Genomic DNA, 64,537 nt, shown 5'->3' on the forward strand with positions numbered 1-64,537 from the left:
CCATTTGCCTTCTTAATTACCTGCTGCACCTGCAAACCAACTCCTTGAGATTCCTGCACAAGGACACCCACGTCCCTCTGCATAGCAGCATGCTGCAATTTTTTACCATTTAAATAATAGTCCATTTTGCTGTTACTCCTACCAAAATGGATGACTTCACATTTGCCAGTGCAACGCATGACTTATTTACCTTCATCTACATAGGAAGTCTGATCACCCATATTCCAGCAGTATGTCACATCAGTTCCTTTACTCAGTAATGCAGTGAAGAGAATTACTTCATTTTTGTGAACCACACTGGAATTCATTATCAGTAGCAGGCCCTCTGGAACCATTTGCACATAATAAGCACCAAGTTCATTGGTAGCATTGTAGAACTCATTGAAACTTGAGACGATGATGTAGAACACGCCCGCTGTCAAAGGAAATTTCAAACATAGATGACAAGATCATCAACATAATGGAGGTAGACTGGTGCAGAAGGTGAAGTGGCATGGGATCAGAGGTGAGCTGGCAAGGTGGATACAAAACTGGCTCGGTCAAAGAAGACAGAGGGTAGCAGTGGAAGGGTGCATTTCTGAGTGGAGGGCTGTGACAAGTGGTGTTCCTCAGGGATCAGTGCTGGGACCTTTGCTGTTTGTAATATATATAAATGATTTGGAGGAAAATGTAACTGGATTGATTAGTAAGTTTGCGGACGACACAAAGGTTGGTGGATTTGCGGATAGCGATGAGGACCATCAGAGGATACAACATGATATAGATCAGTTGGAGACTTGGGTGGAGAGATGGCAGATGGAGTTTAATCCGGACAAATGTGAGGTAATGCATTTTGAAAGGTCCAATACAGATAGGAAATATACAGTAACTGGCAGAACCCTTAGGAGTATTGATAGGCAAAGGGATCTGGATGTACAGGTACACAGGTCACTGAAAGTGGCAATGCAGGTGGAGAAGGTAGTCAAGAAGGCATACAGCATACTTGCCTTCATCGCCCGGGGTACTGAGTTTAAAAATTGGCAAGTCATGTTGCAGCTTTATAGAACCTTAGTTAGGCCGCACTTGGAATATAGTGTTCAATTCTGGTCGCCACACTACCAGAAGGATGTGGAGGCTTTGGAGAGGGTACAGAAAAGATTTATCAGGATGTTGCCTGATATGGAGGGCATTAGCTATGAGGAGAGGTTGGAGAAACTCGGTTTGTTCTCACTGGAGCGACGGAGGTTGAGGGGAGACCTGATAGAAGTCTACAAGATTATGAGAGGCATGGACAGAGTGGATAGTCAGAAGCTTTTTTCCAGGGTGGAAGAGTGAATTACTAGGGGGCATAGGTTTAAGGGGCAAGGTTTAAAAGAGATGTACGAGACAGATTTTTTACACAGAGAGTGGTGGGTGCCTAGAACTCGTTGCCGGGGGAGGTCGTGGAAGCGGATACGGTAGTGACTTTTAAGGGGCGTCTTGACAAGTACATGAATGAGATGGGAATAGAGGGATATGGTCCCCGGAAGGGTAGGGGGTTTTAGTTAAGTCGGGCAGCATGGTTGGTGCAGGCTTGGAGGGCCGAAGGACCTGTTCCTGTGCTGTAATTTTCTTTGTTCTTTGTAGGCATTTACAGTTAAATTACTGAGCTGGAAACAAATTGCAAAAACCAAACTGAAATAATTGAACGAACCCAACTGTGAAGGAATATTTTCAAAGAGTATGGTCTGTGGTTTTATCCCATCTGCTGCTTCCCTTGCTCTCTAACCTGTGGAAGTCCTTGAATGTGGTCACTTCCCAAATCCTTGCACACATTTCCTACAGCTCAATGTTTGAACTGATTCATTAGATATTTTGCCTTTGCTGTAACACTGTAATAGCTCACATCAAAGTCACAAATAGAATCCTATATGACTCTGACCATGGTAAGTTAGCTCCCACTTGATCTTTCTCTGCATGCATGTGGCCTTTGTCAAAGTTGACCATGCCATCGTCCTCCAACACCTTCTCTCTATTATCCAGCTGGGTGGGATCCCCCTCATCTGGTTGCATTCCTATCTATCCAGCCTTCCCCAGAGAATCAGCTGCAATGGTTTATCCTTCTCTCATTCTGTTGTTCCCCAATGATCTCTTCTTGGCCTCTTCTATTTCTCAACTACAAAGTATCCCTTGGCAACACATGAAAACACATCAGGTTCCACACAAAGAACAAAGAACAGTACAGCACAGGAAACAGGCCCTTCGGCCCTCCAAGCCTGTGCCGCCCCTTGGTCCAACTAGACCAATCGTTTGTATCCCTCCATTCCCAGGCTGCTCATGTGACTATCCAGGTAAGTCTTAAACGATGTCAGCGTGCCTGCCTCCACCACCCTACTTGGCAGCGCATTCCAGGCCCCCACCACCCTCTGTGTAAAAACGTCCCTCTGATGTCTGAGTTATACCTCGCCCCTCTCACCTTGAGCCCGTGACCCCTCGTGATCGTCACCTCCGACCTGGGAAAAAGCTTCCCACTGTTCACCCTATCTATACCCTTCATAATCTTGTACACCTCTATTAGATCTCCCCTCATTCTCCGTCTTTCCAAGGAGAACAACCCCAGTCTACCCAATCTCTCCTCATAGCTAAGACCCTCCATACCAGGCAACATCCTGGTAAACCTTCTCTGCACTCTCTCCAATGCCTCCACGTCCTTCTGGTAGTGCGGCGACCAGAACTGGACGCAGTACTCCAAATGTGGCCTAACCAGCGTTCTATACAGCTGCATCATCAGACTCCAGCTTTTATACTCTATACCCCATCCTATAAAGGCAAGCATACCATATGCCTTCTTCACCACCTTCTCCACACGTGTGCCAATGGTACCCAACCCTACTCACTATTACCTTCTCAAACTCTCCAGTGGCTCCAACTTAGCATGCTGCTTGTCCAACACACAGTACTGGATGAGACAAAATTTCCTACAACCAGGAAAGCTGAGATTGAAGTCTTCAATCCCTGTCACAAAATCTGTTGCCCAGCAACCAGTTCCACCATGACCTGGCCACTACCTGAGGCTAAACCAGGCTGTTTGAATTTATGGTAACATATTTGATCTATTTCCATTTCCTCTCTATCACCAAGACTACGCCTCAGCTCATCTGTTGCTGAAATCTATACCTTCTTTATTCCAATGCTGTTCTGGCTGGCCCCCCATCTTCCATCCAAAATAAACTTGCGCTCATCTAAATCTCTGCTGTCTCATCGTAGTTCACACCAATTGCTGTTCGCCCATCATTCCGTGTTCACTGACTTCGGCAACTCCTCCATTTTAAAATTCACGTCCTTTTCTTCCCAAATTACTTCTCCCACCTTTTTTAATAAAGTAGTTTTAAAAAACAGCCTCCTGACTCCAGCCCAGTGGCCCGCTCCAGCTGTATTATGGTATGCACAGAGCAATAACCGGGTCCACTGGCTTGTTAACAAGCTCAATTTCTCATTAGTTATTGGGTTTTAAAAATGGTGGGCTGGCTGCCAATTTTTGCACCCACCTGCCTATTGCTTCATGGGAAATTGATCAGTTGCCCATCATATTTTACATGAACCCTACCCCAACTCCATCAAAAACACACTCAGTGGAGATCTGTAAAATCCATCTTCTTTTATTGGCAGCAACTTCTGACTTGAAAGCCAAAAGATTATGATTCTCGGGTATCAAGTACACAATCTCTACATCAACGGGGACGAAGTAGAAAGGGTTGAGAGCTTCAAGTTTTTAGGTGTCCAGATCACCAACAACCTGTCCTGGTCCCCCCATGCCGACACTACAGTTATGAAAGCCCACCCACACCTCTACTTTCTCAGAAGACTAAGGAAATTTGGCATGTCAGCTCCGACTCTCACCAGCTTTTACAGGTGCACCATAGGAAGCAATCTTTCTGGTTGTATCACAGCTTGGTATGGCTCCTGCTCTGCCCAAGACCTCAAGAAACTACAAAAGGTCATGAATGTAGCTCAATCCATCATGTAAACCAGCCTCCCATCCATTGATTCTGTCTACACTTCCCGCTGCCTCACAAAGCAGCCAGCATAATTAAGGACCCCACACACCCCAGGCATTCTCTCTTCCACCTTCTTCCACCGGGAAAAAGATACAAAAGTCTGAGATCACATACCAACCGGCTCAAGAACAGCTTCTTCTCTGCTGCTATCAGACTTTTAAATGGCCCTACCTTGCATTAAGTTGATCTTTCTCTACACTCTAGTTGTGACTGTAACACTACATTCTGCACTCTCTCGTTTCCTTCTCTATGAACGGTATGCTTTGCGCGCAAGAATCACTGTGTTAATACATGTGACAATAAAATCAAATCAAAAATCAAAATCAAAATTATTTTTTGTCAGTGAAGTTGTTTTATAATGTAAAACTAAAACAATTTGTTTGAGCTAATAATCCAAAAAGTAGATGGTACAAAAAATGTTTGCACACATTACATTTCTCCTCACTGTCCTCAGCGTGAACATATAATCACACAATTAAAACTTTAAAAATTTAGTTTTTTTGCTGGTACACAACATTAATATATTTTTCTTCACTCCTATTTGGTTTCCTTGACATGCACAGATGGGAAAATGCTACTTTCCCTACTAGACCTCTATTATCTTGTGGAAGAGCAAACATGCTAACTCTCCTTTCAGTTTTACTTTCCTCTCCATGATAAGTTTACCGAGCAGATCTGAAACTTGTGGTTCAAAATACTGCAGGAATGAATACACTTCCTATCACTGCTTGACAGACTGTGTCACTGGAATGTCATTTGACAGAGAATTGATTGCATCTGTGAAATCAAAATCTTTTGGGAATTGTGGGTGTTTATCATCCGAGCAGGAACAACAAATAACAATGGTATCTAATGTGAAGAAAAAAAACAATTTGCACACCAACCTTTGGTAAACTTGTGTCGTCCAGAAGCAAATGACCCGTCAAAGCTACTTTGCACGCCACTGACAATAAGCAGTGGTGAACCATCTCCGAAGTCAAACGAAAACTTCACTTCTTCAGAAAAGGTATGAACACTAAAGCCCAAAATTTGAGTGGCATAGCTGCCATCTGGCTGTAGTAGCAGCTTCGCACTATTGGTATTAAAGGGGAATAATGCCTGTAAACCCACAATTGGAGTTCTTACTTTTACAATGTCTGGTAGCAATCGACTGAAAGGGCTGCTGTATAGTGGGCTGGAAATGATTACTTTTACATAGTAGTTGCCTCCTGCACGTGCTTGGTAGTTAATCATGCTAATAAGATCACCCCTGCGGGAAAAAAGTATTCATTAGTACAAGGACCAACATTATTAATGCTTTTTGCAACAATCTCAATTCACTGAACGTTACAATACATATTGCATTTTTCATTGAATGCTTTTGTGATTTTTGCTTACCTATTAGATGTGATACAATTTCTGGATATACAGCTCTGATTGAAGTGATTGAAAATTTAATCCCCAAAGTCTGAGGGCTATTTGTAACACAAACTGTTCGCTAACATCTATTGTTTTTAGTCAGAAGAGAAAGGGGGAAGCCAAAATGAATGAGCCCAATTTTGGCTTTTCAAACTAATTCCCCACTGACTAATAGCACAACACTGAAGTTACTGAAAACTCTTGTATGTAGACCTGGGTTATGGATGTTTTCAAGGACAAAATGTAGCTCACCTGTACCACTCAGACAATGAATCACGAGTGAGCCAAACTAGCTCAATGCTTGCATTTCAACAGTACTTCAATTAAGACAAACTGAACACCTTAATAATGCTGAGCATGCAACCTCAGACTAAACAAGCATGGCCATCAATTGATTAACAAATCAAAATCTAAAGTAAAATGCTGGAGGAGAATGACTATTTCCAATCTGGCAAAAATAATCCAGCAAAAATAATGTAGCAGAAGTAAAAAAGGTGTGGTGTTCACTGGGATGATGTACGAACATGCTAAAAGAGGGATCAGAGGGACCAAATTTTAAAATTAACAAACGTAAAATGTACAAAGAACAAAGAACAGTACAGCACAGGAACAGGCCCTTCAGCCCATCAAGTCTGTGCCAACACAGATGCCTCTCTAATCTAATATTTTCTTGCCTCTACGTTGTCCATATCCCTCTATTTCCTACCTATTCATGTATCTATTCAGATGCCTCTTGAACATTGTTATAGTATCTGCTTCCACCACCTCCGCTGGCAGCACGTTCCATGCATTCACCACCCTCTGTGTGAAAAACCTGCCTCTTACATTTCTTTTAAATTTTCCCCCTCTCACTCTCAACCTATGCCCGAGTAATTGGCCCTTCAACCCTGGGAAAAAGACTCTGACTATCCACTCTATCCAAGCCTGTCATAATCTTGTAAACCTCTATCAGGTCCCCCTTCATCCTCCGACGCTCCAATTAAAACAATCCATATTTGTTCAACCTTTCTTCATAGTCCATATCTTCCAAACCAGGCAACATCCTGGTAAATCGTTTCTGCACCCTTTCCAATGCATCAACATCCTTCCGGTAGCGTGACGACCAGTTTTTGTTTCAAGATTTCTAACAATTCTAGCAAGATTTTCTTTCAGTATCTTCATAGTAACAGGACAGCCAGAGGAAAGGCAAGAACCATAAAAATGCAATTGGAATCTACACTGGTAAATAGCATAAATAGTAATCTTCCTAAATTATCAATTACATCAACAGTCACAATGGAAGAGATGAGCAACATGTCCTCTCCAAACATAGTTAACCTAGGCAAAACTATTAACTTCAATATAAACAAAATGTAAATCCAAGGTAGATTAAGCAAGCTCAAAGATAGTACATCCTCAGGAATACATGATATTTATCCTAGAATTCTAAGGAGAATGGAAAGGAGATTTATGAGGCATTGACAATCATCTAGACACACGGGAATAGTAAAATATGGTTCACATATTCATACAACTTCTAAGCCAAACATCGGCAACTATAGACGGAACAGTTTTAATTTAATCCTGTTTAAAATAATTGAACTGATTAATAAAAAAGTACTTACCCATTTGGTTAATAGTCAACATAAAGTCAGAAGGCCAAGATCCCGCCTGACTAATCTCATCAACTTCTCTGAGAAAGTGACATCCCAGAACATAAAGAACTCACTATGTAAAAAAATTGTTTGCTCTTGTCACCTCTCCAATTCCCTTAAACCCAGTTAGTGACATACTGCCTTTGAAAACTGTTTCTCATTATTTAATCCATAAAAGATTTTCGCAATTGTATCCGAGTCTGGGAACTCTCTGCATGAAGAATCATTATGTGGAGATGCCGACGCTGGACTGGGGTAAACACAATAAGAAGTCTCACAACACCAAGTTAAAGTCTAACAGATTTATTTGGTAGCACAAGCCACAAGCTTTCCGAGCACTGCGCCTTCATCAGGTGAGTGGGAGCTGTGTTCACAAACAGGGCATATATAGACACAAACTCAATTTACAAGATAATGGTTGGAATGCGAGTCTTTACAGGTAATCAATTCTTAAAGGTACAGACAATGTGATTGGAGAGAGGGTTAAGCACAAGTTAAAGAGATGTGTATTGTCTCCAGCGAGGACAGTTAGTGAGATTTTGCAAGCCTAGGCAAGTCGTGGGTGCTACACATAGTGTGACATGAACCCAAGATCCCGGTTGAGGCCGTCCTCATGTGTGCGGAACTTGACTATCAGTTTCTGCTCAGCAATTCTGCGTTGTCGTGTGTCGTGGAGGCCGCCTTGGAGAACGCTTACCCGAAGATCAGTGGCTGAATGCCCATGACTGCTGAAGTGTTCCCCAACAGGAAGAGAACGCTCCTGCCTGGTGATTGTCGAGCGGTGTTCATTCATCCGTTGTCGTAGCGTCTGCATGGTCTCCCCAATGTACCATGCCTCGGGACATCCTTTCCTGCAGCGTATCAGGTAGACAACGTTGGCCGAGTTGCAAGTGTATGTACTGTGTACCTGGTGGATGGTGTTCTCACGTGAAATGATGGCATCTGTGTCGATGATCCGGCACGTCCTGCAGAGGTTGCTGTGGCAGGATTGTGTGGTGTCGTGGTCACTGTTCTCCTGAAGGCTGGGTAGTTTGCTGCGGACAATGGTGTGGGCTCATGTCACACTATCTGTAATCCCCACGACTTGCCTGGGCTTGCAAAATCTCACTAACTGTCCTGGCTGGAGACAATACACACCTCTTTAACCTGTGCTTAACCCTCTCTCCACTCACATTGTCTGTACCTTTAAGAATTGATTACTGTAAAGACTCACATTCCAAACATTATCTTGTAAATTGGGTTTGTGTCTTTATATGCCTTGTTTGTAAACACAGCTCCCACTCAACTGATGAAGGGGCAGCGCTTCGAAAGCTTGTGGCTTGTGCTACCAAATAAACCTGCTGAAAATCACTGACACGAATCACATACCATCATTTTCTGCTAATCTACACATGGGCATTTTTCTGATATTTAAGCTGTACTATTGGTCCTGTAAATTTGAAGTCAGGATAGTTTTCTTCAAAGCAGTTCAATAGACAAACTCATAGATATCAAGAGCAGGATATAACTTCTTACAAATTATATTGTGGAGCAGTGGAACAGCATCAGGATTCATGAATTTTAAAAATGTTAGTCTCCTTATAGAAAATATTAAGATTTCAAACTGATAATGATTACTCTCGATTGGAGTACTCAACCAGAAGATGTCAGTCAGACCATCACTGTCCATTACACTCATCCCAAACAATTAAGTATATTTACAGATACAAATAAAAATAGCATGTACATGAATATATTAATATATCAGTGTATACTTACTCTTGAGTAAGAGTGAATGAGTTGGAGTGAGGTACTGAAATGATCCACTGAAATGTAACCTCTGTGCCAGTTTGTACCGATGCAGTTGCATTAATGTAGTCTTTGAACTTGATCACACTTGGTGAATTCAGAATCAATTTAAGACCGGTAATAGGCTCCTCAACAACAGCAATGGCTGCTGATGTAATAGTGCTGACATTATTGGAAACTGTAGCATTCAAATGGTATTGCCCAACAGCAGCGTACGTATGAGAAAAAACAAAATTCAAGCAATGAAATGAAGCATCCAAACAGCCGGTTTGTGAATCACGGTGTTGTGATTTGAAAAGGTCGTTCGTTCCATCCCCATAATCAATTGCAATGATGTAGTCTTGTTTGGGCTTTATTTGAAGCACAATGCTACTGGCCTTGTTCAGAGCTACTCGAGCCACAGTAATAATAATACTCATTACAGGATACTGAGCAATTGTGGTCATGCTGGCTCTAGCATGGCTCACTTCATTCTGTGCCACAACCTCAATATGTATGAAACCAGTCGAGTTTATCACCATAATCAACTGAAAGCAAAGAGTAAGATTCTGGTTAAGATTCTAAATTATGCTTTGTAATTGTGGGCCTTAGTTTCAAAAGGTGTAATAAGGACATAGTGAAAAAAAAACACATTTCTCCTTTATCATATAATATAGTTCTAACAAACAAGGTGATCCCACAATTGAGTTTAAGGATATGAAAGTTCAAGAAACAGTGGTGTAGGGGGAGCATTTCCAATTATAGCATTTGGTTGACAGCAATTTGCCAAAATAATTTTTAATTCGTCCTGTTGATAGGAGAACTCTGATATTGGATGACTTCCTCACACTCTGTGGAAACCTGACATTTGAAATTGAAAGCCAATCAAAAGCTGATCACATGATGTAATCTGCAAAGTAGCTACACTGATTAAAAGTGGTCAAACATATTGATTCCTGGATAATAATTGGAGAGCCATTTATTTAAATATGTTACATCGCTAAATAACTGTTGAGTATTCAGCAATGTTGGGAGCTCATCAAAACAAATTTGTTTTCTGCCAGTTAGGAAAGAGAATTTAAACTGATGGAATGGGTCAAATCCTTGCATTGAAAGTGGTCCTCCTTCAACACTCCTTGATCAACTGGTGATGGACTGAACTAACTTCACCAGAACATTTCAATTTCTAACATTTTTAATGTGTCTGATCCAACATTTAATGCAAATGCTTTCATAAAAATACCCATTTTATTGATTTCAATGAAGAAAGTTTTAAATACCAAGGTGAAAATCGAACAATTTAAAATGGCAATTAATAAATGTTATTGAAAATTGATTCTTTATTTCCCAACAGAAGTCTTGCATTTAACCTGTTATACTCACTTCAATGTTAAGAAAATCTTTAAAATGATAATCATGAGAATTCTTTTATTAACATGCATAACTTCAACAATCAAACCATAGCAAGCATAGTTTAATAAACTAAAGTGCAGCATTATTATCCTGATACAAAGATTTTTTTTTAATTAAATTTTTATGCCTTCCTTTTCTGCACTTCAGGCTTGTCCTCTTTGATCTATTTGAGCCCTTCACCAATTGCAGTTCAACAGCTGATTTATAAACTCCACTCCTTCTGAATTGATTACCAGGATATGCATAAGAGGGATGGGAGGCTGGAATGGGTTGTGGGAAGGTGGGTGAAGGTCTCCTGGTTACTTTGCAGTTTGCTGATACCTCATTATGAAGAGTAACCTTGTCCACTTGATACATTCCAGCAGCATTAGGTCAGGAACTCAGTGACGTGGACACTGGCACTTACAAGTTAAATGCAAGACTTCTGTTGGGAAATAAAGATTCAATTCTCAAAACACTGTCATTACAGTTTGTATCTTTGATATATCATACCTGGTTTGGACCTGCAAGTGTATAGTTCATTATGCCATCCGAGTACAGCCATAGAAAGATATAGTTTGACCCACTCCCAAGTTTAGCATTCCATTTTGCAACAGAAGGTTGAAGTGGACTGGAGGAAAAAATGGAAGTAAATTAGATTAAAATTACGAGCAGATTGACTGGCAGCTCCCTCAGGCAGGACACTCTCCTAAGTGAGGAGTGAGAGGTCCACCTGCAGCCACTGATTCTGAACTGTCCCTTTAAAGAAAAGTTTATCCTGTTCTCAGCACCAGCTTACCTATGTGCTATACTGGCATTACAATGACATTCAAACAACCAGTTTTATAGTAATGTGTAGTTCATTGTTTTTCTTTCTTTATTAATTTGTGGGGCATGGATGTTGCCGGCTAGCCAGCATTTATTGCCCATCCGTAGTTGCCTGAGGAAGCCATGAAGTGGAAATGCTGGCGTTGGACTGGGGTGGGCACAGAATGGTTGCCTGAGGGCAGTTGAGAGTCAAGCACATTGCTGTGGCTCTGGAGTCACATGTAGGCCAGACCAGGTAAGGACGGCAGATTTCCTTCCCTAAAGGACATTAATGGATCAGATGGGTTTTTCCGACAATCGACAATGGTTTCATGGTCATTACTAGATTCTTAATTCAGATATTTTTTACTGAATTATAATTCCACCATCTGCCATGGCAGGATTCAAACCTGGGTGCCCAGAACATTAGCTGGGTTTCCAGATTAATAGTCTAGTGATCTAGTCTAGTAATACCATTAGGCCATGGCCTCCCTTTTTATAGTGCTGTGCAAAAACACCTTGGTTACTGTAGAGGTCATCTGCTATAGCACTTGATCTATGTTTAAATTATTACTGAAGTTCCATTTGATTTATTTACATATCAAACGACTTCTTATTGTTGACCTTTGCAGTCACTGAAACTGTTAATCCAATTACAAAAATCACACTCCCTCCAGCCTGTTTTCCAGCACATGAGAAGAATTCTAGCGATATTACCAAAATAGAAATATCATAATTCCTCATTTTCCTGATATAACTCAATAATTACAATTAAGAAGCTCTTCCTTGATGCTTTCCCCTGCCTTGTTGATGCTCTGTAAACACAAAGCTGAAAAATGTGTTTTTGTTAAGAGTTTCATTCTCAATGAGGAGGCTTCAGATGGATTGACATCCAACACCTGCTCTGAAAATGCTGCTCACATTTTGATAGCTGAAACATTCCACCATAGCACTGAGTCAATGCACAACACTAAACAAAACAACCTACAACATTTCAAAGAAAAAAACCAATTCACTCTTAATGGATCCTTTAAAAAGAATTCTGGGATCCAGATCTTCATCATCACTAAAAACTAATAAGTTCATCCTTGGGTTATATCCTGTGCACCAAAGTGTACTGAAATCCATCCATTACATTTTGAGATATATTCTTCACAAACAGGGGCAAAAACATTACCTCCACCCACCTTCAGTGGTAAATAAATTAGTTTGCTTGTATTCGAGAAATGAGAAAGCTCGAGCTCAGTGGTTCCCAACCTGGTCCACGGGCCACTTGTGGTCCACAAAGGTACTGCAAGTGATCCATGGGGGTAAGAACGTCCAATTACGTGCACCTCGTATAGACAAACACTTTCTTGAAGACATGAAGTTATACAAAAGTGAGGTGAAAAAAAAGTTGCAAATGTATTCAGCGTACTTGGTGCTGTGTGACAAGGACAGAATCTCAAAGATTCAGTCGCTCATGAGGTTAAGCAGGACAGATAGAAATGCCTTCTACTGCAGACTTCAGAAATAAAGTAAGTCTTACAAAAGATACCAGAATGAGCTTGGCCTTGACAAGTGTTGCGGTGCCATCTCATAATATTACTTATCCATACACCTCATCTGGTTCTACAAGGTGAGCTACAAAGCCATGCTTCTGTGTTCTCGCACATGGAGGTGGTTCCTCCGGCTGCAGCACTGAGCCAGCCATTAGTGCCACTGCTGGCTCTCTCTCGGAATCTAAGGGACATGAGCAAACTGGAACCACATGATCTGATTCAAAAGGGATGAAGGATAAATGGATGGAAGGTGTCTCGAGCTTCACTGCCACGCCAGACAACCAGTTATGTGATTTCAGTTGTGCTGCCAGTGGGATCTTGCACAGCGCAGAATATGTAACGACAAAGAGATTTGACCTGACTGAAGAAATTGTTCTTAAAATTGGCAATACAGTTGGAGAATTGAAGCAAGAGCAGCAAAGCTATCTTGATAAAAAAGGAAGGTGCAACAGTGACTACCAGGTCCCAGAGACAGATAGACTTCCTGTCTATTAACTCCAAGGAGCACATACAGGTAAGCAATGAGTCAATGCAGCTCAACTTCCTTGAGGAAGTTGATCACTCATCAGATCAAAATGTGGAGATTGCAAATTGGGCGTGAGATAATGGAGATCTCGAGGAGAACAGGAATATTGGGTTAAATGACAGATTGTTTTCCAATTTTCAGCTGGAGAAAGTCACCTCGAGTAAACACACAGATGAAGCTCATGACAAACCACCCAACATGGACCCTTTGTTCAATTTCTTAGCAGCGTGGATTGAATCTGTTTGAAAGGTTAAGAGAGAATGAGCTAAAGTCCAGAGCCGGCCACAACAGCCACAACTCTTAAGCACTTTGGTCAATAAATTCCACCTCCAACAGAAACTCAATCTGGTCAACTAACTCATCATTGTTCAGAGTTTGCAGATGGTGATGAAAGGACCCAACAGAGTTCAGCATCAATCTGTGCAAAATTATCAACCCCGGGCAGTCAAACAGTGCTTCCCAATCTGCAGATAACCTTAAGCAATGATTTCATTGCAGAATCAGTGACAATTTTCCATATTCAGGACAAGATAGAAGTGATGATCAAGAAAATAGAGATGTGGGCCAAACGACTTGGTAAGTCAAATTATCACTCATTTGTGAATGTCAGATTTTCTGGCCATGGCAGAAATGCAGCTTCCAAACAGTGTGAAACATGACATCAGAGAGCATCTGCAAAGCTTCAAAACACAGCTACCTGAGTACTTCTCTGTTCCCAGCACAAAGTTCAATTGGATATGAAATTCCTTTGCGAGCTTTGATGAAGACATCCTCAAAAGCCTGACCCCGAGAGAGCAAGCCTTGTGGAACTGTCCTGTGACAGTGCTTTAAAACTGGATTTTTCTCAGAACTACCTGACTAACATTTCACTTAAAGTTGTTTCGGAATACCCAGAACTGTCCGACAAGGCAGTCAAGTTTCTGATTCCTTTTCCTACAACCTGCCTTTGCGAAACTGGATTTTCAGGGCTGGTCGCATCGGCATAAACTTAGCACTGAGCCTGATCTCCTATTGAGACTATGTGTCAGCCTTGGAACCTGACATCCAGTGTTTGATGTCTGCGAAACAATATCAGTCTTCACGTTAAATAAGCGTCATCTGTTTCCACCGGTAGGCCTACTGCAGATAATTGTGCTGTGACGAGTGCAATGTATTTGTGAGTGTGCATCATAAGCTATTAGAAATAGCAGTGTTTCAATACCTGTTGATACATAAATTTGACTCCTGTCAGCCAAAGGCTGTGTGTAAGGGGGAGAAATCCTAATAGGTTAGTAGCAATTTTTAAACCATTAGATATTAAGACACTGACAGAACTACCAGCATTGAGTTAAATGATTTTAAAACAGACTTATAAGCTATCAAGAAAGCAGTTTACAAAATATGAAATGCAGTAAGAAATTTAAATAAGTGATTATGATTTAAAAACACCTATGCTGATATTTTGAATATATTAATATATATTTAAGAATCATTGTTCACTTCAACCAAGGGCAGATTGTCACAAAGCATCATGGTGAAGGGTATTAGGACAAGGCCATATTCCAAGGGAATACTGAAACCATGGAAAATGGCTGTTTTTATCAGTAGAGTTTCCAATGGTAAGAACATTCAGAACACTTAATCAAATTTAATGAATAAGGTTTATTCACTGTCCAGATAAGATGGATGCATGCCCAGACGTGGAATCATGTGTTAATCTGGTTTGGCAGTGACCTGCAGGGGAACTTATGGGAACATTCACTTTGAACTTTGTGACTAGCGTCTGAGGTTACTAGGCAAGTGGGGTTAGCCAAGACAGGAGTTAGCATCTGGATTTTAAGAACTAATGAAATGCCATTATGCCAGATTGGCTAAAGTATAAGGCAGATATTATTGTTGATTTATGTATATTGAAGATGATTGATTTAAAGTTAATGAGGGCAGGAGTAATTGATAAGAAAATCTATAATTGATATGTTTTGAATTGTATATATTAGAATTCATTGGAGAGGTCTAGCTGTTCCATCTCGGTAGCTGCCCCGACCCTCTTGATAATTTCTCCTAGCGGCTGCTGGTCAAAATAAAGATTATGTCTTTAAACTGAGACATTGGCTTCGTGAGTCTTGTACTGTCTGAAATTTCTGATGGTACCTGGCCACCTCGAAAACGCCACCAACACTATGTAAAAAAACTGTTTAAAACGGTTTGCGTAAGTTGTGGTCTGCAAAAGCTTTTGATGATGATCTCGTGGTCCACATAAAGGAAAAGGTTGGAAATTATTGCTCTAGTTAATAGCTCATCTCAGCTGAATACATGGCTGTTGCTGTTGTCAAGTAATTATTTTGTACTGGAAGTACTGGTACATATCACCTCGCTGAAGGCATCTCCAACTGGACTTGTGCTTGTTCATTTTCAGGCTCCTGTTCTCAACAAATTGATATAATCTCACTCAAATTCACTAATGGCAGGGAATAATACATTCAACATATTTGTTGTCTAGACTCTTAGGTATTCTACAAACGCATTGTTAATCGAAGAACAGTATGCCTGGCATTTCTTGCAAATTTTTGTGGCAATAGTCAGAGCTGGTGCTTTAGGCACCTGGCAAAAACCTATAGGTTTCAAATACAGAAGGAAAAAGAAGCACTTAATTTGGCAGTGAGTTGTTATTTGATGCATAGTTTTGAATTCTGGCTTTCTGAATGAATATACAATAATGACAAAATGAAACCTCTCTCTTCCATATTATATTACCATTGCTGCAGTCTCTTGTGTGATGAGAAGAATCAATATCCCAGTATGTTTGCATTACGCCTCATGTTAGTCAATATCGAGGAACAGGCCTTTGTTAAAAGTGTTATTTTTGGACTGCAACATATGCAGTGACCAGGACATTCAATAGTTGAATGGTTTCCGTGCAATTGCTTCAAAAGCAACGTCGTGACTTTGGGGGCAAAATGAGTCTGGTGTTAAATATCCATGGGCAAAGCTGTAGCTGTTCAAATTTGTTTTCACTTTCCACTTTATCAGCTTCTTTCCCGTGTTTTCCTTTCTCATTGTCAGGTTACTTCATATTGTGAAAAATTCACTAATCATGAAGGCATCTCCAACAATCTACACCTACATCAGTTTCCAGTCAATCTGTTTATCAGGAACACTTTTTTCAGCATTCGTGCAGAATTTAGTCCACTATAAACTGAGATTACTGGACTGAAGTTTGGTACTTATAGAAAATAAATGCATCCTGTACATTTTAATTATCAGAGGTAGAATACATATTTCAAAAGAGCCAGATACAATGTATAAAGTAACGTCAATGGTATATATGAGCAGCAAACTGTCTGTCATTTCAAATATACTCCAGAAACAATTAAATTGACTCCCCTCTATTTGCAGAGGATCACGCTTATTATTAAGTGTGAATTTCCTAAGTTTACCTTGTAGCAATGCTCAAATTGCTTGGGCCAGTAAGGCACAAGTTTCGAACAGGATCTTGAATGACAATGGTTGAAGATAGTGGAACGGCTTTCTTACTGAAGAAGGCATCAATACTATAGATACCCGCAAATGGATAAGTGTGGTTGATGCTGAAACTATGAAAGATTTTTGTCAGTCACAAAACAAGACAATCCAAATCAGGAAGTAACAATTAGGCAATGTTAAGCAGCAATTTATCTGCAATTTTGCATTTGGGTTTATTAACTCATGTGTCATTCTATACTTTTAACAACCACTGATGGAAAAGGATCAATCCCCAAGTAAGACTTCACATGTAAATTAGACAACTGGTAAGAAGAAACAAATAACACCTTTTAGTTTAGAATTTGCACTTTTAGCAGTATTGATTTTACATCAAACCCACATATCTAATGTTGACTTTTATATTTAAAATTTACCCAAGGAATATACAATCTTTACCTACTTTGTCTTTCAGTGTTCACAGCTCAATAGGGATTGAATACTGTTAGCTTAAGTCGTCCTTTAGATATGTGGACCAGGACAGTAAGCGTTCAGGTGTTTAATAGCCAAACCTGATCCAAAGCTTCCGATGGACAGAACTTTAGAAGTCCCAAAGGGGCGGGCTTGAAGTCAGAACTTGGAGGAATTTCATGGGTGTTGGCATTGGGACAGAGGGCTGGCGCATTCCCATCTGTGGCAAGATTCAGTACCTGCAGAGGCTACCTGCCCGGCAGCAGTGGATTATCAATGTGTATAATTAATTGCTCATTTGTGGCAGCAGATGGGCCCACCAATGAGGACCAGAGTCAGTAAGAGCCTAGAGGCGGCCTGCTTGCTGCTAACCTAGGGGGGATCTACAAGGTCTCCTACACTAACCTGCCCACCAGTACCCCCCTCCCAGCTGCAGCCACCATTTATTTTGTTAAATTGTTATCTCTTCAGAGGGCCCTCAAGATGGAGGCATCCCTCGTTTTCCCATTCTGACAGTGGCAATACCCACCTTTGATAATAGGGCTGCTTAATTGGATGACGGACCATGAGGCAGCCTCTGAATTGACTGCCTCTGAGAAAATCTCCCTTTGGGAACCCTCTCAGGCAGTATAGAGTCAAAGCCCTGTGAGCAGAGAATTCCACCTGTCACATCCAAGCATTTACCTTATAGCAGTGACAAATGGCTAATGGTCAGGAGTGGATATTCTAGCTGATTTTTCCTCTTCAGAAGGATAATACAATACACCTGAAAAATGTGTACAACACCTTTAAAATGGAAAAATGTCCAAAGTGTTTCAGTGAGGCCCGAGGAAGCAGATGCCAAATCAAAGAAGTAAGATTAGAAAATGTGATTAAAAGCTTAATCCCAAGTGGTAGCTTTAGGGAGTTTGCTAAAAGAAGAGAAAGTTATTCAGAGGCAATGCAGGGAATTTCAGTGAGTGGCAGCGAGGCAGTTGAAGGCATCCTGGCCACTGAGATTATATGTATAATATATCATGTATATATATGTATATATATATAGCATATATATATATATATATATATATATATATATATATCATGTATATATCATGTATTATATGCATATCATAATATGTATGATATAATACATATTATATCACATGTCAGAGACAGCCAGGCAATGGAATTGAAGTCCGCTGGCAAGGTCAGAGTTTCAGCCTGCCTGGAACTTGGAAGGTTTAAGAAAGAAGTGCATGCAGATAAAAGAATGGAGGAGGAGCTTGATCAATATGAGGACAATGTTAAATAAGAAGAAAAAATAGATTCAATGACAGCAGACACAAGTCAAGTGATTCAAAGCTAAGCTGTCAGAATGAAGAGAAGTAGTTACATCTCCTTTGGCCAGGCAAATTGTGAATCGTTAGGTTGAATATGGAAAAGGAGGCAAGAACATGTCAAGAGCATTATCATTATAAATGAGAATCTGAGAAATACAATTGGTCTGAAGTAATCATCTTAAACTCAGTGGCATCAAATTCATTTTATAATGTCCTTGGGTGAAACACAAGAAGTGGTTGAAAAGGAAAGAGATTTAATTACTTGTCTACTAACTGACACCAATGAGATGATAATGCCCAGTGAATCACATTCATGAAACAACAGAAACTATTGTGTTACACAACTGCACCGCTAACACATAGTCATTCTTTGGTTATTCTACACATATATGTACTGTTTTTCTGCCAGGATTCTCCCTCCTGTTCAACAAGTTTGTCTCAGTTTATATTAAATGTGAAAAGGTCACTCTTGTACCTATTGTAACTGGAAGCAGAAATGTTCGTCATATTTCCATCACCAAAGTGAATTATGACTTCACCCATGTCTGGCAAAATGTTCTGTAAAAAAAAGGAGACTAAAAGATGAAAGGAAGCTGACAACAGCATTATGAAACACAAAGCAAAATGGGATGGCCAGAGGTTGGAAACCCCTGACAACGGAAACAGAAATACAAAATTATAAAACAGAAGGCAGTAAAACATTTATAAACTGAAAACACAACAAAAAAAAAATTTGACAAAAGCAAATTACTGCAAATGCTGGAATCTGAAACAAAAGCAGAAAATGCTGGAAAATCTCAGCAGGTCTGACAGCATCTGTGGAGCGAGAACAGAGCTAATGTTTCGAGTATAGATGACTCTTTGTCAGAGCTCTGAGAAAATCAAACCATACATCTATTATTGGTGGATGGAGGAGATAAGTTTTAAAGTTTATTTATTAGTGTCACAAGTAGGCTCACATTAACAATGCAATGAAGTCACTGTGAAAATCCTTTAGTCACCACACTCCGACACCTGTTCAGGTACACTGCAGGAGAATTTAGCATGGCCAACGCACCTAACCAGCATGTCTTTTGGACTGTGGGAGGAAACCCACACATACACAGGGAGAACATGCAGAGTCCACACAGACAGTGACCCAAGCTGGGAATCGAACCTGGGTCCCTGGTGTTATAAGGCAGCAGTGCTAACCACTGTGCCAAAGAGAGGATAGCAAAGCAAAGGTGGTAAGAGAGGAGAGCAAAGGAGAGAAAGAGAAGGAGAGCAAAGGAAACACGGGTCACTGAATGACATTCACAATACCTCCTGCAGATGCAATATCAATGCTGTATCACTTTACCATTTATAATATTTAACAAGGAGTTAGAGCATAACTCAAGTGAGACAGAGCTACAGGGAGAGGGAAACAAAGGCAGCAAGTAATGTGAGAAAGAAGGATAAAGAGTGACAAGGGGAGAAATGGAGGGTATAAAAAAAGCAGAGAATGGGGAAGGGGAGAGGGGGAGGTGAGCTGAGAGAGGTGTCTAAGCAAACACTTGTTGCACTGTTTTTTGTTCCATGCAGCAGAGGGAGAATATACGGGTCATCAGAGTCACTTTTTTCATGATAATCATTCAACTGTCAAAAGAGCAATTAATTTTTTAAATAAACTATGAGAGACAAAGATAGATAATGGGAAAGGCAACAAAACAACAACTTGCCTTACCAACTTTTCATACCTTGTTTTGAAAAATAAAAACCTTTTTGAGAAAAACAAGTAAGATTGTAATTCTGGTGAGGAAAGAAGAAGCAGATTGAGAGTAAGGGGCCCTCTGACCTTCATCACCCACCTATGGGGGGTGGGGGGAGTAAATGGGAAGATAGCAAAGCAAGGGGGAAGGGAAGATGCACAGGTTGAGCAAGTAGTTGGTGGAAGCAAGTGTACAAAGAGATCTAGGGGTACAGGTTCATAGCTCATTGAAAGTGGAGTCACAGGTGGACGGAGTGGTGAAGAAGGCATTCAGCATGCTTGGTTTCATTGATCAGAACATTGAGTACAGGAGTTGGGACGTCTTGTTGAAGTTGCGCAAGACATTGGTAAGGCCACACTTGGAATATTGTGTACAGTTCTGGTCACCCTATTATAGAAAGAATATTATTAAACTAGAAAGAGTGCAAAAAAGATTTACTAGGATGCTATCAGGACTTGATGGTTTGAGTTATAAGGAGAGGCTGGATAGACTGGGACTATTTCCTCTGGACCGTAGGAGGCTGAGGGGCAATCTTATAGAGGTCTATAAAATAATGAGGGGCACAGATCAGCTAGGTAGTCAATATCTTTTCCCAAAGGTAGTGGAGTCTAAAACTAGAGGGCATAGGTTTAAGGTGAGATGGGAGAGATACAAAGGGTATACAAGGGTCCAGAGGGGCAATCTTTTCACACAGAGGGTGGTGAGTGCCTGGAACAAGCTGCCAGAGGTAGTAGTAGAGGTGGGTACAATTTTGTCTTTTAAAAAACATTTAGACAGTTACATGGATAAGATGGGTCTAGAGGGATATGGGCCAAATGCGGGCAATTGGGACTAGCTTAGGGTTTAAAAAAAAAGGCGGCATGGACAAGTTGGGCCGAAGGGCCTGTTTCCATGCTGTAAACCTCTATGACTCTATGACTTGTAGGAATGGTTGGGATAGCGGGAAGCTGAAGGAGCAGGAAATAAGATAGTAGCAAGATTGGGTGTAGGAAATATGGTTGATTGGGAGTGGTGGGAAGGAAGCCTCTCAGGTTCACATTTCCCTCCAACTCTACTGCAGATGCAGGCTACGCCCAATGGAGACTCAATTGCCAACAATGCTATGTATCAGCTCCCACTTGACAAGAAGCGAAAGAGAAGAAAAAAAAACAAAACAGGAGTAGGAAAGACAGTGATGGAAATGAAGCAATTATATTTAAAGCAATAATGACTGTTTTTACTGTAGGGAAATGTTGTGGCACATATTTGTGTACAGCATCTCCCACAAAAACAGTGATAAGGTAAATGAGCAGGTAATCTCCTAAGATCTGATAAAGGATAAATGTTAGCCAGCAAACAAGAAACATTCCCCTACTCTTCTGAAAATAACAACTGAACTAACCCAGTTTACTGTCCCATCCACAATATAGCACCTCTGAGAGTGCAGCACTCTTTCAGTACTACACTAAAGCATCAAACTAGATTATCTGCTCATATTTCTGGAATTAGCTTGAACCCACATCCTTCTGATTCAGGGGTGAGAATGCTACCCATGTGTTAAACTGACAGCCTATAAAGAAAAATGCCAATGTAATTTTTGTGTTGCAGTTAGACACACCTGCCAGTCGAGGTGCTGCCACATATTAAGTTCACATAAACAGATTCCACCTTAAATTCTATGCCCATCTGTTTAACAAAAATCTTGAAAAATAAATACTGAATGAATGATTTTATAATGGGGGTTGAATTACACATGCATGCCGTGGAACAAGTATTCCCAACTTGCTTCAACTGAAAAATGATCTTTACTCCCAAAGTGGAACTCTACAAGGGAGTTGTATAAAAACAGTACAATTTAAGATGAAGGCAACGACATTGTGCACATTATCATACATTTGCCACTAAAAAGCAGCATGTTAAAGAAAATTTTTTAAATGACCAAGTGAGAACCAGCCATATGAATCATCGGCCGGAATTTTACCGGCACACCTGCCCCGGAATCAGGGCGAACGAGGCTCGCAGAACAGAATTCTCCATTAGTTTTGGGCGGGATTTTACGAGCCTCGTCCGAATGAGGTCATAAAATCCCGGCCATCAAGTCTATTGCTCCAAGCTTGGAGAGAAGTCAATCATTTTTTCTTTATAAAAATATTTGACATGGAGATGAAAACAGCTGTGTTTTAGTTGACAGTTAAGAGTCATCCAAATGCATGACAAAGAGCCCTTTGTCCCCCAAGTTGAAATGGGAATGCAGCGCACTGTACATGGTGGGCAATAAAACATATTTGGAGCAGCTAAATTGAACATGTGACTACCTCAGCTTTCCCTACTAACTGATGAAACCTCCTGGATTGCACCAAACCAGATTTGGCAACCTTATCCATAGACCATGTAAAACTGATCATATCTTAGCTTCTCAGAAAACTTCAGGAGATTCGCTATCCTTACTAAGGGAGGAAGGGAGGATTGCTCTCTACAGGAGATACCTTCCCATTCCTACATCACTACAAGCACAGGAAAATTAAGGGTCTCAGTTTTTAATACACTTCAGATTTACAATAGAATATTTCAGCAATCATAGAAAATATTACCTTAAATGTATAGGTTACAGCTTGTCCAGCCGCCATGTTGGTGAAATGAGTGAGTCTTGGTCCACTTCCCAATTTGGAAACATTTAAAACAAGTTCACTTGAGGTCTCTGATGCTAGATTAGAAACAGACAAAGCAACCCACTGAAGCCCAGCTTTTCTACATCTGTACATTATAACAGGATTACCAGTTGTCACTGTCTGGTTGTGAAACAGAGTCCACTTGTATATGTACGCTCTGTTTTTCCACAGGTATTCTGAAAATTAATGCAGAAAATGAACCGTCACAACATGTGTTCAAATGAAAAACAAAAAAAAACAATTTCACTAACGCCACAAATTGCTTATTTTGTATGTATTCTCACAACTTCTACAGTAGGAAAAGGAGATGATGACTTGATATGTGTTTGGACTAAATTTTCAATCGGACACAGGAGATGAAAACCCATGTAACTAAATTCAATTCTGGCGAAGGCTGATTGCAATGAGTTCTGTCTGATGCTTTAAAATCAAATTATATATGTTGTAATTTAAGTAAAGTTTTGTCAATAAAAATGGGCAGTCAAATATTAAAATAAAACTCTATTTGCTCACATATGGTGGGTAAGAGTTGAAAGAAATGTTACAAACTGAATCTACAGAAACCTGACCCAAACCTGTCCCAAGTGCTTTTCAATTGCAGAATATTTTATATGTTGTGTAATACTATTGTTAGTGTGTGTTCATTTTTAAAAATACACAATTATCAGGTTCATGTTTATGGGCCGATGGAACTTCAGGTAACAAATTCTCTATTTCTTGTTTCCACATCAGGAATTGTAGGGTGAGGAAAATCAGAAAGGGTACTATTGCAGTTATACTTTAATCTTGGTTCAGTATTGAATAATTGTCAGTTTTAATCTTTTTTTATTAAAACTTACCATTAACTTTTGCGATAAGAATGACATCTTCCCCAACAATGGGCTGTTGTTGTATTTCTATGGAAACAACATGAATTTCTTTAACCACCAGTGAAGTTACTGAAACGTTGTGAGAAGAGATCAGGTTTGCAACTCGAAGCAGTAGTTGCAATTCCCCTGTTTGTTCAAAGGTAAAAGGCAGATCCAGTGAACTATCTGTCACATAACTACTGGTGTTATACACAGTGGAATCATTCACCAGTAATTCAACAGTCAGGCCTGTGCCGGAGGTTACAGAGGTAGAGATGATTACTGTTTGATTAGCTGTGATGATGTTGGGAATACTTGTTATAATATCTCCCACAGGATCTTGCACTGTAAACATGATTGCATTTGCTGTTATTTCATTTAAACTGTTTTGTGCTTTTACACCGGCCAAGTAGACTCCCGGACGTGTATATGTGTGCATCATTAGAGGTGTACTCGCTTGCACATCTGTAGAATTGGAAGAAAATGTCCATGTATATGTGATGTTACTTCCACTGAGCACATGAGCATAAACAATGATTATGGAATTAGTTGGTAAGTATCGAGGACTAGAACTGAATAGAGCAAGGCCTTCAATTACATCCTGGACTTCAATGGTGGTAATAAATGAGGCACTGCTGATTGGATTCGAAGCTGTCACTTGTAGCACATAAATCCCCGGTGTTTCAAATAAGTACTGGAAATACCAGTCAGCAGTTCTTCCTACTCTTAAAGTGCTGCTGCCATTTTGGATAGTCCAAACACATTGTGACCCTGCTTTATTAACTTCACTGACAGTCCTAAAGGTCAGGTTTACTCGTGAAGGCACTATTTTATCCCATAAAAGTAAATCAATTTTGTTTATAGGATCATAGACCTGTATTAGCTCGGCCAGTGTCGCATTGACCACACCCAATCCATAATACAGGCCAATGGAAACATTAAAACCACCAACAAAGCTGTAAGTATGGAAGATTTGAATGCGCAAAGTACAATTCTGCAGGCCATAGTCTTCCATCAGCTGGAGGTGGGAATCACTTTCGAAAGCTGGTGAATGGTCACCCAGTGTGTGACGGTGAGTCATTCCAGGTTCAAAGGTAATGTCAAAGGCTAATAGTTGGCGTATTGTAGTGAACAATTCCATTTCCAATGTTAGATTCTCACCAACAGCAACATTGTAACCACTTTTTGACTGAAATGTCAGGCGAGAGAGTGATTCCTTCACAGCAGCCTACAGAAACAAAAAACACAACTATGTTAGTAGGCCTTCTTATTGTCAAAAGAACACACAAAATTATTTGTTATTTAGCCACTCAAAATGTATACAACTTAAAAGGACATTCCATCCAAGATTTCCATGGGAACAGATATCATCTGCTTTCTGAACCAGCAGCCACTATTTACATGTAAACTCAGATACTAAGTATCACGCTGGCTGCAATCCTGTTTTAAATCAGTGCAAATTTGCAGCAAGTATGACCAAATAGCAACCTGAAGCTGAAATCCAAACTACTTGACACAATTGCATCTTCCCATGATGGCATTGGTAGAAGTGACCACCACACACTGTTTACTGAGACAAAGTTTTCTCTTCACACTGAAGGCACCCTTCATGAGAACGTAAAAAAAGTAAGAGCATGAGTGGGCTTTCAGCCCATTGAGCCTGCTCCACTGCTGATCTAATTGTGGCCAAAAACTCCACTATCCTGTCCAGCCCATAAACCTTAACTCAAAAGTCTGTCTCATCCCTGCATACATCCAATGACCCAGCCTCCCCTACTCTATTGAGCAAAGGATTCCAGAGATTAATGACCCTCTGGGAGAAGTAATTTGCCCTCATTCATGCTGTAAATGGGAGATCCCTTAACTTGAAACTGTGCCCCCTAGTTTCAGATCTGCCTATCTTATTAGTATCTCTATCCTGTCGAGCCCTCTCAAAATCCTATATGTTTCAATAAGATCACCTCTCATTCTATTAAACTTCAAAAAGTATAGGCCCAATCTGCTCAATCTTTCCTCATAAGACATATACTTTATCACAGGAATCAGCCAAGTGAACCTTCTCTGAATTGCTTCCAATATAAGCATGTCCCTCCTTAAATAGGATGACCAAAACTGTATACAATGTCCTAGGTATCGTCTCACCATTGCAATGTACAGTTCCAGCAAAACCTCCTTACTTTATACTCCATCCCCCTTGCAATAAAGACCGACATTCCACATGCCTTCCTACTCACTTCCTGTGCCTGCAAGCTGATTCTTTGTGGTTCATGTACCAGAAAATCGAGGGGAGCAATTTTCCCACCTGCCACGCTACAAAATTAGCACGGAGGGCCAGGAGAATCTCGTGTCCACCGATTCGCAGGATTCACGCATGCATTCCTGCCACACGCGCATCTCCCAGCGTCGGATATCCGGTGCCATCTAAGCCGTGCTGGAAACCGGCGGGAACGCCAGGTAAGTGATTTAAATCTACTTTTAATGCAATTTAAATCTGACTAGCGGGCCCGGAGCTGAATTCTCTGGGCCCGCTTGCATCTCCCACCCCGTCAGGAGTATTTCACTCCAGAGGGGTTCAGACTAGCTCCCCACTTTCGGGGAACTAGAGGGATGACCCCGCTGGAGTGAAGGGGGAGCAATCAGGGGCTCCGCAGGAGGCCAGGTGGTGGGGGTTAGTGCTGTCTAGACATGGGCACCCTGGCAGTGCCAGCCTGTGCCCCCTGGCACTGCCCAAGGAGCAAAGTGCCCATGCCCAGGGGCACCTTGGCACTGCCCATCAGGCATGGGGCATTGCCAAGGGGGTGGGGTCTTGGGGACGGGATCTGCGGGGGCGATCAGTGGGGGTGGGAGATCCCACTGCCACTCTGCCAGTACAATCGATAGGGGCAGGAGGGAAGCCAGCGACTGGGCCGGGCTGGAGTGGGTGTTCAGCCGGAGGGGGGGTTCTGCCGGGGCAGATGGGGGGGTCGTCACTGCTGGGGGCAGAGCTGAACATCAGGCATTCCGGGACAAGGGGGGTCGGGGCTGGCCCGCGAATGGGGCGTAGGCAGAGGGGTGGAGGGGCAACATTGCGAGGGTCCTTGGCTGGCTAGCGATCGAGTGGGCCAGCAAACTGCAGGCTGACAGATAGGGGCCACTGCACAGAGGTCTGGAACTGTCAGCCGACAGTGTGAATGGGCACCGCTTCCTGAGCTTTTAATTATATTCCCGATTGTGACTTCTACTTTGCACAGAGTGTGGGAGACTCTTGTCTGAAGTCGCACTGAAAAAAACCAGCATGATTTACACCAGTTTTAGAACATTTTTGAGAGATTTGCTGCCTAGATCTCTCCTCACTGCAGAATGTTGCAGGCTCTACCCATTTACATAATATTCTGCCATTCTGTTCTTCCTTCGTAAGTAGACAACCTCACAATTTTTGCCACATTATAGCTCATCTGTCAAGTTTTCCCCACACAATTAACATATCTATATCCCTTTGCAAATTCTTCATATCCTCCGCACAACTTGCAAATTTAGCTCCAATACACTCAGTCTTTTCACGTAAGCTATTAATGCAGATTGTAAATAGTTGAGACCCCAACATTGACCCTTGTGGCACTCCACTAGTTATAGTGTGCCATTCTGAAAATTACCCATTATCACGAACCGCCGTTTGCTATTGGTTAACTAGTCCTCTGTCCATGCAAAAACACGGTAAGAAGTCTCACAACACCAGGTTAAAGTCCAACAGGTTTATTTGGTAGCAAATACCATAAGCTTTCGGAGCACTGCTCCTTCGTCAGATGGAGTGGAAATGTGCTCTCAAACAGTGCAAACAGACAAAATCAAGTTGTCTCCAGACAATACACATTTCTTTAACCTGTGTTTAATGTTCCCTCCACCCACATTGTCTGTACCTTTAAGACCTGGCTGGCTGTAGGATTCGCATTCTAATCAGTATTCTGCAACTTGATTTTGTCTGTTTGCACTGTTTGAGAGCACATTTCCACTCCATCTGACGAAGGAGCAGTGATCCGAAAGCTTATGGTATTTGCTACCAAATAAACCTGTTGGACTTTAACCTGGTGTTGTGAGACTTCTTACCGTGTTCACCCCAGTCCAACGCCGGCATCTCCACATCATGCAAAAACATCCAATCACACCATAAGTCCTAATTTTGCACAGCTAATCTTTTATATGGCACATTATTAAATGTCTTTTGGAAATCCAAATACACTACATCTACTGATTCCCCTTTATCAACCCTTCTTGTTGCATCCTCAAAGAACCTTAATAAATATGTCAAACATGATCTCCCTTCACAAAACTCTAACTCTGCTGTATTGTATTATGATTTTCTAAATGTCCTGCTACTATCTTCTTAATAATGGGTTATGGAATGTTCCCAATGACAGATGTTAGACAAACTGCCTATAGTTTTCTGCTTTCTGTCTCCTTCTTTGCGCTACATTTGAATTTTTCCAATTCACTAGGACCTTTCCAGAATCTAGGACATTTTGGAAGACTATAACCAATGCATTCACTATCTCTTCAGCCACTCCATTTACAATCCTGGAATGCGGGCCATCAGGTTTAAGGGACTTGTCAGCCTGAGGTCCCATTAGTATTCCCATTTTTTTGTCCTCCGGTGATAGTGAATGTTCAAGCTCTGCGTTCCACCTGCCCCTTTGCCTCATTTTTCTACTATTCTTGGGATGCTTTTTAAGCCTTCTACTGTGTGGATAAATTCAAAATATTTGTTCAAAGTTTCTACTATTTCTTCACCTCCCATTCTTAATTCTTCAGTCTCGCCCTCCACAGAGCCAATGCTCACTTTGGCTGCCCTTTTCTTTTTTATATATTGTAGAAGCTTTTACTGTCTGTGCTTACATTTCTTGCTAGTCCTCTCTCACACTCCAATTTCTCCTTTTTTTAAGTCATCCTTTGCTGGTTTCTAAAATGTTCCCAATCTTCTGCCTCACCACTATCCTTTACAGAATTTTACACCTTTTCTTGCAATTTGATACTACACTTATCTTCCAGAGTTCGTTAGAGATGGTCATCCTTCTGGTCGCGTCTTTCTTTCTCAATGGAACAGATCTGGTTTGAGTGTTATCAAATTAGGGATGAGCAATAAATGCTGGTCTACCCACATCCCAAGAAAGAATGAAAAAGGTTTTCCACCGATTCTCTACCATCTCCACTTTCAACCTATTTACCCAATCCACTTTAGCCAGTTCTATCTTCCTAACCTTGGAATTGCCTTTATTTAGGACAGTCAGTATGGACCACATTTCTCATTCTCAAAATGAATGTGGAATCCTATCATGTTGTGACTACCCTTGCCTAGAGGATCCTTAACTATGAGATCTTTAATTAATCCTGCCTCATTACACATTACAAAATGCAAAATTGATTCCAGGACTTATTGGTCTAAGAAACTGTACTGAACACACTCTATCATCTCGCCCTCCAGCCTACTTTTGCCAATTTGATTTATCCAATTGATGTGAAGATGTGATGTGAAGTCACCCACTATAATTGTCGTGCCTTTCTTGCATGCCCCAATTATTTCTGGATGCATACTCTGTCCTGGGTCTCTACTGTTGGGGGGCCTACAAACAACTCATACCAGTGATTTTCTCCTTTGTTATTTCTTAACAACACCCAAACTGATTCTATATTTGGAACCTCCAAACCAAGATAATTTCTCACTGTTGTAGTGATCTCATCCTTTATTTACAGTGCTACCCCACCTCTATCCCTTTCTTCCTGTCCTCCCAAATGCCCAAAATATATTCAGGTCCCAGCCATGGCCACTGTGCAACTAGGTCTCCGTAATGGCATCACATCTATTTCTATTTGTGCTATCAATTCATCTGAATTCCTCCCAGTGGTTCTCAAAGTGATCACTGGTACTCTGCAAGGGCCCTCCCAAGTGATCAAGAGCTAGCCCAGAATGCAATTCACTGACACGCAATGCCATAGCCAAGACCATATGCAGGAACAGGCCAGAACAGTCAATCCCACCACTCTGGTGATGTCACATAGCCAGGTCAGTGTCCATGGGCGTAGCATGATTCACCATAAACATAAGAAACAACAATGTCATTTTATAGGCAAGATTTGTGTCACTGCTCTAACATATAACTGAGAGACTGGAGTTTCAACACTTGAAGAACTGAAAAGGAAGACGACGAACTGGCTGAATAAAGAGACCACCACGATGCTGAACCTCTCCAATTTGGACCAGACATCACCTGATTGGTAGCTCATCAAAAGTATCGCCGACCTTCCGATCAATTCTGATGATTTTTTGTGGTGGCAAGCAAAAGCAGACTCGGTAGGAATAGTTTGTGGGGTCTTCCGATTTCAATTCCCAGTGGAAAACTGGCTGTAGGTGAAGTGCAATCCTACATGATATTTTCATTGAGGCCTGGCAGATTTCAGCTGACCTTGCTGGACCTCACTGACCTCCTGGTAGATTTGACCAGGGGCATGAGCACTCTGCTCACAATTGGGTTAAAGCAAAAGACATGGCATTTAGAAATACTTACCACATAGATTGCTTTCTGAATCCAGTCGTATATATTTGACACATTGACAGTCACTTGGTGGACCCCTTCATGTTTGAATGTATGATTCTGCATACAAAAATAAATGCATATTAACAAACTAATTACCAACCACCAGATTCAGTTTTATAAATCATTATTTTGCTCGATCGGAAAAAAATTCGGACTCTCACTTTGTTTCTGAGAAAATTAACCATCTAATGGCTGCTTGTATTTGATTTTCTAGTAATAGGTGAGTATTAACTTGACAGGTTTTTATTAGCTAAGCACTGAGAGAGGCCAGAGATTAACAGACCTTAGCGTTGATAGCTTGAAATGATCTGACATAAAACTGAACATTCTGTCCCAGTGCAATGAGGGAGAAACTTGCTCATAGAACAAATTCATCATCAGAACAGCAGAAATTTCTAATATCAAGCTTCTCAGATCTGTAACAAAAAAAACACTTCGTACCTCTTGTGCGGTTTACCATGTCAGCTGTTTCAGTATTTGCAAAGAACTTGTTCTCAGCATATCTGACAGATTTCGAACTGGCTTGGATTCAGGAAGGTTTCACTACCATGACCTTTTTTGACCTCATTTCATTTACAATTGCTGCACTGTAATTAAACATGCACGATATGCACAGATTCTGCTCCAAAGCAGCATTGCTCTTCACATAATCCAGAGGTCACTTGCAGCCAAATTCATCTTTGCTTGTGGCCCTCAATAGAACTGCTATTCCATTTGTCTCTAGACGTTCAACGATGGCTTGTTTGGCTGTGAGTTGTTAACTAAGCTGCATTTAGTGGTGTTTCCTCATTTTTCCTTGTTCTCCATCAAGGTTAAGAAAAAGGAAGAAAAACAGAAAAACGCTGGAAAATCTCAGCAGGTCTGACAGCATCTGTGGAGAGAGAATAGAGCCAACGTTTCAAGTCTAGATGACCCTTTGCAAGAGCTTTGAGATTTTCCAGCATTTTTCTGTTTTTGTTTCAGATTCCAGCATCCGCAGCATTTTGCGTTTATCTTAAGAAAAAGGAAGCCTCTTAAGTCCTGGAATGCAACATCTTAAAATGGTGCTAGGGGCAAAGAGCAGGGGAAAGCTCTTTACAAAGCTATTACATGCTTGATGAGCCAAATGACTGCATTCTAGCTTCACACTCCAAGTTAAACAGATTTAGTCAAAACATTTGTATTTTAGTTGAAAGAATTGGCTCCTCAGTTTTAGTCCTCATACAGCAACCATAAAATCAGGAGCTTACTGTGCAAATAGTAACTTTATGACCTGCATGCCAGTAGTTTCTGGTGCAATGTTGCAACATTTCTTAGTGTGGTTTTCAATTGCAATATTATTTCTATTAAGCAACTTTGATTATTAGCAATTTTGGGTATTTGGCAGGGATGCAATCAATATCAGGCAGGTGACAAGGCTAGCCCATTGCACTTAGAGTATGCTGACGCCTGTGATATGGTTTGCCCAGGCTAGGGTAGTGAGGGTAAACCGAGGCTTTACCTGATGCAATTTTTCAAAGCCATCTCGGCTTTCTGTCTAAGCTGAAGCGTCAGGTCAAGCCCGGGATGGGTGCAATGCTTCATCCTGGCATAGTCATAGTCATAGAGGTTTACAGCATGCACACAGTATTCCAAGTGTGGCCTTACCAATGTCTTGTACAACTTTAACAAGACATCCCAACTCCTGAATTCAATGTTCTGACCGATGAAACCAAGCATGCCGAATGCCTTCTTCACCACTCTGTCCACCTGTGACTCCACTTTCAAGGAGCTATGAACATGTACCCCTAGATCTCTTTGTTCTGTAACTCTCCCCAACGCCCTACCATTAACTGAGTAAGTCCTGCCCTGGTTCAATCTACCAAAATGCATCACCTCGCATTTGTCTAAATTAAACTCCATCTGCCATTCGTCAGCCCACTGGCCCAATTGATCAAGATCCCGTTGTAATTAGAGATAACTTTCTTCACTGTCCACTATGCCACCAATCTTGGTGTCATCTGCAAACTTGCTAACCATGCCTCCTATATTCTCATCCAAATCATTAATATAAATGACAAATAACAGTGGACCCAGCACTGATCCCTGAGGCACACCGCTGGTCACAGGCCTCCAGTTTGAAAAACAACCCTCTACAACCACCCTCTTGTATCCATTTAGATACCTCACCCTGTCAGCTTGGATCTTGTTTGATCAAGCCCAAGATGAGGTGCAATGTCTTATGTTGTAAGCTTGGATCTTGTTTGTCCCTCACGTGAGGACCACAAATTGGGTTCAATTTAAATTGGGTTTTTTGGTTGGAATAAAAGTACCAAAAGGTATGGAAAAAAAACTGCTTTAAACTAGCATCTCAATTAAGACATAAGCATACAATATGGCTGGATTCCAAGACAAAAATGTCTCCACACAACAATATGAGATTGTGGCTTAGACACAATATTGACTGGGGAAGAGAAGTTTTAGCTTGCAACTGGTTGTACTGTACCTCTGTACCTAACCTTAGAAACTGACACTAAGTCCCAGAAACTTTACAGCATAAACATTCCTAAGGGTAAGCTTCAACTTGTGTACTTGGTTGGCAACAGAAGAGTAGATCATCCACCCTTTACAGAATCTACCTGATTTTCATTTCATGAATTTCCAGAGGACTGATTAAGAACAAGAAATTCATCTATTAAAAAGAAATGCTGTTGTAATTAATTATTGTCCTACCAATTCAGATTCCTTTTACTGAAGTGTTGGGGATTTTTGGATTTCCACAGATGAATAACTAAAACTGTGAGAAAGCCTAAGGCAACACTTAGCACAAATCTAACACTATCCCTGCCATCAGGAGCATGAGACCGGCAGTTGTTTTATGTTGCACAAATGGCAGAGGTCTAGCACAAACAAAAACCAATGCATAGGATAGCGAAGCTGCCTTTTACTAATGTCTCAGGGTGGGGCTCTAAGAATGAAAGACTTGTACATATCCAATCAGAATGGTTTTTAATGATATTCTTCATAATCTACACTCCTGTGACTAATGTGCTAGCACCAGAAAAATGCAAGATTGGCTCAAGTGATGATGTTTAATGGGCAAAAGGGAGAATAATGCCACTGTTATCCAGCAAAACAACCACTGAGGTACAGTGACTGAGCCTCTATTTCTTAAACTTCAGCAATAGAATGATGTACAGGAGTTACTTTTGCTGCCTTCTGAAGCTTGCCATTTTGGTTGAATTTGTTATATCATTTGTTTTAAAGAACAGCCATTTAGTTTGTAATCCTTTGTTTTGTTGTCTGGCATGTTACAAAAAACATCTCTCCCCAGATGTTGTCAGACCTGCTGAGATTTTCCAGCATTTTCTTTTTTTTGTTTTAGATTCCAGCATCCACAGTAATTTGCTTTAAAGTTAGGCCTAGAATTGCCTGGCTAGGTGATAATAGCCACATTGTTTCAGAATGAACCGTTATTTACACCTCCAGTGAACCTGATGTGTTAGAAGAATGCTACGTAAACTTGGCACCCAGCTCAGTAGGAGGCCAGGGGCATAATGTGAGAAGGACAGCACCTGAGTGCTGAAGGTTCAAAACCATGTTCTGCAACCTCCAAATACGGAAAGTAGTCACCTCAGTGGATCTTCCTGATGCTGGTATTGGACTCAGGCCACAGAATCTTTGAGAAGGGCATGAAGAGGGGGATAGAAGGAGCAACCTGGAGTTTCAGCTCTCTCTGCTTCTTGCATCTTCTTCAATGGCATCTCCAGAGAATACGTTCAACTGCGAGCAGAGCTGCACAGCATTTCCAGCTCCTTGTACCTCATGGTGAGCATCATCACTGACCAGACCCAGAAGACAGCCCAGGTGAGACAAACCGAAGACCAGAACCAGCCCTAGACAAGACGGGAAGCCCAAATCGATGCCTGCAGATCCTGAAACATCAGCCAACGCTCAAAGACTGAGGAACCGCCGTCCCAGCCTAATTGAATGGGAATTACCAGTCTTTTCAGACAAATAGTTCAAATATAGTGATAGGGACCTGTGGATAATGGGTAGCAAATCCTTGGAAGCGTGTCAGAAGTAGATAGCCAGTGTAGATTTAAGACTGTTTACTTAAGAGTCCTGTGAAGAGATTGAATATTGTTTTTCCTTGATAAAGTGTTCAATAAATTTGTGTTGGACCTTCACCTGACTCTTGTCCCCTTTGTTTATCTCATCATGTGATGTACCTGAGGTAAAAAGGATGATGCAAACTGGTCAAGGTTAGTCAGTGTACATTTACTCACCTTTCACTTTACAACATTGGATGTGTTTAGTGGTTTCTTATACATAACTGTTTTAGATCATTATAGTCCTGTTTGTGTATATGTGTCTTTTTCTTTATTGTACTAAATAGTCTTTAACAAGCATTATACTACAACTGGGCTGGTTACTGTTCTCACTGGGTCTCACACATGGCTCTTCACATCATTCCTGTAACTAAAAGTATACAACACCATGAACTGGTGTTCCAGGTTGTGACACCCTCTCAGATATCAGCTGGTGACAGTCATTCAGACTTTAACAATCAGCCACATTTCCTCCCCCCACCCCCCCCCTCCCCCACCCCCCAAACCCCATTCCCTAACACGAGGCCCTGAAACACCCCGACACTTCCTAACACAACGCTTCTGATTCACCCAATTCCCCATGAGGTGTCAAATCCACCCTCACCGTGAGGGAAATCCACCTGATCGACCACTCCACTATACCAAAATTATACATAAACAATGAAGCAACAATCTAACTGGCATTTGGTCTTCCTAATTTAGAGAAGACCATGCTTTGCTCATAGCAACAAGAGACAATCATGGACTCAATGGACCAAATGGCCTTGTTATATGTTGTAATAATTTGAAAGACTCTAGCTTGCAGGAAGAGCATGTCGCAACTAGAAGGTATGGTTGAGGCCCTGGAGAGAGAGTTTTCTAAGAGAGTTACACCCCTCATGATTATATGTGAAAATAGTGAAGGAAGGACAGTTGATGGTATGAGTGGCAGAAAGGTAATGATGGAGAGAGAGGAGAGTGGAAAATCTACTCTGTCTGTGCAGAGCCTGCATATTCTCCCCATATCTGCGTGTGTTTCCTCCAGGTGCTCCGGTTTCTTCCCACAGCCCGAAATTCGTGCTGGTTAGGTGCATTGGCCACGCTAAACTCTTCCTCAGTGTACCCAAGCGCCGGAGTGTGGTGACTAGGGCTTTTCACAGTAACTTCATTGCAGTGTTAACGTAAGCCTACTTGTGACACGAATAAATATAAACTTTAAACTTTTGGGGCGGCACAGTGGCACAATAGTTAGCACTGCTGCCTCACAACACCAGGGACTCGGGTTCAGTTCTGGCCTCGGGTCACTGTCTGCGTGGAGTTTGCACATTTTCTCCATGTCTGCGTGGGTTTCCTCCGGGTGCTTCAGTTTCCTCCCACAATCTAAAGATGTGCGAGTTAGATTGATTGGCCATGCTAAATTGACCCTAGTGTCAGGGGATTAGCAGGGTAAGTGTGTGGGGTTACAGGAATAGGGCCGAGGTGGGATTGTGATCGGTGCAGACTCGATGGGCCAAATGGCCTCCTTGTGCACTGTTGAGATTCTACTTTGGGTCTATGATCACCGAGTAGCAGAGAATGCTAGATGCAATGAAATGAACGATTAATCTCCTCTGCCTTTATTCAAGTTTTAAAGTTTCAATGAAAATGAAGTCTCCGCATAAAAATGACCAAGTAATTTATTACGTTGTTTATATGTGCCTACTCCATGTAAATGTCTCAAAAATGTCTCAAATATAATAAATATCCTCTGCAATGCAATAGTTGCAATGTAATGGTATGCTACAAATACAGCAGATATTCTGCACCAGTGTGACAAACACATGATCAATGAGCGTTTGACAAAGTCCCTCATGGTAGGCTAGTGAAAAAGGTTGGATCCCATGGGATAAAGGGGGAGGTGGCTAGATGGGTGGAGAACTGGCTTGGTCACAGAAGACAGAGGGTGGTAGTGGAAGGGTCTTTTTCCGGCTGGAGGCCTGTGACTAGTGGTGTACCGCAGGGCTCTGTATTGGGACCTCTGCTGTTTGTGATTTATATAAATGATCTGGAAGAAGGAGTAACTGGGGTGATCAGTAAGTTTGCGGACGACACAAAACTGGCAGGACTTGCAGATAGTGAGGAACATTGTCAGAGGCTACAGAAGGATATAGATAGGCTGGAAATTTGGGCAAGGAAATGGCAGATGGAGTTCAATCCTGATAAATGCGAAGTGATGCATTTTGGTGGGAATAATGTAGGGAGGAGCTACACGATAAATGGAAGAACCATAAAGGGTGTAGAGACGCAGAGGGACCTGGGTGTGCAAGTCCACAGATCTTTGAAGGTGACGTCACAGGTGGAGAAGGTGGTGAAGAAGGCACATGGCATGCTTGCCTTTATAGGACGGGGCATAGAGTATAAGAGTTGGGGTCTGATGTTGCAGATGTATAGAACGTTGGTTCGGCCGCATTTGGAATACTGCGTCCAGTTCTGGTCGCCACACTACCAGAAGGACGTGGAGGCTTTGGAGAGAGTACAGAGGAGGTTTACCAGGATGTTGCCTGGTATGGAGGGGCTTGGTTATGAGGAGAGATTGGGGAAACTGGGGTTGTTCTCCTTGGAAAGACGGAGGATGAGGGGAGACTTAATAGAGGTGTATAAAATTATGAAAGGCATAGATAGGGTGAACGGTGGGAAGCTTTTCCCCGGGGCGGTGGTGACGTTCACGAGGGGTCATAGGTTCAAGGTGAAGGGGGGGGGTTTAACACAGATATCAGAAGGACATATTTCACACAGAGGGTCGTGGGGGCCTGGAATGTGTTGCCGGGCAAGGTGGTGGAGGCGGACACACTGGGAACGTTTAAGACTTATCTAGACAGCTATATGAACGGAGTGGGAATGGAGGGATACAAAAGAGTGGTCTAGTCTGGACCAGGGAGCGGCGCGGGCTAATTGTTCCTTGTTTCTCGTTTCAAGGCTTCATTCTATGATCATCTTGCTGGTGCCAGTACAGAGCGAGACTGCGGATAGTTGGGAACCTGTCTCGGGGGCAGGGAATTCATATGGTGTTCGTGGAAGTGGAAATGACTAGGGTTGGGAAGCATTTCCCGATCAGGGCCATTGTGATCTCCTGGACTCGTTTCGATCGCCTCAGGGGGTCGGAGAGGAATTTCCCAGATTTCTTTCCCCATATTGGCCCTGGGGTTTTTCACTCTGGGTTTTCGCCTCTCCCTGGAGATCACATGGTCTGGAATGGGGGGGTGGGGGTGAGTTAATAGGTTGTAATGAACAAAGCATCGTAGCTGTGAGGTTCAGCTCGGTGGATAGGATATTGGTATGTAGATAGGCTGGAAAATTGGGCGGGGATCCTGGATTCAGGATTCAATCCTGGACCGGGGAGCGGCGCGGGCTTGGAGGGCCGAAGGGCTTGTTCCTGTGCTGTATTGTTCTTTGTTCTTTGTTCTTGTTCTTTGAGCAGTTTGTATATCTTTCACGCTGCGTTGGTTGAGGGAGGAGAATTGGGTAGAATATCAGGAGAGACTTTATTCAATTGGTGCCATGGAATATTAAGCATCCACCCAGATGAAACATGAAGATTGGATCTGGATAGTTTCAATGTCTTAAAGGACAATATTAAGTTTAGATTTGCTGTTATTTATATGTTGCTTCAGCCAAACATTGTTAGTTCGAGAAATATTTTTAATACCATCAGACATAGGCGGTATTTTAACCTTTGTTGCTCTTCTTTCTACTTCTTCTAATGCCAATACATCTGTTTTTATGGCATAATGATCAGAACTGAACATTGTATTCCAACCATCAACTTAGAATGACTTCAGGATATCCACAATGTTAACACTGAATTTGGTAAATGAAATGTTGAACGATGTTGCTCATTAGGTTTATAAAAGTTAGTTAGTCCTGTGCCAGTCAGTCAAAGAATGCACAGAATGAGCAGAATGTTCTGGCCCCACCCATCATTGGGTTTGCTCAGACCCGCCAAAACTATTGGCTGGGCCATAAGGCCATATGACATAGGAGCAGAATTAAGCCACTTGGCCCATCGAGTCTGCTCCGCCATTCAATCATGGCTGATTTTTTTTCCCATCCCCATTCGCCTGCCTTTTCCCCATAACCCCTGATGCCCTCATCAATCAAGAACCTATCTATCTCTGTCTTAAAGACACTCAATGACCTGGCCTCCACGCCTTCTGCGGCAAAGAGTTCCACAGATTCACCACTCTCTGTTTTAAAGGATCGTCCCTTTAGCCTGAGGTTGTGCCCTCTGGTTCTAGTTTTTCCTACCAGTGGAAACATCCTCTCCACGTCCACTCTATCCAGGTCTCGCAGTATCCTGTAAGTTTCAATAAGATCCCCCCTCATCCGTTTAAACTCCAACGAGTACAGACCCAGAGTCCTCAACCGTTCCTCATACGACAAGCTCTTCATTCCAGGGATCATTCTTGTGAACCTCCTCTGGACCCTTTCCAAGGCCAGCAAATCCTTCCTTCGATAAGGGGTCCAAAACTGCTCACAATACTCCAAATGGAGTCTGACCAGAGCCTTATACAGCCTCAGAAGTACATCCCCTCTCTTGAATTCTCGCCCTCTCGACATGAATGTTAACATTGCATTTGTCTTCCTAACTGCTGACTGAACCTGCACGTTAAGAGAATCTTGAACAATGACTCCCAAGTCCCTTTGTGTATCTGATTTCCGAAGCATTTTCCCATTTAGAGAATAGTCTATGCCTCCATTCCTCCTTCACACTTCACACTTTTCCACATTGTATTCCATCTGCCACTTCTTTGCCCACTCTCCTAACCTGTCCAAGTCCTTCTGCAGCCCCCTGCTGCTGAATCTCCCATGGCAGTCCTACCACAACAGGGCTGGAAAATCCCGGGGCGGGAAAAAACCCAAATATTCAATTATTTATTTATTAACCATTTTAAAATAACAAACTGATTCGGTCTGAATACATATCTTCAAACTGTAGTAAAAAGACATCCACAGAATATATTCACAAACTCTCAACAGCATTCATTTTGTTTATTCTTGAAGCTTGCACAATGTTGCACAGGCGACATTTATTGGACATCCCTGATTCCTCAACAAGTTGGTCTTCTTACACAGCAATTGTTCATACAGCTGAATGGCTTGCAAGGAAACCTTGTGGGCAATTAGGATGGACTAGCATCACCTACAGGTCTAACCAGGAAGAAGTGCAGGTTCCCCTTCCAGAATGGTATTAGCCAAATCCTTGGTTTGTATGTTAATTGGGAAGACCTATCAATAATCTTTCTGATGCTGGCATACAAATGACCAGATTCACTGAATTCAGTTTCAGAACATGCCTTGACAGGATTTCAACTCATGACCTCCTGGTTAATTTGTACTTTAAGCATGACTTACCACTATATCCAAAAGACAGTCCAGTTGCTGGTGTTCACTGCAGTTCTGTAGGCTTTGAGCGGAATGTGTGCTGTTGTCATCACTGAAATGCCAAAGAAAATTCAATTCAATCCCCATAGCAACAAAGGCCTCAAAGTTGTAGTTAATTCCTAGGAAAACTTTCTCCAGAGGACTTGTTTCATCAACATTAAATGGAATACAGGATGGGATTTGTTCAGTCAGTTGTACAAGCTTCACTTCAAGAGCAGTAGGCGCAGGGTCCAAAACCATAACACTGATGTTTTTCTCCTCCCAAGAGATCTGATTGTCTGCAAGTACAGCTGGAAATTAAAAGCAGAAATTACCAATTATTAATCAGCCACGTTTTCAGTCACCAATGGCATGCAAAGGTCATAGAATCATAGAAACCCTACAGTACAGAAAGAGGCCATTCGGCCCATCAAGTCTGCACCGACCACAATCCCACCCAGGCCCTACCCCCATATCCCTACATATTTTACCCACTAATCCCTCTAATCTATGCATCCCAGGACACTAAGGGGCAATTTTAGCATGGCCAATCAACCTAACCCACAAATCTTTGGACTGTGGGAGGAAACCGGAGCACCTGGAGGAAACCCACGCAGACACGAGGAGAATGTGCAAACTCCACACAGACAGTGACCCAAGCCAGGAATCGAACCCAGGTCCCTGGAGCTGTGAAGTAGCAGTGCTAACCACTGTGCCATCGTGCCGTCAAGGCATCTAAATAAAAGTTATTGGCTTCACCAACTTCCTGAGAACCTTTATTTAAAAAATACCAACTTAACAGAATGATAAACCAGTGGGAATATCTGGGTGAAATAAAAACTATATAATGTAAAATTCCCAATGACTAATTCTGAATACTCCCAAATATTCTTTGAATTGAAACAGTTAATACTCCGAAACTACTCAGAATTTCTATTAACTATTTTTGATTCAGTAACAAATTAACAATAACAAGTAATAGCACACGCCTAGAACTTACTTATCAAATAGCTTCCAGGCTCAGTGTAGATCCAGACAGGAGACAAAGAAAAAAATCCATTGGAGGTGACAGTGGCATTCAGGGTGCTATGATTTGAACTATCCCAATGAATTTTCATGAGCACATAAGATAGGTCAGCTGCATTGAGAGTTCCAGTACCTGAAACAAGTCACCTGCATGAGGAATGTACCCAAAATAATTACCTAAATTATTACCTAACAGCAAAAATACAACAGCATACTTCTGAAAGGTGGGTACATTTGGAGCTCCTGGAATGAACGTGGGGAGTTGGGTCAGGTTGGGGAAATGGTGTGCAGGTTGGGGGAATGAGTCAGGAATGTAACACCATCATGCATGTTTCCAGCCCTGTGCACCCCAGATCCACCTGAAAAACCAGTGGGACCAGTGGGACCTGAAGCTCAAGGTCATATTCGTTAAATCATCACTTCATCTGAAGTGTTTTAAGTGGTCTCAGCGATGCAGGTGCTTTATGTGGCTCTCTCTCTGATGGAATCACACTGCACCTAGATATGACCAAAGGAAGTGATCTTTAATGAAGGAGATCATGTCTTTCTCAACATGACAAGGAGAAAGAACCTCCTTCTGAAAGGGAGGTAGACATAAACATGATGTACATCTTGTGAGGGAATCCAAAACTAGACATCATAAGATAGACACTAATAAATGCAACGGGAAATTCTGAAGAGATTTCTTCACGCAAAAAGTGGTAAGAATGTGAAATGCAGTACCACAAGGGGCAGGTAAAGAAATAGTGTAGATGCAGTTTAGGGGAAGCATAAGCATTCAAAGAAGAATGGAATATAAAGATACACCAACAAAGTTAGGTGAAGCAGGATGGGAGGAAGCTCATGTAGAACCTTAATGCCAACGTGGAACTGTAGGACTGTGGTCCATTCCAGTGCTGTACACTTGATGCAACTTCTAATCACCAATTGCTACAGCATTACCACAGTCGCTTACATCTTGAGCTTGAATATAATTAATTCTTGCCTTTTACTGAGCGAGCTCCGATGCAAGGATCAAAGTCCTGTTTACTGCTCAACATCCTCATGCAAATAGCCTCCACCCAGAAATATGGGCAGGATACAGCACATCCTAATCTGATTTGCATTCATTGCTAAACTAATCTTAATTTTCTGACATTTGTTTCTGTTCATTTTTATTCAAGGAAATCTCAGTAATTAACAATGACTCAATTTAATAAAAGGATATTTCTTCTTACCAATGGCATTTTTCACAGGACTAGCCAAATACCCACAAACGTCCAGCATGAATGGCTTCCTGGTCTGGACTTGGTCGGCTATAAGCATCAGAGTAATGTTCCTTATGTATGGTCCAACTGTTTGATACACAGCCACTTGACTTTTGCCATCTCCATATAACAAGCAAGCAGTGCCAAAGCATCTATCAACAATAAAAAAGATTGCATCAGAAAGAAAATAAGCACATGAGGCAAAAGCTAGTCTCATTGGGGAAAAACAGGAAGGCAGAACAGGATCAAATTTTTGAAGTAATGCAAGTGACCCAAACTGGATATGCAGAGGTTCTTCTTTCCAACTGCTGTAAGGAACCTATGAAAAATGCTTGGCTAATTTAAACCTAATTCGATATGGGCCCAGACCTGTAAATATACACTTTCAGAGACTCCATTAATGAACACAAAAAATATTTATTAATAAGAATTGTTCAGCAGCCACACAGCAGCAATGAGCTCCCTGCATGTCCCTTGCCTAAGAAAACTCCATCCCCTGGGGTGATTCCTCACTCTGAATACCAACTGGTCCCCGGGCCAGGTTACCCTTAATCTGCTGCATTGCCCTTAAAGAGTCAATGACTAGAACCACCTTCCCCCTTTAACTCCTTTACACAATCTTCAAGAACTAAGTTACTCAGTCCTAAATTCTAACTAAACATTATATATACAAGTTGGACAATTATAAATCAGGTCTTTGGGGGTTTTTTCTGTTTCTTGTAGAGTGGCGTAATTCTGTTGTCTGAGATGCTTCCTCAGGATCAACATTAACAGGAACTGCAAATGGATACCTCTTTTGGCAGAGGTGGTTCATTACTACTTGCTTCCTCAGAGACATCAGTTATGACTATGAGGTCGATCAGGTACTTCGTTGCTTATGGGTTTAGAAACATTTTTGATTGGCAACACTGATTGCTAGAGCATATCTCAACTTATCCAGTGATCCACGTGTTTACAAACAATCTGTCCCTCCATGTCTACTTCTTACGACAGAGGTATGGTTTCGAAGACAATAATTCCATCGATCTAACTTGATCCACTACCATAGTTTCATATTATATACTTAATATACTTAATATGGGTTTTTTATTGTTGCAGTGATGATAGCTCATTGATGACATCTTAAGGCTTAAGTGAACTATTGAATGGCATCAAGGTTGGTAAGTCGCCGGGACCGGATGGGATGTACCCCAGGTTACTGTGGGAGGCGAGGGAGGAGATTGCGGAGCCTTTGGCGATGATCTTTGCATCGTCGATGGAGACGGGAGAGGTTCCGGAGGATTGGAGGATTGCGGATGTGGTCCCTATATTCAAGAAAGGGAACAGGGACAGCCCGGGAAATTACCGACCGGTGAGTCTAACCTCAGTGGTTGGTAAGTTGATGGAGAGGATCCTGAGAGACAGGATTTATGATCATCTAGAGAAGTTTAGTATGATCAAAAGTAGTCAGCACGGCTTTGTCAGGGGCAGGTCGTGCCTTACGAGCCTGGTTGAGTTCTTTGAAAATGTGACCAAGCACATTGACGAAGGAAGAGCGGTGGATGTGGTCTATATGGACTTCAGCAAAGCGTTCGATAAGGTCCCCCATGCAAGACTTCTTGAGAAAGTGAGAGGGCATGGGATCCAAGGGGCTGTTGCCTTGTGGATCCAGAACTGGCTTGCCTGCAGAAGGCAGAGAGTGGCTGTGGAGGGGTCTTTCTCTGCATGGAGGTCAGTGACCAGTGGAGTGCCCCAGGGATCTGTTCTGGGACCCTTGCTGTTTGTCATTTTCATAAATGACCTGGATGAGGAAGTGGAGGGATGGGTTGGTAAGTTTGCTGACGACACCAAGGTAGGTGGTGTTGTGGATAGTTTGGAGGGATGTCAGAAGTTGCAGCGAGACATAGATAGAATGCAAGACTGGGCGGAGAAGTGGCAGATGGACTTCAACCCGGATAAGTGTGTAGTGATCCATTTTGGCAGATCCAATGGGATGGAGCAGCAGTATAAAATGAAGGGTACCATTCTTAGCAGTGTAGAGGATCAGAAGGACCTTGGGGTCCGGGTCCATAGGACTCTTAAATCGGCCTCGCAGGTGGAGGATGCGGTCAAGAAGGCGTATGGCGTACTAGCCTTCATTAATCGAGGGATTGAGTTTAGGAGTCGGGAGATAATGCTGCAGCTTTATAGGACCCTGGTTAGACCCCACTTGGAGTACTGCGCGCAGTTCTGGTCACCTCATTACAGGAAAGATGTTGAAGCCATTGAAAGGGTGCAGAGGAGATTTACAAGGATGTTGCCTGGATTGGGGGGCATGCCTTATGAGGATAGGTTGAGGGAGCTTGGTCTCTTCTCCCTGGAGAGACGAAGGATGAGAGGTGACCTGATAGAGGTTTACAAGATGTTGAGGGGTCTGGATAGGGTGGACTCTCAGAGGCTATTTCCAAGGGCTGAAATGGTTGCTACGAGAGGACACAGGTTTAAGGTGCTGGGGGGTAGGTACAGGGGGGATGTCAGGGGTAAGTTTTTCACTCAGAGGGTGGTGGGTGAGTGGAATCGGCTGACGTCGGTGGTGGTGGAGGCAAACTCGTTGGGGTCTTTTAAGAGACTTCTGGATGAGTACATGGGATTTAATGGGATTGAGGGCTATAGATAGGCCTAGAGGTGGGGATGTGATCGGCGCAACTTGTGGGCCGAAGGGCCTGTTTGTGCTGTGGCTTTCTATGTTCTATGTTCTATGAAACATAAACACTTTGATTGGCAGGCTCTAACAATGTACAGTTCCAAATGTACAGTCTTGCATGGAGGTGTTCCATGCAGGCTTGCTGACCATGTGACTACATTCATCGTTCTGTGGATGGTGTCACTCTCCAGTCCCATGTTGACCTTTATTCTGTCGAGCACTTTACATTATAATGAATGCAGGCACTTATCATCAGAATAATGCAGGCACTTATCATCACTGACCACAATCCCACCCAGGCCCTATCCACATAGCTTCATGCATTTACCCTAGCTAGTCCCCCGACCACTAATTTAGCATGACCAATCCACCTAACCAACACACCTCTGGACTGTGGGAAGAAGCCGGAGCACCAGGAGGAAACCCACGCAGACCCGGGACGAATTTGCAAACTCCACACAGACAGTGACCCAAGCCAGGAATTGAACCCGGGTCTCTGGCACAGTGAGGCAGCAGCGCTAGCCACTGTGCCACCGTGCTGCACTTCTCTTTCCAGCATTTCAATTCAGCAATGTTTACAGCGACCATTTTATCATATTGGTTGTTTTTCCATTCATGTGACCATTTCAGCAACCTGATCTTCATACAGGGTCTTCTATTGTTCTCTTTGTGGGGTCTCTCATTGCCTCTTTTTTAAGGTCTTCATTACCTCCTCTGAGGCCCTCTAATGCTTCTTCTTTGAGGCCTTCATTACCTCCTCTGAGATGCCAAGGAACCCAATACCATCTGCAAGTCTCCCTCCAAGCTACTCACCACCATGACTTGGAACAATACCACTGTTACTTCAGTGTTGCTTGAATCCTGGAACTCCCTACCTAACAGCAGTATGGGCAAACCAATACCACACAAACTGCAGTGGTTCAAGGTGGGAAGCTCAACACTACTTTCTCGAGGGCAATTATGGATGTTGACCTTATCAGTGCTGCTCCTAACTCAGGAAAGGATTTTTAAAAAATTATTCTCAAGAATACATGTCACGTTGCAACAGAAGGATATATATTACAGTTCACTGATTAGTGTTTTAATTATATAACATTTGCAGAGTATACATTGAAAGAATAAATGCCAGTAAGAATAATGTATGTAAATCGTGAGTTACTTTGTCTTGCAGAAATTATTCCATTCACCAGTTTAGTCATAAGATTTTAAAGATTTTTGAATACCAATTTATTAAAGCATTCACAAAAGTCTTGCGGCATTTAGGCTGTGCTTGTTAAAGAAATGTAATATTAATATTCAGAAGCGGGCTGATGGCTGATATGTAAAAATAGTGTGCAAATAATTAACTTGTGCAAGGATTCTCACTTACAAAATGGAGATTCCCATTTAAAAGGTTTGAGGACATCGCCAGCAAAGATGGCATCGATTGCTCCATTTTCCTTCCTCTTTAATTCCAGGGCAAGACAAATTAGAATGACTTTTTTGATAACTGAGAGCTCAATATTACAATTTACAAGTCAGCCATCAGCATCCACAAAGCTATCAGCTCCAATATTTTTACCAAGCTCCTGAAAATGCAGCATTGATTATAATCCATTAGCTCACCACAAAAGTGAGTGAAACCCTACCAGCTGTAGGTAGACATATTATATGCATAGACTACACTGCTGATATCAATGAAATGGAATCACAAATGATAGGAACAACTGACCTCAGAAGTGTCATTCTTTTTGTAAACTGTCTTACCTGCTAACACACCCTGTGCTTAAGGAGACGTTCTCTCTTGCCGTAAAGTTGCCGCTTTTGGACAGGTTGGTATTCAGCAAAGTATCATTGCTGAGGAAAGAGTTACTTAAACTCCAGAATGTTTTGGTTTCATTGGCACAAACGCATTCTGTCCCACTTAAAAGCACAGTTAACTCAAAGCTGGACATGAGAGAAATAGGAAAGAGAGTTGCATAAGAGATATGATCAAGTCAGACACTTTTCAAATAAAATCTATGTTACCGAGTTCATGGATATTCTTCTTCTCGTATTGCTTCTTGCTGTATTTACTAAAAATGTCTACTTTTCAGTATTGACCAGAGTTAACACAAATGCAGGAACACAATAAATCTTTTGCATAATCTCTTATTTACACTAATTTATTCAATGTTCAGACTGGGACATCTTATTGACATTTCTCAGTTGCCGAGGCTCATTGACACTTGAAGTCTAAATCAATGTGAAACAGAAAAATCATGGAAAAAAGTGATTAAAAACAGGTTTCCTTCAAATAATTAGCTTTTTTATTAAAATTGTGGATAATTGTTAACAGCGATCTCTCTCTGCAATCATCACTTCCTGAATGGTTTGAAATGCAAACATGTACCAAATATTCAAAATCACAGAAAAACGTAAACAATCGTTCATTTCTATGTACAGCATCTTCCTTTCCAATTCTTTAAAATTGTTTGAATTTATAGAAAGTGTACTATTATTCACTTTCCTAAAAAAATCAATTCATTGGCTGTCAAGGACATAGAAGTGGAGATGCCGGCATTGGACTGGGGTAAACACAGTAAGAAGTCTCACAACACCAGGTTAAAGTCCAACAGGTTTATTTGGTAGCAAAAGCCACTAGCTTTTGGAGCGCTTGCCAGGTGTCAGGTGAATGGGATTTCAGTTCACAAACAGGGCATATAAAGACACAAACTCAATTTACAAAATAATGGTTGGAATACGAGTCTTTACAGATAATCAAGTCTTAAAGGTAGAGACAATGTGAGTGGAGAGAGGGTACATTGGGGAGACCATGCAGACGCTATGACAACGGATGAATGAATGCCGCTCGACAATCACCAGGCAAGAGTGTTCTCTTCCTGTTGGGGAACACTTCAGCGGTCACGGGCATTCAGCCTCGGATCTTCGGGTAAGCGTTCTCCAAGGCGGCCTTCATGACACACGACAATGCAGAGTCGCTGAGCAGAGACTGATAGCCAAGTTCCGCACACATGAGGACGACGTCAACCGGGATCTTGGGTTCATGTCACACTGTCTGTAACCCCCACGACTTGCCTGGGCTTGCAAAATCTCACTAACTGTCCCGGCTGGAGACAATACACATCTCTTTAACCTGTGCTTAACCCTCTCTCCACTCACATTGTCTGTACCCTTAAGACTTGATTACCTGTAAAGACTCGCATTCCAACCATTATTTTGTAAATTGAGTTTGTGTCTCTATATGCCCTGTTTGTGAACTGAAATCCCACTCACCTGACGAAGGAGCAACGAGCGCTCCGAAAGCTAGTGGCTTTTGCTACCAAATAAACCTGTTGGACTTTAACCTGGTGTTGTGAGACTTCTTACCAATGACATAGAAGACACTATAAAAGAAAAGGACAACCACCAGAAAATCCAAATAAAATTCCTGGATTGCAGAGCAGGTCAGTGAATATCTGACGAGGAAAACATGTTCTCTGTTTTAAATTGGGCTCTTTATTATAACCAACAACTTATTTTTGACAATGGGTTGTAACCGAAATATTCGACAAACCTATTCGTTTCAGATAATGATTGCCAAGATGTGCATTTCCAGTATTTTTGTTTGAACTTCATTGACATAAATTGGACAATTGATGGTATCGCGCTGTTTGTACATTTGCGAGTACGCATAATTATGTGTTAAACGATTGCTGATGATATTTGTCACAGGTTTTCCTTTAATCAAAGGAAAAGGTCCGCTATGTGCATTCTTCCAAAATGGTTCCGTAAGTCACCTCAAAACAAAATGCTTTGCAAAATAGTAATATGCTTTTATTCCCTACCCTCAGAATTAAATCACTGCAATTTGTACCATGGACTAATGCGTACCTTACTAGGTCATGAGGAAGTTACTGACCTTGGTTGAATCAACAAAAACGTCCACCCTGCACAGACTGTGCAAATTTAATTTATGGGGTGTGAAATGGTGGTGGTGGTGGCAGTGGGGTTCAGGTGCTATAAATGTATCTAACCAATTGCTCACCACCCACCCTCTCAAGTGAAATTAGAGATGGGCATGCTGGAGACGCCCATATCCCATGAAAAAATAAAGAACAGTAATCACCTGAATCTCCCTAAGCTGTTCCGTAACTAGGAGCAATGGCCAAAAACTTTAAATTTTATTCAAATGTAATCAGAATGCTCCATGCCTCTACTGTTAGAATCTTGACAGAGCCTGATAACTTTTAAAAAGAGATTCAAGCTTCCAGTTAATAGTTGAAAGAATGGCACAACAAGATTTCATAATTTTAAAACTTTTACAGTAATAAATGACTCAAAGCACCCTTGGATAAATACAATTTTCTTTTTGCCAGCAACTTATACTTTGAACCACAGAAAAGAATGTCCCCCTTTAATACATGGCACCCATTTCATACTTAGACTAATCACACTCTCCATGGATTACAGTACTTATAGCAAACATTCGACAGTTACTCGCAGCTTCCAATGGGTTGGCATTTTCCCCTTTTATCAAGGTGACAGGCACTTCTCTTCATTTTCAGAGTGTTTTCTAAATCCACTACCAGCAGTTGAGCCTGTATGAATGATTCTTCCCTCTGGCCATGCCAGTACAATTCTTGTGGAATCCTCAGGATGCGCCTCTTCGTTTAGAGACCATCTCCCTCCCACATCTGACTGTGGTAGCTCACAAAGCTGAACAGCCTTTTCTCTCTGCTGGCGCAGAATGACTGCCTGTCTGTCATGGGTCACTGATTTGAGTGGAAGATACCCAAAATTGCTTATTTTGCCCTATTCCCCACAGCAATCTGAAACACAGAAGTACTCCCCCTCCTAAGTCCTATATTCCTATGAATCTCATATCCAGAAGGAGATGCTGATTAGTTATTCTTGATCCCAACTCGCTTTCATCCCAGAACTAAATAGAGATTTTACATCACAACTGTTTTGCAACACAAACACCTTTCTGGAACTTTGGAAGATTCAGAGTCTTAAGCATTATGAATTGAAAGACGGCGGCCATTGTCTTCCAAGGATAAATACTTGCACATTTTTCTCCACAAAACTATAGAAATCTTCCTTTGGTCTCTAATGAAACAAACTACCAAGCTTACTGTCAGGCAGACTTCCAAACAGGTTATATAGGCTCTTTCATTTACTCTAAATTTAAAGATATAATTCCAAAATACATTAATCTCATAAACCACACAATAGCAATATGAGAATCTCTGTAGAACTCAACAATGTAAGAAGTTTAACAACACCAGGTTAAAGTCCAACAGATTTATTTGGTAGCAAAAGCCACACAAGCTTTCGGAGCTCCAAGCCCCTTCTTCAGGTGAGTGGGAATTCTGTTCACAAACAGGGCATATAAAGACACAGACTCAATTTACAGAATAATGGTTGGAATGCGAATACTTACAGCTAATCAAGTCTTTAAGATACAAAGAACGTGAGTGGAGAGAGCATCAAGACAGGCTAAAAAGATGTGTATTGTCTCCAGACAAGACAGCCAGTGAAACTTTGCAGGTCCAGGCAAGCTGTGGGGGTTACAAATAGTGTGACATGAACCCAATATCCCGGTTGAGGCTGTCCTCGTGTGTGCGGAACTTGGCTATCAGTTTCTGCTCAGCGACTCTGCGCTGTCGTGTGTCGTGAAGGCCGCCTTGGAGAACGCTTACCCGAATATCAGAGGCCGAATGCCCATGACCGCTGAAGTGCTCCCCAACAGGAAGAGAACAGTCTTGGAACACCATCCACCAGGTACACGGTACATACTCTTGCAACTCGGCCAACGTTGTCTACCTGATACGCTGCAGGAAAGGATGTCCCGAGGCATGGTACATTGGGGAAACTATGCAGACGCTGCGACAACGGATGAATGAACACCGCTCGACAATCACCAGGCAAGACTGTTCTCTTCCTGTTGGGGAGCACTTCAGCGGTCACGGGCATTCGGCCTCTGATATTCGGGTAAGCGTTCTCCAAAGCGGCCTTCACGACACACGACAGCGCAGAGTCGCTAAGCAGAAACTGATAGCCAAGTTCGGCACACACGAGGACGACCTCAACCGGGATATTGCGTTCATGTCACACTATTTGTAACCCCCACAGCTTGCCTGGACCTGCAAAGTTTCACTGGCTGTCTTGTCTGGAGACAATTAACATTGTATTCGCATTCCAACCATTATTCATGTAAATTGAGTCTGTGTCTTTATATGCCCTGTTTGTGAACAGAATTCCCACTCACCTGAAGAAGGGGCTTGGAGCTCCGAAAGCTTGTGTGGCTTTTGCTACCAAATAAATCTGTTGGACTTTAACCTGGTGTTGTTAAACTTCTTACTGTGTTTACCCCAGTCCAACGCCGGCATCTCCACATCAGAACTCAACAATCTCAGACACAGTTGTTGCAAAGATTGACTTAAGTGCCAACGGTAGTGAATTCTGAAATTGAAGAAGTGAACCTAGCATTCATAGCCCTGCTATGAACAATAAGTATTATTACTTCAAGGAAAGAGTCTGGGTCAGCCATCAGTCTGGCTGATTTACAATTTGCCATACGGGCATAAACGTATTGTCACAACTTGACCACCCCATTATCCAAACCCACAATTTTCAAATCCACTGAAATTGTGAAGAATGTTCTTAGGATGACAAGAAAATGTTAGATGAGGTGAGAGTGACTGCTGGTGACATCAAGGCAACTTTTGACCAAGAGTGGTATCAAAGAGTCTTCAAAATTGAAGTCAATGGAAATCAGGGGTAAAATTCTCCACTGCTTGGAATCATACTTGGAAAAATAAGAATTTATACAGCGCTCCTAACATAATAAAATTTCCCAAGGCTTCACAGAAGCATATGACAGTATATAGCTGTTCGTTCATTGTCGCTGGGTCACACTTCTGGCATAATCTCTTTGACAACACTGTGGGATTGAGCAGCAGCAGCAGAAATGGACAAGTTTATGAAACTTGGGACGGTGGTTCTGATGCTGGCCGGACGCTACGCTGTCACCATGAAGAATATCGATAATGGAACCTCTAACCCTGCAGTCACGCTCTTGTTGCTCATATAGATCGCTACCCTCGCAAAGTGACTTCCAAAATGGGAAAGAAGAAGGTAGTCAAGAGGTCCAAGACCAAATCCTTTGTGAAAGTATACAACTACAACTGCCTGATGCCAACCAGATACTCGGTTGACATTCCCCTGGATAAGACCATTGTGAACAAGAATACTTTTAGGGATCCTGTTTTGAAACACAAAGCCAGGCGGGAAGCCAAATTAAAATTTGAGGAAAGCTACAAGACAGGAAAGAATAAATGGTTTATCCAGAACCCCCAGTTATAAATTTTATTTCAGTATAAATAAATACCCAATTAAAATGTTTTGAGTATTGATGTGGCTTGTGAATTTACTTTGCTTGAATATGGGAAAAAAACAACCACCCTATGGGTGTACTTACATCACATGGTCTGGGTTCCATCTGAAGGACAATTCAGAATAGGTATTAATTGCTGGTCTAGCCAGTGATGCTCGCATCCCACAAACTAATTCTAAAAACATGCTATTTAAGTCAAATTAATTCTTGTGACAAGGAAAAAATATCTAAAAGCCTTTTAAGGTGAAAATACCATGAGTGTACATAACAAGAAAATAGTTAAAAGTAGCCAGCAGGGATTTGAAAAGGGACGTTTAATTTGATAAATGGCACAGAAATCTTGGGGGACCCAACAGATACACTCAATGGGGAAATGCAATGGATGTAATAGGCATATCCACATGGGAGATCATAAGAACCTAAGAAATAGGAGGAGTAGTTCAATCAGCCCCTCCCACAAAGAACAAAGAACAGTACAGCACAGGAAACAGGCCCTTCGGCCCTCCAAGCCTGTGCCGCTCCTTGGTCCAACTAGACCAATCGTTTGTATCCCTCCATTCCCAGGCTGCTCATGTGACTATCCAGGTAAGTCTTAAACGATGTCAGCGTGCTTGCCTCCACCACCCTACTTGGCAGCGCATTCCAGGCCCCCACCACCCTCTGTGTAAAAAACGTCCCTCTGATATCTGAGTTATACTTCGCCCCTCTCAGCTTGAGCCCGTGACCCCTCGTGATCGTCACCTCCGACCTGGGAAAAAGCTTCCCACTGTTCACCCTATCTATACCCTTCATAATCTTGTACACCTCTATTAGATCTCCCCTCATTCTCCGTCTTTCCAAGGAGAATAACCCCAGTCTACCCAATCTCTCCTCATAGCTAAGACCCTCCATACCAGGCAACATCCTGGTAAACCTTCTCTGCACTCTCTCTAATGCCTCCACGTCCTTCTGGTAGTGCGGCGACCAGAACTGGACGCAGTACTCCAAATGTGGCCTAACCAGCGTTCTATACAGCTGCATCATCAGACTCCAGCTTTTATACTCTATACCCCGTCCTATAAAGGCAAGCATACCATATGCCTTCTTCACCACCTTCTCCACCTGTGTTGCCACCTTCAAGGATTTGTGGACTTGCACACCTAGGTCCCTCTGTGTTTCTATACTCCTGATGACTCTGCCATTTATTGTATAACTCCTCCCTACATTATTTCTTCCAAAATGCATCACTTCGCATTTATCCGGATTAAACTCCATCTGCCACCTCTCCGCCCAATTTTCCAGCCTATCTATATCCTGCTGTATTGCCCGACAATGCTCTTCGCTATCCGCAATTCCAGCCATCTTCGTGTCATCCGCAAACTTGCTGATTACACCAGTTACACCTTCTTCCAAATCATTTATATATATCACAAATAGCAGAGGTCCCAGTACAGAGCCCTGCGGAACACCACTGGTCACAGACCTCCAGCCGGAAAAAGACCCTTCGACCACTACCCTCTGTCTCCTATGGCCAAGCCAGTTCTCCACCCATCTAGCCACTTCTCCTTGTATCCCATGAGCCTTAACCTTCTTAACCAACCTGCCATGTGGGACTTTGTCAAACGCCTTACTGAAATCCATACAGACGACATCCACGGCCCTTCCTTCATCAACCGTTTTTGTCACTTCCTCAAAAAACTCCACCAAATTTGTAAGGCACGACCTCCCTCTTACAAAACCATGCTGTCTGTCACTAATGAGATTGTTCCGTTCTAAATACACATACATCCTGTCTCTAAGAATCCTCTCCAACAACTTCCCTACCACGGACGTCAAGCTCACCGGCCTATAATTTCCTGGGTTATCCCTGCTACCCTTCTTAAACAACGGGACCACATTCGCTATCCTCCAATCCTCAGGGACCTCACCCGTGTCCAAAGAAGCGACAAAGATTTCCGTCAGAGGCCCAGCAATTTCATCTCTCGTCTCCCTGAGCAGTCGAGGATAGATGCCATCAGGCCCTGGGGCTTTGTCAGTTTTAATGTTCCCTAAAAAACCTAACACTTCCTCTCTTGTCATGGAGATTTTCTCTAACGGGTCAACACCTCCCTCCGAGACACTCCCGGTTAACACGCCCCTCTCCTTCGTGAATACCGATGCAAAGTATTCATTTAGGATCTCCCCTATTCCCTTGGGTTCTAAGCATAATTCCCCTCCTTTGTCCCTGAGAGGTCCGATTTTCTCCCTGACAACTCTTTTGTTCCTAACGTATGAATAGAATGCCTTAGGATTCTCCTTAATCCTGCCTGCCAAGAACATCTCGTGACCTCTTTTTGCCCTTCTAATTCTCCGTTTGAGTTCTTTCCTACTCTCTCTGTATTCCTCCAGAGCTCCATCTGTTTTCAGTTGCCTGGACTTAACGTACGCCTCCCTTTTCATTTTAATCAAATCCTCAATTTCCCTGGTTATCCACGGCTCTCGAATCCTAACTTTCCTATCTTTCCTTTTTATAGGCACATGCCTATCCTGCAGCCTTATCAATAGTTCCTTAAATGACTCCCACATGCCAGACGCAGACTTACCCTCGAACATCCTCTCCCAATCAACATCCACTAATTCCTGCCTAATCCGGCTATAGTTAGCCTTCCCCCAATTTAGCACCCTGCCCGTAGGACAGCACTCATCCTTGTCCATTACTATCCTAAAGTTAACAGAGTTGTGGTCACTATTTGCCACATGTTCCCCTACCGAAACTTTGACGACCTGACCGGGCTCATTTCCCAGAACTAGGTCCAGTATAGCCCCCTCTCTAGTCGGGCTATCGACATACTGTTCCAAAGAACCTTCCAGTACGCATGCTCCATCATTCGATAAGATCATGGCCAATCCAATTGAGGCCTTAACTTGACTTTCCTATCTGTCCTTATCAATCAAAAATCTATCTAACTCAGCCTTTAGTATCGTCAACAACCCAGCTTCCAGATCTCGTTGGAGAAAAAAATTCCAAACATTAATGACCTTCTAAAAGAGAATTTAAAAAATATATATTTGGGATGTGGACGTCACTGGCTAGACCAGCATTTATTGCCCATCCTTAGTTGCCCTTGAGAAGGTGGTGGTGAGCTGCCTTCTTGAACTGCTGTGGTCTTCATTTGTCATTAATGAGAGACCCTTTATTTTGAAACTGTGCCTCCTAGTTCTAGATTCCCCCACGAGAGAAAATAACATCTCAAAATGGTGGCAGTGAATGCTTGAGAGTGGATCATGAATCAATTAAGCAGGTTGCTTAATCGTGGATGACATCAGGTTTTGAGTCTTGTTCGAGCTACACTCATCCAGACAAGTGAAGAACATTCCAGTACAGTTCAGATTTGAGCCACGTAGATGGTGGACAGACTTTTGGGAGTCAGGAAGTGAGTAATTCACTGCAGAATACTCAATTTCTGATCTATTCTTGCAACTGCAGTGTTTATGTAATTATCTAATTAAGTTTTTGGTCAATGGTGACCCCCAAGAGAAAATACAAAGAGAATGTTTCCTTTTGTGGGAAACAGTATAACTAGAGGCTATCAATATAAGATAGTCACCAAGAAAAACCAGGGAATTCAAATGAAATTTTGTTACCCAATGAGCAATTGAAACAAATATTACAGATGCATTTAAGGGGAAATTGGCAAACCTACGAGCAAGAAAGCAATAGAGAGTCACAATGGGAGATTTAGATGAAAAAAAGATGGGAGAGGGTTCAATTGGAGCATACACATTGGCATTGACTGGTTGGGCCAAATGCCCTATTTCTCTGTCGTTTATCCGATACCATTCTATGTTGTCCTACAGGATGTTGATGGTCAGATTCAGCAATAGTATGTCAATGAATGTCAAGAGGATGGTTGGTTTCAATGCCCTATTTCTCCATTGTATATCCTATACTATCCTATGGTGTCCTATATATGTTGATGGTCAGGGAATCAGCAATAGTCATGCCAGTGAATGTCAAGAGAAGGTCGTTGGTCCTTTTCTTGTGGGAGATGATCATTGCCTGGTACGAAACACAGAGGGACCTAGGTGTGCAAGTCCACAAATCCTTGAAGGTGGCAGCACAGGTGGAGAAGGTGGTGAAGAAGGCATATGGTATGCTTGCCTTTATAGGACGGGGTATAGAGTATAAAAGCTGGAATCTGATGTTGCAGCTGTATAGAACGCTGGTTAGGCCACATTTGGAGTACTGCGTCCAGTTCTGGTTGCCGCACTATCAGAAGGACGTGGAGGCTTTAGAGAGAGTGCAGAGAAGGTTTACCAGGATGTTGCCTGGTATGGAGGGTCTTAGCTATGAGGAGAGATTGGGTATTCTGGGCTTGTTCTCCCTGGAAAGACGGAGAATGAGGGAAGGCCTAATAGAGGTGTATAAAATTATGAAGGGTATAGATAGGGTGAACAGTGGAAAGCTTTTTCCCAGGTCGGAGGTGATGATCACGAGGGGTCACGGGCTCAAGGTGAGAGGGGCGAGGTATAACTCAGATATCAAAGGGACGTTTTTTACACAGAGAGTGGTGAGGGCCTGAAATGCGCTGCCAAGTACTGTGGTGGAGGCAGACACGCTGGCATCGTTTAAGACTTACCTGGATGGTCACATGAGCAGTCTGGGAATGGAGGGATACAAACGAATGGTCTAGTTGGACCAATGAGCGGCACAGGCTTGGAGGGCCGAAGGGCCTGTTTCCTGTGCTGTACTGTTCTTTGTGTGTTGTGTGAACATGAGGAGTTAAAGGTTGCAGTCAACAGCAAACATTCACACTTCTGACTGTTATTGTGGAGGGAACGTTATTGCTGAAGCAGCTGAAAATGATTGGGCTTAGGACATTGCTCCCAAGGATCTTCTTCAGCAATGCCCAGTGGCTGCGATGATGGGTCTCGAGCAATAAATCCATCTTCCTTCGTGCAAGGTAAGATTCCAAGCAATGGAATTTATTTCCCCCAGTTTCCTTCCATTGAACAAACTTTTCATGCCTTCTCCTGAAATCCATACTCTGCAGTCAGCAATATTTAGAGCTATTATCATTTTGACATTATTGACAATTATCATTCAACTTAAATAAAGTATTTGGGAAGAAATTTCTCCCAACTAAGGGCCACACTGGCCTCCTCTAATTCCCCCAAAGTGGGGATAATAAATATTAAGAGAGTCCGGAGTTAGCTCCTCAATATCCAGTCCCTTCCTTTTCCCTCTAAGAAGTATCTGGATGTCCTATGAATGATTGTGCTCCCCTCACCATCCCCTAGTTCCTCTTCCCCTTCTTTATTCCTCAGCTCCTATTCCCTCTAACCTATGCTCTCCTATGCTATTCATCTCCCCCTCCACTCGCATTGCTTTTTCTTTTTCTTTAACCTCATCTACTTTTCTTCATCCCTTCCCATATTAAACATAGTGAGGGGAATTTCATGGAGCCAACAGGTGTAGAAAATGTAGTGTGCAGTGTGATTAAATAAGGCAGGATGCCAAATTCCAGACAGCGGAGTTGAAATGCATTGCTAAATTCAGTGGCATGTTAGCAGTGTGTCGAAAATTACATGGCCTCTGCATACTGTTAACATTTTTGCAATGTCGGAATATTCATTAACTTCAAACAGTTTTCAATAAAGTCCTACTGTCGTGTTAAAGTCAGCGGCACATCAGGATGTCATTGCACCCATTTCACGATTGTTTAAAGGTGGTGTGCGCTAGTCAGCTTTGTGCAGCTGTGACTAAGGTAAACGGCACAAGGTGGTGGGTGTTGAAAGGCTGGTGTTCAGATGAAGGGAAGTGAAGTGAAGGGAAGGTCCTAGAGTCCTGGGTGTAGTGTTCCTGTAACAGGGTGAGGTTGGGTGGGTTGAGCAGGAATTGAAAGATGGATGAATGGCCTAAAGGGTGTGGTCAGTAATATCAATGCCTGGGTCCTGAGGGTTAAATTGAGGGTGCAGGGTGGTGGAGGAGACAGTCACAGTCAAGGAGGAAGTTGTACTCCGCATAGAGACAGGTCCAGAGTCAGGGTTGAGTATTGAAGGGTCTTGTGTGGGTCATGAAAGCGGACAAAAGGGTTCAAGGTTGCAGTGGGCATTGAGATGGTCACCAGTTTAGACAGGGGGGAAAGATGGCACATGATGGGAAATAGTAACAGGGCAGTTCAAGGGTAATTTTTCCTCTCTGATCTGTTAAGTTGGGGTGGGTCAAGGTGATGGGGAAAACATGAAAGTGATAGGAGGAAGGTTGAAGGTACAGCTCTGAGGAAGGGTCATCCAGACTCGAAACAGTGGCTCTATTCTCTCTCCACTGATGCCCTCAGACCTGCTGAGATTTTCCAGCATTTTCTGTTTTTGTTGTTGCAGGTACAGCATTGGGTTGCAACTGAAACATGCACTACTGTCTGTGGTTCACTGCAAATGGATACAGAGTTACAGATTGAAGAAAGAGGTGGGTCATTTTGGTTGGATGGAGTTTATGTTACTCACAATTGGCTGATTAAAGGAGCTCCCTAATAATTAGTTAATTGGATGAAAACCATGGGTGAGCGTGCTCTCACATGTATGTCTGTCCTCTTCACACAGTGCAATTATTGCAATAACCATGGGTCTCATTCACCCCAAGTTTCCTGCAACCTTCAGAGCAGGAGGAGAGAATGCGAAAGAGAGCTCTTGTTGTCCAACAACAGAGACTGCAAGGATAGCAGTAGGCAGCACCAGAGGGGGAAACTGGCCCGAACACAGCCATCCAGAGAAAGCATCGGTGAAGATGACACTGCACTGGTGTGCACAAGAACAAACTATCTCGAATGTCAGAGAGGCAATGCCAGAAACATCTGAGGATGTCCCAGGAAATGGTCACCGAGTTACGTCAGATTGTTCATCAAGGCCTGCAGCGACATGGATTTGGTGAGAACCGCATGCCAGTGGTCCTCAATTTTAATGCCAGCAATAACTTCCAGGGCATGTCAGGTGACTTATGTGTCACATTACAGACTGTCACATACCAATTCATGAAGGAGGTGACCAATGCCCCGTTTAATCAAGCAATGATTTTGTTTACTTCACCATTGCCATCAGCTGTGTTTGGTGCCATCCCTGGGTTTCCTCAAGTGCAGGGTGTCATTGAGTGCACTCATGTGGCCATTAAAACCCCTTGAGAACAGCCAGCTGCATTTGTAGATCATAAAGGGTTTCACTCTATGAACATGTAACAGGAGAGGAACAATGCAGGTTTGTCTTCATTTCCCAGGGAGCTGTCACAGTGCATGCATCTTGTACAACTCTTGGCCCCAACAACCTTTTGAAGCCCCAGTCCAAGTTGACAGATGGATCCTCAGTGACAAGGGGTACACCATGCATACATTTCTGATGACACCAGTAAGGTATCCCCACAGAGATGCAGAGCCGTGCTACATGCAAACTCTATCAGAGCCACTATCGAGCACTTCTTAAAATGAATTTCTGTTGCCTTGACTGGTCTGGATGGGTTCTGCAATCCACATTCCAGAGGGTGTCATGAATAGTAGAGGTTTGCAATGTACTGCACAAACTGGAACATGGACAGGCGTTGCAAGGGGAAAAGTGCGAGGAAGATCAGTTGTTCTGAGATGAGGAAGATTTGCTGGAGCATGAGGAGGAGCCCATAAATCCAAATGAGCCTTTCATAGATATTAGGGCCATGGAGAGATGTGCAAGGAACGTCAGGGACAACCTGATCTACACAAGCTTCACACAAAAATTACACTTCTGCATGATCATCGCTCATCACCTTAACGGGGTGTAGACCTAGACCTGCCAGACTTTATGTTGTGTATTGTAAGTATATACTAGCCCTAAGACCCAAAGTCCGTAAAATCCCCAAGTCTGGCTCACATCCAGTCCAGAGCTTCACAGATACGGGGTCCAGTATTACGACAACATCTGAAATTCTAAACTATCCCATTTAAGTAAAAATTGCAGTCCATGAAAACCAAGGTATGAGAAGGTGAGCACAACACAGTAATAAAAAAGCAAAGTGATCAGCAATCACTTTTTGGTTCACATGATCAAAATGGAGATTAGCAGAGAGTACTAGATCATTCCACGTCTGTCTGCCAGCCAATTGATGGCTATATAGATAAGGAGACTTATAGATTTATAGAAAAAACAAAACTGTACAAGAAACAATGTACCTTAACTGAACATATTACTCACTATGATTCATAATAAGTGAAAAGGGCCACTGGAAATGGTAGCTCCAGGCCACAGAAAAGAAAGAACTGGTAACTGGTACCTATTGAAATTCTGTCAGTATCATTGAGCTGACCTTCTGAGAATTAGCAGCAGCAAAACAGAGACAGTAAAGAAATTAAAACTCAAGTAAAATAGATAGTACAGATAGGCAGACACAGTTGTTATAATTCAAGATTAACAAGCATAGACATCTACATCTATCAAGCCTGCCCCATCCTAGTATGATGTAACTTCCTTACATCATAGAACATAGAACATAGAACAGTACAGCACAGAACAGGCCCTTCGGCCCACGATGTTGTGCCGAGCTTTATCTGAAACCAAGATCAAGCTATCCCACTCCTTATCATCCTGGTGTGCTCCATGTGCCTATCCAATAACCGCTTAAATGTTCCTAAAGTGTCTGACTCCACTATCACTGCAGGCAGTCCATTCCACACCCCAACCACTCTCTGCGTAAAGAACCTACCTCTGATATCCTTCCTATATCTCCCACCACGAACCCTATAGTTATGCCTCCTTGTAATAGCTCCATCCACCCGAGGAAATAGTCTTTGAACGTTCACTCTATCTATCCCCTTCATCATTTTATAAACCTCTATTAAGTCTCCCCTCAGCCTCCTCCCCTCCAGAGAGAACAGCCCTAGCTCCCTCAACCTTTCCTCATAAGATCTACCCTCCAAACCAGGCAGCATCCTGGTAAATCTCCTCTGCACTCCTTCCAGCTCTTCCACATCCTTCTTATAGTGAGGTGACCAGAACTGCACACAATATTCCAAATGTGGTCTCACCAAGGTCCTGTACAGTTGCAGCATAACCCCACGGCTCTTAAACTCCAACACCCTGTTAATAAAAGCTAACACACTATAGGCCTTCTTCACAGCTCTATCCACCTGACTGGCAACCTTTAGAGATCTGTGGATATGGACCCCAAGATCTCTCTGTTCCTCCACAGTCTTCAGAACCCTACCTTTGACCCTGTAATCCACATTTAAATTAGTCCTACCAAAATGAATCACCTCACATTTATCAGGGTAAAACTCCATTTGCCATTTTTCAGCCCAGCTTTGCTCCCTATCTATGTCGCATTGCAGCCTACAACAGCCCTCCACCTCATCCACTACTCCACCAATCTTGGTGTCATCAGCAAATTTACTGATCCACCCTTCAGCCCCCTCCTCTAAGTCATTAATAAAAATCACAAAGAGCAGAGGACCAAGCACTGATCCCTGTGGCACTCCGCTAGCAACCTGCCTCCAATCCGAAAATTTTTCATCCACCACCACCCTCTGTCTTCGATCAGACAGCCAGTTACCTATCCAATCGGCCAACTTTCCCTCTATCCCACACTTCCTCACTTTCATCATAAGCCGACCATGGGGGACCTTATCAAACGCCTTACTAAAATCCATGTATATGACATCAACTGCCCTACCTTCATCAACACACTTAGTTACCTCCTCAAAAAATTCAATCAAATTTGTGAGGCACGACTTGCCCTTCACGAATCCGTGCTGACTATCCCGGATTAATCCGCATCTTTCTAAATGGTCGTAAATCCCATCCCTAAGGACCTTTTCCATCAATTTACCAACCACCGAAGTAAGACTAACCGGTCTATAATTACCAGGGTCATTTCTATTCCCTTTCTTAAACAGAGGAACAACATTCGCCATTCTCCAGTCCTCTGGCACTATCCCTGTAGACAGTGAGGACCCAAAGATCAAAGCCAAAGGCTCTGCAATCTCATCCCTTGCCTCCCAAAGAATCCTAGGATACATTTCATCGGGTCCAGGGGACTTATCGACCTTCAGTTTATTCAAAACTGTCAGGACACCCTCCCTCCGAACATCTATTTCCTCCAGCCTATTAGCCTGTAACACCTTCTCTTCCTCAAAAACATGGCCCCTCTCCTTGGTGAACACTGAAGAAAAGTATTCATTCATCACCTCGCCTATCTCTACTGACTCCATACACAAGTTCCCACTACTGTCCTTGACCAGCCCTAACCTCACCCTGGTCATTCTTTTATTCCTCACATAAGAGTAAAAAGCCTTGGGGTTTTCCTTGATCCGTCCCGCCAAGGACTTCTCATGTCCCCTCCTAGCTCTCCTAAGCCCCTTTTTCATCGAGCCATCTGAACCTTGTTTCCTCATCCCTACATAAGCTTCCCTCTTCCTTTTCACAAGACATTCCACCTCTTTCGTGAACCATGGTTCCCTCACTCGGCCATTTCCTCCCTGCCTGACAGGGACATACCTATCAAGGACACCCAGTATTTGTTCCTTGAAAAAGTTCCACTTTTCATTAGTTCCTTTCCCTGACAGTTTCTGTTCCCAACTTATGCCCCCTAATTCTTGCCTAATCGCATCATAATTACCTCTCCCCCAATTGTAAACCTTGCCCTGCCGTACAGCCCTATCCCTCTCCATTGCAATAACAAAAGACACCGAATTGTGGTCACTATCTCCAAAGTGCTCTCCCACAACCAAATCTAACACTTGGCCCGGTTCATTTCCCAGTACCAAATCCAATGTGGCCTCACCTCTTGTCGGCCTATCCACATATTGTGTCAGGAAACCCTCCTGCACACACTGCACAAAAACTGCCCCATCAGAACTATTTGACCTACAAAGGTTCCAATCAATATTTGGAAAGTTAAAGTCCCCCATGACAACTACCCTGCGACCCCCACACATATCCATAATCTGCTTAGCAATTTCTTCCTCCACATCTCTATTACTATTTGGGGGCCTATAGTAAACTCCTAACAACGTGACCGCTCCTTTCCTATTTCTAACCTCAGCCCATATTACCTCAGTGTGCAGATCCCCCTCGAAGTGCCTTTCCGCAGCCGTTAAACTATCCTTGATTAACAATGCCACTCCTCCACCTCTTTTACCAGCTTCCCTACACTTAGTGAAACATCTATACCCCGGAACGTCCAACAACTATTCCTGTCCTTGATCTACCCACGTCTCCGTAATGGCCACAACATCGTAGTCCCAAGTACCAATCCACGCCCCAAGTTCATCTACCTTGTTCCGGATGCTCCTTGCATTGAAGTAGACACACTTCAACCCACCTTCCTGTCTACCGGTACCCACCCTTGACCCTGATACCTTCCCCAATACCTCACCACCCGCACTGACCTCTGGACTACAACTCCTTTTCCCACTCCCCTGACAAATTAGTTTAAATCCCCCTGAAGAGCCGTAGCAAATTTCCCTCCTAGGATACTGGTGCCCCTCTGGTTCAGGTGCACCCCGTCCTGTTTGTACAGGTCCCACCTTCCCCAGAATGTGTTCCAATTATCCATGTATCTGAAACCCTCCCTCCTACACCATCCCTGCAACCACATGTTTAACTGCACTCTCTCCCTGTTCCTCAACTCGCTATCACGTGGCACCGGCAACGTACCAGAGATGACCACATGTTTTGCCTTGGCTCTCAGCTTCCAGCCCAGCTCCTGAAATTCCTGCTTTAAATCCCCGTCCCTTCTCTTACCTATGTCGTTGGTACCAATGTGTACCACGACTTGTGACTGTTTCCCCTCCCCCTTCAGAATCCGGAAAACACGGTCCGAGACGTCACGGACGTCACAGACCTTGGCATCCGGTAGGCAACATACCATCCGTGAGTCTCTTTTGCTGCCACAGAACCTCCTTTCTATCCCTCTAACTAACGAGTCCCCAATAACTATTGCCCTCCCGCTCTGCCCCTTACCCTCCCGAGCCACAGAGACGGACACAGTGCTGGAGATCCTCTCACTGCGGCTCACCACTGGTATGTCATCCCCCTCAACTGTATCCAAAGCGGAATACTTGTTGCTAAGGGGAACGACCACAGGGGATCCCTGCACGGACTGCTTCCTCCCAGCCCCTCTCACCGTCACCCATCTGTTTTCATTCCTCGGAGTAACTGTATTCCTAAAGCTTCTGTCTATGGCCACCTCTGCGTCCCTAATGATCCTAAGTTCATCCAACTCCAGCTCCAGTTCCCTAACACGGTTTTGGAGGAGCTGCAGATGGGTGCACTTCCCACAGGTGTAATCAGCGGGGACACTGTCGTCGTCCCTCACCTCAAACATAGTGCAAGAGGAACATAGCACTGCCTGCACACCCATCCCCTCTAGATACCTTGCCAGTACCAGGTAGAAACAGCAAAAATGAATTAAACTCACCCCTGCTCGCCCTGTCCCCCGAAGCCCTGTGAGCCAAAGCCTTATAGCTCACACTCTGCTTCCCACACACTACGCTGCCCGCTTCCGACGCTGCCCGCTGTATACTGCAGCCTACCTTTTATAAATCGCGCGCTTAAAAAACCCTTCCCAGACTCCTTAGCAGCCCACTTCCAGTTTTCACTTTAAACTTAAGAAAAATACTACTACAAAAGTAAAGGCCAAAAAAAAACACACACGAGCTGACTAATTAAATAAATAAATAATTCAATCAATCTCTCACCAGCACTCCTGCCTCCAA

At 42.6% G+C, this 64,537-nt stretch overlaps 1 protein-coding gene, 1 long non-coding RNA gene and 1 pseudogene across 2 annotated transcripts in view; 1 reads left to right on the plus strand and 2 right to left on the minus strand.

Annotated features, from left to right (window-relative positions):
• pkd1l1 (polycystin 1 like 1, transient receptor potential channel interacting) overlaps positions 1-313 on the minus strand; it is a 119,781-nt gene extending 119,468 nt beyond the window's left edge. Inside the window, exon 1 of the mRNA XM_078200424.1 lies at positions 191-313. Within this exon, the coding sequence (XP_078056550.1) occupies positions 191-308 (118 nt within the window). The 5' untranslated portion in view covers positions 309-313. The remainder of the gene's footprint in view (positions 1-190) is intronic.
• Positions 314-9,176: 8,863 nt separating this feature from the next.
• On the minus strand, positions 9,177-16,519 carry LOC144503454 (uncharacterized). The gene is made up of 3 exons (XR_013499482.1): positions 16,498-16,519; positions 10,721-10,838; positions 9,177-9,363 (listed from the first exon to the last, which is right to left on the minus strand). It is a non-coding gene; the product is annotated as an uncharacterized LOC144503454 (long non-coding RNA).
• A 34,900-nt stretch (positions 16,520-51,419) lies between these two features.
• On the plus strand, positions 51,420-51,814 carry LOC144503460 (large ribosomal subunit protein eL27 pseudogene; annotated as a pseudogene).
• Positions 51,815-64,537: the final 12,723 nt, after the last annotated feature.

The sequence above is a fragment of the Mustelus asterias genome, chromosome 2, assembly GCF_964213995.1.
Source record: "Mustelus asterias chromosome 2, sMusAst1.hap1.1, whole genome shotgun sequence".
Classification (NCBI taxonomy): Eukaryota; Metazoa; Chordata; class Chondrichthyes; order Carcharhiniformes; family Triakidae; genus Mustelus; species Mustelus asterias.